General features: G+C 42.5%; 2 protein-coding genes across 4 annotated transcripts; both read right to left on the reverse strand.

Moving 5' to 3' along the window:
- Positions 1-670: 670 nt before the first annotated feature.
- On the reverse strand, positions 671-33,370 carry IGSF5 (immunoglobulin superfamily member 5). Its single transcript, XM_065741679.1, has 9 exons — positions 33,267-33,370; positions 30,362-30,560; positions 21,856-22,176; positions 20,547-20,855; positions 15,784-15,912; positions 14,690-14,714; positions 13,332-13,444; positions 10,644-10,720; positions 671-981 (listed from the first exon to the last, which is right to left on the reverse strand). Exons 2-9 carry the CDS (start codon positions 30,417-30,419, stop codon positions 913-915), a joined length of 1,101 nt encoding a protein of 366 aa, XP_065597751.1. The 5' UTR covers positions 30,420-30,560; positions 33,267-33,370; the 3' UTR covers positions 671-912.
- A 13,772-nt stretch (positions 33,371-47,142) lies between these two features.
- B3GALT5 (beta-1,3-galactosyltransferase 5) lies at positions 47,143-61,122 on the reverse strand. 3 transcript variants are annotated; one of them, XM_065741682.1, is made up of 3 exons: positions 60,901-61,122; positions 48,614-48,807; positions 47,143-48,308 (listed from the first exon to the last, which is right to left on the reverse strand). In XM_065741682.1, the coding sequence occupies exons 2-3, from the start codon at positions 48,614-48,616 to the stop codon at positions 47,358-47,360; spliced, it is 954 nt and encodes a 317-aa protein (XP_065597754.1). In that variant the 5' UTR covers positions 48,617-48,807; positions 60,901-61,122; the 3' UTR covers positions 47,143-47,357. The 3 variants fall into 3 exon arrangements, with proteins under 3 accessions (XP_065597754.1, XP_065597756.1, XP_065597755.1); XM_065741684.1 differs by having other exon boundaries at positions 48,614-48,810; XM_065741683.1 differs by lacking the exon at positions 60,901-61,122 and adding an exon at positions 54,924-54,940.
- Positions 61,123-71,052: the final 9,930 nt, after the last annotated feature.

Raw genomic sequence — 71,052 nt, forward strand, 5'->3', positions numbered from 1 at the left:
ATTGCACTGATTAACACTGAAAATACTTTTGTGCAGCAATGACTTTACTCAAAGATTACCTGCATAGGTTCATGCGGAAAATAAACATGCAAAACACTGAATAATTCAATATGCTTTGAGTGGGCTTTTTTTAAAGTGCTTTGAGACAAGTGCAAGTGAAGTTTGCCTTTGTATGAAAAGAAAAATGTTTAAGTGTTTATTTTATGGAAAACAGAGTTTCAGACAAAACGCTTTAGCTAGAAACTGTACGTTTTAGATTGGGAAGGCACATGTATGGCCCTTCTGCAGGACCTGTTCTATTGGCTGGATTGCTCAGCTAAAATGTGTGTCTCCTGGTCATTATCAACTCTATCTGTGATGGAACAACAGGGTGAACACCATCAGCCACCCTTCGCTGTGATCCACAACACTTAGCTGCCATTCTCAGCCCCAAGTAGAACAGAGACATTAAGAACTGAAGCAATGGCTCTTAAAAATCAGCAGTTTCAAACCCACATTATTCAGCTAAAAATTTTTGCCTTTCCATTAAAACTTCCCTTGATTTTGTTCCAGAACATAAACTGAAAAATACTGTTGATCTATGTGCTTGAGATAATCAGCTATAAGCATTTTTTAAAAACCACAGTAGATATTGCATTAACCAGTATTACTATTAAACAGTTCCTCTTGTTCTTGTAGATTCCCACCCTATTCATTGTCTCTGAATTTAAGGTTGTCATTTGTGTCCATTATTTTGCTGAGCTGTCATATGCTACATTGTAAAGGTTGCAATTTTATTTCCTTACAAGAGAAATAAACAAAAATAATAACTTATAGCTTAAATTGAGAAAACTGGTGGTGACCTTTCCCTGTTGCAGGAAGCCATTCAAACATGTAAAATGCAACTCATGTAAGAATCTTCAGAAGTCAATCCTAAACATGTGTCACGTTCCTAATTTTCTTTGGGTTGATCGGATAATCAGCACGTCTTTGAGGTCGTCCCTAGGGCAGAATAAAAAGCAGTTAGAGAACTAAAAGAAATCCTAGAAAAGCAGTCTCTCAAGGGTCCTTAGGAAGTTACCTGCCAGCCCTCAATGCAAAGCATTGTGCCAAAATTAAACCCATCATCAGCAACCCACTCAAAATCTAAATACAAAGAAAAGAAGGAATAGCAGCACAACAGAAAGAAAAAACTTATATAAGCCTGATACACAACGCACCATTGGCATTATTGGGAATTCATGAATTAGTCTTATGCTATTTTCACTGTGTACTCTGCTGTCTGTATTCATTCAAGGAAAAGATGGTGTTGAGCATTTCCCCTACAGTTTTCTTAAAGGAAGTATCCCATAAGCTGTAATAAATACTTAACTTCTGACACTGTTTTCCAAGTATGTTGGGAAATCGCAACAAGAAGCATGCTAGCATTTCATGTATCAAAAAGGCCCTTCTCAACATCTTCATGTTTATTCCAGGCTGGCTTTTTTTTTAAGTTCCCACAACTGGCACAGTTCCAGTCCTACTGACAGCAGCACGTTTCCAAGCTGACCCCTGTGGGATCTGTGCAAGGCAAATGCTTGTCAGTTCAGAAAACCTTGTCATCATTTGAAACCAGTGCTGTGGATTTCCAGTCCTAATTCCTTGTTTTTTTTTACGAAGCATCATTGCAGAGGAAAAAATATCTATATATTCTCAAATACATGCAAGAAACATATGCTATGAATATTTAAATCTGGTAGTGAAACCTCACACAGGCAATTACAAAGTACCTCTAAGGAATGAAAATGATTTACAAAGTTGTAAACCTTTATCTGTAGATAGCTTCCCAAAAAGAAGCAATACAATCAAATGATTTGCTGGGCCTAGCTCTGATGTTAGTTTGATTTTCCTCCAAGAAGATGCAGTCTGCTGGCTACTGTTCTTTGCAACTTCCCCAGCTAGAGTGCAGGCATTAATGGAAATTCCACTATTCTTCCCAATGGAAATTTTTATGAACCCCAAGTTTGTTCCCAGCTACTGACCAAATTTCCTGTATTTTTTCAAACATTAATCATGCACAGCTTGTATTGCTCTGGTATTCTTCCAGTATTAAGTGTCTTGAATAATGTATTTGGTACCTATATATTATTAAACAAGCCATGGAGGAAAATGTTAGATAGCACATGTGGACAACATTTTTCTGGTATTTAATGAGACCAACTACCTCAAGAAAAACCATGGGATAAATATAACTACCCTAGAAACATTTCATAGGACAGCTGCCTTCTGTTTGAAACACAGCACTGTTCACCCCCTTCCCCTCTTCGTTTTCTGTTGCTAGAGCATACCGCTATTTCACAAATGTACCCTCCTTTGCTGTTTATTTCATAAGAGAGGAGTGGTGCTCTGGGAACTGTCTGCCAGCATTCTCATATTTCTCACACCCCTGAACCTCTTGGTGGGAGCTGGGGGAGCAAACTGCCCACCACTGTAAGGGCAGAGCATGTCTGAGGCTGACTCACGAGACTGAATGTGTACAAGTCTATGGGGCCAGATGACATGTATTCCAGGGTCCTGAAGGAACTACCTGATGTGGTTGTTGAGCTGCTCTCCATCATATCTGAAAAGCTGTGGCTGCTGGGAGAAGTCTTCAGTGAGGGGAAAAAGGGAAACATCACTGCCATTTATAAGAAAGGGAGGAAGGAGAACCTGAGGAACTACAGGTCAGTGAGCCTCACCTCTGTGCCTTGGAAGATCATGTAATAGATTCACTGGAAGACAAGTTAAGGCACATGAAAGATGATCAGGTGATGCAAGACAGCCAGCATGACTTCACCAAGGGAAGGTTATGCCTGACCAATCTGGTGGCCATCTATGATGGAGTGATGGTATTGGTGGACAAAGGGAAAGCAACTGATATCATCTACCTGGACCTCTGCAAGGCCTTGGACATGATCACTCACTGCATCCTTATCTCTGAATTGGATAGATATGGATTTGAAGGGTGGACTATTTGGTCTCAGCCACAGGGTTGTGGTCAATGGCTGTATGCCCAAGTGGAGGCAGGTGAAGAGAGGTGCTTCCCAGGAGTCTGTCTTGGGATAACTACTCTTTAACATCTTTATAAATGATATAGATGATGGGATTGAGTACACCCTTAGCAAGTTTGCTGATGACACCAAGCTGAGTGATGCAGTTGATATAGCGGAAGGAAGGGATTTCACCCAGCAGGACCTTGATAAACTTGAAAGGTGTACTCATGTGAACATAATTAAGTTCAAAAAACCAAAGTGAAAGGTTTTTCGCTTGAGTTGAGGTAATCACAGATATGTATACAGACTGGGAGAGGAAATCCTTGTGAATAGCCCTTATGAGGAGGACTTAGGGGTCATAGTAGATGAAAAACTTAACATGTGCCAGCAGTGTGTGCTTGCAGCCCGAAAGGACAATGGTATCCTGGGCTGCATCACAAGAGGGGTGGCCAGTTGTGTGAGGGAGGTGACTGTCTCCCTCTACACTGTCCTTGTGAGGCCCCATATGAAGTACTGCATCCAGGCCCTGGGCCCCCGACACAGAAAAGATGCGGAGCTTTTGGAGAGAGTCCAGAGGAGGGCACAAAGATGTTGCAAAGGTTAAAACACCTCTTCTGTGAAGATAGGATGATGGTATTGGGCTTGTTTAGCCTGGAAAAGAGAGGACAATGGGGAGACCTCATTGCAGCCTTCCAATATTTAAAGGAAGATTATAAACAGGAGGGAAATCAACTTTATACTTGGGTATATACTGATAGGAAAAGGGGGGGTGGTTTTAAAATAAAAGAGGGAAGATTTAGATTAGATGGCAGGGGAAGTTTTTCACTGAGAGTGATGCTCCATCCCTGGAGGTGTTTAAGCCCAGGTTGGATGGGGCCCTGAGCAGCTCAATCCAGTATTTAATCTAGTGATTGGCAATCCTGCCTGCAGCAGGGGAATTGGAACTCGATGATCCTGGATGTCTCTTCCAACCCAACCCATTTTATGATCTATTATTCTATGAAGTAACAGGACTGCCTCTTTGACTTTTTTCCAAATGTCTCTACCACTATTAATTTCCTGTAGATCAGTGATAGCCCAAAGACCTTGGTGGTGTTCAACAGAGACATTGCTCATTCATTTCCAGAGCACATAAGAAGTGTGCTCTTCTAGTCTGTGCTATCCAGGAGATTAATATGTGATGAGATTTGTTCAATTTGTGGCAGAACAGTTATTTGGTAAAAATAAAAACATGGTGGTAATGGGCTGACAGTTGATGTGATCTTGGTGTTTTTTTTTTTCAACCATAATGTTTCTGTGATTAATCAGAAAGCTCATTAGGTAATGCTGTCAAAAGAAGCAGTGTTCATGGCCATACTACAAAAGCTCTTGGTTTGTATTTGCTTTTGAACAGGAACCATGACTTACACCAGCTGGAGCTAAACTGCACTATTCTTCCCTATCTGATAGCACTGAGGAAACGTAACCCCTGCATGCCTCTTTTGCCTTAAAAATCTCACCTGCAGGAATGAGTCACACAGTCCCTGCCTCATTATGCTATTTCTTCTCACTAACAAAGCAGGAACCAAGCAGCAAGTTTATTTCTAGAGTGGGGACTGTGCCCATGATGAACCAGGATCCCCTTTGCCCTGCTGCATCTTTCATAGTTGTTTGCTTTACAGCAAATTCCCTGGGTTACTTATATTTCATTCTCACTGTGCTCTGCTATCAATTAAAGTATAATTTCATGAATTTCAATAAATTCATGCTGTGTACTGGCCCATTTTCTGCCAAGATTTCTCTGAAGTAGCATTGCATCATGGAAGTTGCAGTAAGCTGAATGTAACTTCACTGACGCTGAGGCTGCTGGTTCCCTGACCTGATCTTCATTTTCTAATGCTATGGAAGGTCTCAAGTACAACACATTACAAATAAAAAATGCAGATAATTAGTATCACAATAGCCATTTCATATTTAAATTATGATATGGTACAGTTGCTAGCATCTCTGCTTGATTCCAATTTTGAAGTTATTTCTTCTTCAGACCAATCCAATGCTCTAACCGTCCTGCCAGCCCTAGCCTGAAAAAAAAAGTTTCATTATTCATTACAGCCTACATGTTGAAGGAAAAAAAAGATAGTTCTAGTGGTTTGCTGCACAGCCCGATGTTACAGGAGCAAGTTCCTAAGATGGTCCCACCTCTCAGTGACGACACAATGTCATCAGTATTTCCTTTACATAATTTGGAGACTGTACTCTCAGCTGGGTGTCTAGCTAACCATGGATGTTTGACAGTCACACGTTTCAAAACCTGTATTCTGACTGCCTCTCTGCCTTGGATGCCTTTTTACAGGGATTACTATAAAGGAAGTATTGTAGTGGGAAAAGTGTTGCATAGTTTGTTGGTTTTGCGGAGGAAACAGATGCCCAGATCTTTCCATCTCTTTCAGCTCTTCAACCGCACAAAAAGAGCCTAGATGAATCAGAAGCCAAAATCAGTTTGTGTACCAGCTGATTTCAGGGTTGAATCTTTGTGTGGTGTTTTGGATAGTGATCCTCATTCAATAAAGGAAGGACTTCTGCTATTGCAAGCATGTTGTAGTCATTTCTGCAACCCATATGACATCAGTGATATGAATGATGAACACACATCTGGCGTTATGAAACAGAGGCTCTGATCTCTACATTGATTTGACAGATGGCAGCTCCTCTGACACTGACACTGTATAGAAATGTGTGACAAGCTGAAGGCTTGGCATGCTATTAGCTAGCCAAAAAAATCCAAGTCAAACTGCATTAGAACAAATTGCTGAAATTAGTGTAGTAGGAGTACTTCCAAATGTGTCTGCATGCACCACACATTCTAACTGTTAGAACAAAAAAACATGGAGGCACAGTTTTCTGTTTCTTGAGGTTATTTCTCCCCCTTCACTCAGTTTTTAATTCTCTTTCTGAACTCACTTCATTTACAGGAAAACACCCACCCAAAAAACTATGGATACCCTCACAATATTTCAGATAAAGCATTGCTTCAAATAGCAAAGCAGTTCCATCTTGTCAACTTTTAGTACACTCAGCACATTTCTCTGTCCATCATTAGACACACAAACTGGCAATTCCTTCTTATTTCTTTCTGAGTTAATTCCACACACATAACTTCACTCCTCTCTTTCTTTCACAGACTCTTTGAAAAAATATACGACAGTCAATAAGCTGCACCTGCCTTTCTGCATCTGTATCATCAATATTTATTAGTCTCTTAATGAAGACATGCTGACCAATGAGTATCATAACATGACATACTCTATAGTACATCTCATCAGTAAGGGAAAAATTATTTGCTGTCATTCATTTATATTTCTATTTTATTGGCCTTTTAATTTGATTTTGATAGCTTAATTTTTCTTCTGAAACAACCACAGAGTCAGAGCAGTTATATACAGCGCAATAAATGTAGCTCCAATCCATCACTCATTTCCTCTCCGGTATAAAACCACAACCACAACCAAATAATATTTCTAGTTTATAGAGTATCATTTGGAATAGTTGAGAAAAATAGATCTATCTCCATTAACAGAGTGGTGGCTCACTCTGGACTGGATGGGAAGAGTGTGGCTGTGGTGGCAAATCCAAGCCTTGCATAGCTCTGCTGAAGTTAGCTGAATTACACCAGGGATGAATCTGTCTTACTGTAAATGAGCACTCCTTTTTACAAAATGGTCTTCTGATTTATCATAGAGATATTTATGCCATATTAAATGGACCCATTATGAGGCTTGTATAGGAGATCCTCCACTCCTGCAAGATGCTGAGTCCTTAGATCTCCTTTTCTAGCAGTAGGATTTGCAAAAATGCAGTTCCACAGAAATGTCCCTATGGCCCTCACTGAAGCACAACTGGCCATGACATTACTGCAAAATCTGCCAGAGCCAGGTTAAGGGATCTCCCTCGCTGAACTTGGGTTTCAGAAGGTGCTCTGCATAATGAGTCAGGGCACGTGAAACAGCTCTCTAGGCACTTGGTCTGCAGATCAGCCCTCTTGGGACTGGGGGCAAGGACTGCTCCCCTGCCATTGCTGACAGTAACAAAATATGCAATTAAACAGAAGCCTGTAATTCTACTCTTCGTTTGACCTTTTCTTAGCTAATGTAATCAGAATGGAGACCTTCCAGCACCTCTTGACTGATACTCCTGGCCTCCTTTTCCAGTAGCTGGTAATTTTTTCTTCAGCTCAATAATTTAGTTCAATATTCATCATTTTTTAAATGTCTTGCTCTTCTTTTTTTTTCTTCCCTCCTTCTTCACCGAGATATTACTTTTCCCTAGGATGACTTGCCAGAACTTTTGTTCATGTTGCAAATTTATCAGTGCAATTACTGGACAACATTTATCTTCCGTGAACATTTTGCTTTAGTTTCTGATTCAGTGAGTTTGAACAGAGAATAGCTGATCTAAGTGATTTTTTTGCCACCTTTTACTGTGACACCCAGCATATTTCAGGCTTTGTGCCAGCTTGGGTCAATGGGCATGGGCTTCTGAGGAATCCTTGATACAAATTCTCCCTTAATCTCTCAATCATTTAAAATAGTACCTTTTTACATATGGAATAGAAGATACCAAATTTGAAGTTGATACCCTCATATACCCAGGAAAACTTGCTAATGCCCATGCAGGTGAAGCTTATACAAGCTGAAAGTTTCCTTCTTGTTTTCTCCTGGCAGTGAGAGAAATGTGCCATGCAGCAGGTACATTCACCTGTGCCCATTCAAAATACTAGGTTGAAAAAGCTTCATTCGCTTTGACTGCTCTGCTTTCCATCTTTCCCCCACATCCACGAGCTTCTTTCTAATTTTAAAACTCTCCATTCATAATTTTCCCATTCCGCCTTATTTTCTGACTTCTTTGCTAGGGTTAATCTTGATCCCATAAGGTGCCACAGAAATCTTGTATTTTTTCATCTCATAAAGAGGGAGAGACAAGGCTTTAGGTTTTCAGTCTCCACAAATCTTTCCATCAATAGCTGGGCCCTGTGTTCCCTCCCCTCTGGAAGAAGAACCTGGTTTCTTTACTTCTTCCTGAGCCCCAGGAAAGCACTACCACATAGATATTTGCTCCTTTTTCCTAAATACCTATGGAGTGAGGCCACTTGCTGAATCCCCCCTTTTATGACCTCCATGACTGCAGAAAAAATTGTCTGGATAACTCCTTTCCCTCCTGTTGCTCCCTGGCTCCATTTAGGGAAAGGGAACTGAGAAACACAACTAATCAGCAAACAATTAAATAGCTTGCCATTTGGTTTCTCCCACTTGGCAAGGATTGTATTATAAGGAAAGAGCACCACAATGTTTATTATGCTATGTATTGGCTGCAGTGGTGATTGAACATTTGTTAATGCATACAGTAACTCAAGTCTTTGTCAGAAAAATCTCTATTTTAACAGGGAAAGGTTATGTACGTAAAAGAAGAAAAAAATAAAACTATTTTGTCTAGGAGATGTTTCACTATGTTTGTGTATAACCACATAAACCTAAATCACAGACTGCAAGTGCACAATTTAAGGTAAACCTTCATCAAGCAATATTTGCTTTATCAGCTCCTGTATACACAAGATGGTGCCACTACTATATACTGAGAAGCTCTGTTCAAGCTGAGAAGCAGTTTATCTTCACAAGCCATTTTCAGATGGCTAAACATTCCTCCAACATATTAAAAAATATATGCATAATTTTCATACTTGATATTTTTCAAAGTATGCATGCAATCACTGATGCAACTAGTAGATTTATACCAGGTATTGTCCAGGTACAAATAGTTAAACAGCAACTGTATGCTAAGTCCCTCTCATGGATTCTGAAGTTTCCCTAGCCACTGAGCTGCAAAGGACCTCCTGTCTATCTAATCTAGCATCTGACATGGAGGCCTATACCTATATTTGTGTTTCAGTTCTCAGCTGCTTTGTACACGCTTTTCAGCTTTGCATTAATAATATTTTGTTTAACAAGTAATTAATGTCAAACATGATAGCTACCAGCCACAGATACATCATTATCTTTCCTATTTTTACCGTTATTATTTTGATCACTGTTTTAATCACAGATTGAGTACTTCCTAAATTTTATTGTATTCTGTAAGAACTAAACAAATTCTGCTATGATTTATGTACAGTGTCACTTCAAGACAGATTTCTGCATTGCGCATGTTGAAACATATTTTCAAAAAAATAAACAAGTTATCACTGTGTAGAATGGTGAACTTGGTATCACATCACTGCTACATTCCCAAGAGAACACTAGCCAAAAAAAATCACAAAGATGTTAAATCTTTTAAGAATGTTTAGCATAAATTATGGTCCATGTTGTTGAGAGCCCAACACCATGCTTCACAATAGTGGCAGCCGATAACTGAAGTGGAGGAACAAGCACTAAACTCTCTTTTATTTGTGCTTTTAGCAATGCAGAAAGGGGACAACACATGAGAGTGAATCAGGTATTAGCTCTTTGCTTCCCTTTCCAGCATTTACTGCTGAGATACCATATCTAAGATGCTTGTAAAATTCTTGACTCAAGAAACTTTTGCAGTGCAGAAGTGCAAATGGAAAATGCAATCATGAAGTTTTCTAGAGAAAAAGAACCAGTGTTATCACAGAATTATTTGGGTTGGAAGGGACCTCAAAGATCATCTAGTTCCAACTCCCCTGCCACAGGCAGGATGGCCAGCCCTAAATCAGGCACTAGATCAGGCTGCTCAGGGCCCATCCTTGAGCATCTCCAGGGAATGGGCACCCACAACTTCTCTGGGTAGTCTGCTCCAGTGCCTCACCACTCTCTCAGTGAAAAATCTGCAAAGGATTTTGTTTACTAAGGAATGCCAAGCCTCACATTCATCTGTGTCTCCATCTCATATCCACACTTCCTCAGGTCTGATGGCTGGGGAAAAAAAGTAACTTCAGACACCTACTTTTGCAGCAGCATGTGTTTAACAGCTCTGTAGCATTATTACACATCCATAACAAAACAAATCTTCACATCGTAATGGGTTAATGTGTTGTATACAGAGTTTAATTCTGAAGAGCTGAGCCAGAGCTTTTCTGCCCAGCGCGTCTGAAAGATTTAATTAGTGGCATAAATGGGCTGTTGATAGAGGAAGTGACTTTTTGATCTTGGGAATGATGAGAAGACAATTATTTTTTCCTATGGTAAGTTCACTCTAGTCAGGGTTACCCACTGTGCTGGGAGAAAGGCCTCTGTGGCATTTGGAGGAAGAAAAATATGAGAAGCAATGCAAAGGAAAAAGCAGATATACTGAGGAGGAGTAGTCTGTGACTGTAACTCTATCACAGGAGATGGGAAGAAATATATAGCAGGGATCTGAGGTGAGAAAAGATGGCAACTAAAGCTTTATTAGAAATTTCTTCCAAATATCAGAGGTGCCTGTTTTTTCCCCACCTCCCACTCCCCAGTAAATCTGTCCAAATGTAAGACTAACAGCAGATGTATGTATCATTATAAGCAAAAGAATTGGGAATATTTAAGAGATCGTTCTACTTATCTAATTAAAACTTTGACTTCTAAACATGTACTTCCACCCAAAATCGACGCTTGAGTACAGTACAGTATCCACTGTGTGGGGAAAAAATAGAACAAAAAACCATCAAGATACCAGCATTACAATTACCTTTGGTGCAGAACTGGTATGTAAATCTGGATGAGGGACAGTGAACTTTGTAGACATTGGAGGAAGAGAAACAATTGCTGTAATAAGAATACACAAAATTCCTGTTATTCAGCATCCATCATGGTACAAACCACAAACCATTTAGGAATACAGCTAAATAAGCTACAATACTGTGAACTAATGAACGTGAAAGAAGAAGATCTAGGACCTAGCAGAATCAATTTGACTGGTATTGACTTTATTTATTTTTTGTAATTTCTGCATTTAACAATACCACATGTTCTTAAAATCTTTCTGCAGAAGAAAATCTTTATGTATCTCTAACGAATAGATTGTAAAGAAAAAGGTGTATTCCTGGGTTATAGACTCTACAGAACAATTTTGTCATTAAATGTTTTACTAAACGTTTTGATAATTACATGGTTCTAAACGCAAAAGCTGGATAAAGATTTGGTAGTGATTTACTTCTGATTTTGAAGAGAGTTTATGCTTAAGGACTAGAATTTATAATGCCTTAGTCGTCTACCAGTAGGAATCATAATTCACTAGCATATTTTTACCAATGAAATCAGCAATGTGGGGAAAATGATTGTAAAGGATGGTTGCTCAACTGTGCTTTCTTGTAGAAAACATAGACTGCTTAAAAACTGGACTTTTTCCAACCTCTGCTCCTCTAGATGTCGTTCTACCCTGCCGCTGCTCTGCAGTCACTGCACAGTAACTACTTCATAGAGACCACAGATGAATAAAATTCGTGAGAGCCATCACTGTAAAGCATAACTGTAAGACTGATTTCTTAAGAGACTGGAATAAAATCTTCTTATATTCACTGTGGTTGTGCATCTCCACCCACTTCAGTAATTCAGTAGCATTTGAATTTATTGGACAGTCTCAAGATGTTTCTCATATTCAAAGTCTTTCATGTCAACAGGTGAGACTGAAAGCCAGGCTTTGTTGCCTCTCTTTTTCATGGAATTATTTGGGATGAAGACTCCTTAGGAAAAGAGAGGCAGGAAAGACAGGTGTAAAGACTGCCTTCCTCTATTACATGGGAAAACTGCAGGAGACAATGTGTGATGATACTCAAGAAAAACTAACGGATACGTTTTCTCTCATCCATGACTGTACAGTCCCTCAAAACCACGCAAACCTGGAGAGCATGGTGAGGATAGAGATATGCTATAATGAACTATCATTACCAAAAGGAATATTTTCTACTACAATGTTGCACAAACTGTCATTGCAATAACTTATTGAATGAATTAAAATACGGTTATTGTTCATTTACGTAGACAGCAAAAAAAAAGCTGTTAAAAATATTAAAAAGAACCCACAAACTATAAATGGGTGAGGACTGAAACCTTCAGAGGTTCAGCTTTAGTCAGAAATACAGTACAAGTCCTGTAACTGAAGGAAAAGAAATTCAAAACTGTGTCACATCTTCTGTGCTCCCTGTGGATGTTTTTTTTTTCCTTTTATTTCTCTTTTTCTTCTTTATTTTATTATTTTGTGTTTTGCTTTTCTTTCAAATGTGCAAAATATCCCCTACATTGATTATTACAGAATCACAAAATCATAGGGGCTAGAAGGGGACCTCTGCAGGTCATCTAGTCCAACCCTACTAAAGTACTGAAGTAGGTTAAGTGTCCATGAAGGTACAGACTCTCCAGAGAAGGAGACTCCACAACCTTTCTAGGCAGTCTTTTCCTGTGCTCTGTCACTCCCAAAGTAAACAGGTTTTGTCCTTATGTTCATGTGGAATTTTATATGTTCCATTCTGTGCCTGTTGCCCCTTGTTCTGTAGCTGGATACCACTGAAAAGTGTCTTCACCCACTGACTTGACTCCTGCACTTCAGATATTTGTAAGCATTAAGACCCACTCTCAGTCTTCTCCAAACTGAACAGCCCCAGTTTCTCATAGTCCCAAAGACTCTACAGGCACCTCATCATCTTTGTTGCCTTTTGCTAGACTCTCTAGGAGATCCCTGTCTTTCTTGAACTGTGGAACCTGGAACTGGACAGAATATTCCAGACTCAGCCTCTCAGAGAAGGGGAGGACCACATCCCTCGACCTGCTGGCCACACTCTTTTTAATGCACCCCAGAATTCCATTGGCCTTCTTGGTCACAAGGGCACTCTGCCGGCTCATGGTCAACCTGCTGCTCCCTGGGACACTCAGGTCCTTCTCGTCAGAGCTCATCTCCAGCAGGTCAGCCCCTAATCTGTTACTGATGCATGTGATGTATGACTCCCCAGGTGCAGGACCTTACTCTTGCTCATGTTGAAGTTCATCAGGTTCCTCTCTGCTTGACTCTCCAGTCTGTCTGTTTTTGACAAATTGCAGCACAGCCTTCCAGCATACCAACCACTCCTCCCAGCTTTGTATCATCAGCAAACTTGCTGAGGGTGAACTCAATCCCTTTGACCAGGTCAATGACAATGATGTTGAACAAGACCAGGTTCATTACCAAGTCCTGGGAAACACTGATAGTTACAGGCCTCCAAACAGACTCTGTGCCTCTGATCACGACCCTCTTAGCTCTGCCACTCAGCCAGTTCTCTGTCCACCACAATGTCCTCTCATTTGTCTCACAAATCCTTAACAAGGTGCTGCAAAATCTTGTAATTTAATTGCATGGCATGTTGCCCAAATTCCCTTTGTTGAGAAGCATAAGCAATTCACTCACTTGGGATTTGTCCTGGGTAATGTGGTTCCTCTGGAACATATCCCTGATTTTCACTACCACTTCTCTGCCTGCTTTCCAAATTGTCATCTGTTTTCTTCTTAACTGAAATTTTCCTAAGGGAAAAAAACAAACAAAAACAAACAAACAAAAAAAACCATAAACTGAGCATCATTATTAGAAATCTTGGGTTGAAGGCAACAGTGAATATATTTTATGCTCTGCTTCTGAAAATTATAGCTGAAAAATATGTCTGGGCATTCCAATTGTTCAACAATTGCAAATCTTGTCCTATGTCAGTATTTCCTGTGAAGTTCCTTTAAAGCGAGAACAAAAATAAAGTGTGTGGTCTTCTAACAGTGAAGAATCTGTTCCACACCACAGGAAATTAATTTTGATCTCCAATACTGAATTACAGGGTAGTCCATGGCATAAGGGAACACCAAGTGGCTCACCTGCAGCAACTGACCATTTTTTGATTGAACACACTCCATTGCAAAAGAAAGCATGTTAGCTCACATCACAGTTTGTTCCCAAGTTAAGCTTTTGCTTAACTTTCAGATTGTAAGCAACTTTTAGGGAGCTGGAATGACAGTGCACACTTAAGTCACTTGCAAAACTGGAGTTCTGCTGTACTGAGATTATTTCTTGAAGTCATAACTACACTTGCACCAGATCAGATGCAAAGAAACAGGGAGAACTCAACACTAAACCTCATTCTGAGCCTGTTCAGGAAGGCAGCGTACAAACCCTCTTAGGGCAGCACCAGCAAAGGTGGTGTTATGGGAAGGATAAACACTTGGCCTTAGCCATCCCCATGCTGGGCAGACACCTTCTGGAGCGTACTACTATTGATTTTGGTGCATCAGGGCTGACCCCTGCACAGGGCTTTTGGCAGAATCAAGTCAGAATCCAAGCAAAAATACTTACACTTACTTCATACCTCCTGTCCCCTTGGGATAAAAAAGGTGCTACTGCTAATTTCTTTATTTCATCAAAAAGAAAAAAAAAAATGTACTGTATAAATGGCAATTTGCCAACAGACCTTCGCAAAAGCAGCAGTGTTGATACTCAGCTATTTGTTTGTTTGTTTGTTTGTTTTGTTTTCTCTTTTTTATCTTATTTTACTTTATTCTGTCACCAACAAACCATGTCAGAGCCGCGGGCTCGCAGTGACCTCCTGTGGAAGCACTCGCAAACGCCTGGCACCCGAAGGCAGCCGGGGTCGTCTCCCGTGTGCGAGTGTTTGGTTTGCCCCTCTGCAGTGGGGCACGGAGGCTGGCACATCCCTGTGACCACCCTGCAGCGGCCTGAAGGAGCCCGATGAGAAGGAAAAAATTCTCCCAATGTTTTCCACTTACCTTACTTCATTTTTGTACGTGGATCCTGGAAGGAAGCAGAGGGAAGAAAAAAGATAAAAAGAAAAAAAAAATAAGGTTTAAAATGTTGGAAAATAAAATACAATCTATAGAGAGCTTCTCTTAGTGCGTGCACTGTGTACCAGGTACCACAGGAGCATCTATCCTCCTCACGTACAGAACTGCAGTATCCCATGGTGCAAGCTGCTCTGCAGGGAAACTAGGAACGGAGCACTGAAGATAAGCTTCAGCAAAGAACCTCACTGTAAGAACTAGACATCACTGAAAGTTCATAAATACTCCTGAAATGCCCTTCTAGTTAATGTGAAGGCAAAACTGTACACCACTGGTTGCATAGGTCGCTCCACAAGTAGTGCTTCCTATTTATTTCCATGGAAACTACTACAGATACGAAGAGCAAAATAACACTGTTTGACAGAGCAAATTCTCAGCTGCAAAACACTGTTTGCCAACGAAGCCACCATCATTAGCTCCGCATTTTCTCCAGCAGTGAACAAGAACCTGTATGCCATGTTTGTAAACATCTGCATCAGCAGAGGTGACGCACTGTTGCTGTCACCACTGCTGAAATGCACCATGCACTGCCTCACTGTGCTTACAGCCACTGTTTGGTCTCCATCAAAGTTCAGCGAGTGTTGATGAATGACCATAGGTGCCATTTTTTTCCACATATTCATCATGAATTCAGTGGCACACCTTTGCTTCGTATGCACTTCTGTGTCAGATGCCACTCACTCAGGCTGCCCCTCTGCTGCCATCTGTCACATAGTAGCAACGTGTAATGGGATACTGATAGGAAGGTTCAACCTCTACTGCCATCCCACCAACATCCACCTCTGATGTTGTGGACAAACACGATAAAATAGGAGACATTGCTTTTGGAGCAGCCCTCATACTTTGGAACCAAGTTATAGGAGAAACAAGGTGAAGGTAAGGAGCATCTTAACCAAGTCATGGTTAAGAGCACGATCACTCTGACCACCCTTCTGCTTACAAAACTCCACACTCCATAAGCAGTTTATATCAAGTTTAAGATATAATTGGCCTATACCTTTAAAAAATTAAGGTCCACTTACCTTTCTTTAGGCAGCAGCAGCGCACAACAACCCAAGTAAGAATTATCAGAAGAATGAAACCAACAATTGAAAACACAACTGCTAGTACGATAGCCCACGTGCTTGTGCTGTCTTCACTGTAATCGCTTTCTGTTAAATTAAATGGATAAATACTGTATTACCAGAGACTCAGGACATGGTTTTCATTATATTGACATTTTCTGCAAGAAGATGTTAACTGCTTGTTGATTAGAATCATAAACTCACAGAATCATTAAGGTAGAAAAGACCTCTAAGATCACCTCGTCTGACCATCAGACCACCTCCACCATCCCTACTAACCACGTCCCTCAGTGTCACATCCACACATTTCCTGAACACCTCCAGGAATGGTGACTCCACCACTTCTCTGGACAGCCTGTGCCTCACCAAGATACTATTTAGCAAGGAGGCTGCATTATCCAAGCCACAATCTCTGTATTTATGTGCAGTGTTCAATAATTTAGAATGTTTCCAAAAGAAAATTCTTTATTGCATTTATAACTTTTCCAACAGCTATTCCTCTTTCTGAAATATACACAGCTGTAATATTCCTAACAAAATTTTATTTTGTAGATATGCTGAGTCCCTCGTTATCATTTGGAGATATTTGGGCCTTGGAGATGGGGCAAATATTCAGTTTTGACAAGTATAAGTGCCTTACCCAGCTGCACATGTCAGTGGAAAGAAATTCACTATTTTAGGCCACAACACATCTGGCTAAGTGCGTATGTGTCCCACTGAATAAGTTGATCAGCTCTGAAGAAGCATCCATTTCTCCCCACTGACCACAGGTATCTAGTACTGATGGAGATCTCCAGACTATAGGTGAGATTTTATGATAAATTCTATCTTGGGATTTCTCACAGTTATTTCAGCAGGTGTTTGATTTTGGTCATACTTTGTAGCTCATCTGTTATCCACTTAAAGAGCAGAGAACACACACACACAAAAAAAAAAAGGTGGGATGTCTGGTAATTTCATAACAAGAAAAATAATTTCATAACCTTTTTTCTTTTATCTTCCTTTTTTAAAATTTTTCATTTTTTTTCCTGTAGTGCACAGTACTAAATGAAATGATTTCAGGATAATTCAGTGTCTTAGGAAATGTGTTCAATAGCAATCAGTTCCACCAACAGAAATCCTTCATCACAGAATGTCGTGAATACCCCCACATTCCTCACACAGCTGGATGCAAAAGGAAGATGACAGGTCTGAGTGTCACATTACCCTACCCTTTGGTTTCGACCTAACATTCCAGAAGCACCTCTAATTTGTCTACCCTTTGAAAAACAGCCACCAAATCTCTTCGGCGTTCGTTTAGAAACAAGCTTTTGATCCAAATGACACATGAGACACATCCAAATTTCACAGTGCTCCGTCACAGTGGGTTTATGATTGTCACATCCTTGCCAGAGGTCCCAGTTCACACTTGCATTGCCATATGTAACTGAAAGCATCTGGGAAAGATACCATAGCAATGCAGACTGCAGGTAGCCATGTAGTGTAAGAGAGAGTCTCCAGATGTGTGACCTAGAGTATCTGCTGCTTTACTTACAGCAAGAATAAAGTAGTAAATGCATTCTATCTAGAAATTTGCCTGCAGTGCCTGGTTTTTGAGGCTTCAGACTGCAGAGACACAGGACCAGAGTACACTAAAAATCTTGGAGAACTCAGAAAAACAAAGGTCCAAAGTTCAGGTCATTTTCATTAGGACTGAAGAAGACTGGAACAAATTGCTTAATGCACAATCAGCATGTTTTGAATTCCATCTGATGACCAGAAAACAACCACTCTGCAACCTGGAGACTAGTAGTTAAATCCGCAAGCTGTAATCAGTTGTGATTAAAATTGGTGAGGAATTTCATTCACAATGCTTCTAACCAGAATTTCTGTAGCAAGTATATATATTTTGCTCTGTTTTGTTCCATAAAGCAAGCCACAGAGATTTCAATATGACTAAAATATGAAAGACACAACTACTTAGATACAGAGGTAGATTCAACCCCTGCATGAAGGGAAGAGCTATTTGCACCTAGACTGGCCCATATCTCAAGGATGGCTGTCAGACCAAGGTATTTTCCTCCTCATCACATTCAGGCTACAAGTCAAAAGGGGTTCTATGGAGCTGAAGAAAGAGCAAGATACAAGACAGACACCTCCTGGCTCTTCAGTATTGTATTTCTACCCATTTTTTTAGGGCCCAGAAAGAAACTGGAACTGAGACCAGTAGATATTAATGCAATGACTGCCAGTTCAATATGAAAGAAGGATTAAATCCACATCAAGTTACATTAGGTGTACAGTGTAGAGAAAGTCACTTCCTCATTCCATAGGGCCACATCCAAGCTGATCCTGAGTACCTCCAGGGATGGGGCACCACAGCTTCCCTGAGCAGCCTGTGACAGAGCCTCACTGCCTAATATCTAGCTTAAATCTCACCTTTTTTCGAATAAAGCCATTCCCCCTTGTTTTGCCACTGTCAGTCAGTCCCCATCCTATCTATAAGCTCCCTTCAAGTACTCTTCCTAAAGTTTACTTCTGTAAAGTACCTTAATGAAAGAAATTTTCTCTGGCACATGCTGGGTGCTAAAGGAGAAACTAGAGACTGGACAAAATTGGGCATCACTTCTTCAATACTTAGGACTTCTCTGGCTAAAATTTAAAAAAACAAACAAACAAACAAAAAAAGGACTCAGCCAAACTTTGCTCTGAGTGAGGTACCTATGAGAATTAATAACCAATACAAAAAGCCATGACTTTGTCAGTCGTATGAAGAGGTTTGAGATTAGGAGTGATCTAGACATGCTAGAAGAATACTTGTCAAGTGATGGCTGGCTGAATAGGGCTCATATGGCTCTGGGTTGCAGTTTTCATGAATGGACAAGTACTGTTCATCAAGAACTTGGAAGAATTAGTTTTCTCAAGCTTTTAAGTGAAGGCTGTATTGTATAATACAACAGCTTTGGGAAGGATTCCTTAAGTGTTTGAAGCCAGTTTTCTTATTCCTGACAATATCTAGCTGGGGTTGAGTCTATTTCTAAAAAGCCAAACGAGGTTTGAGATTTTATGTGTGATATACATTTCATATCTTCCTCTGCCATAAATGTCAGGTCTATTTCATTCTAATAATCTGAAGACCTCATATGCTCAAATGCTGACAGATGTTGAATATCTGATGCTGCAAAATTATTGTTCCAAAGAGCAGTGAAAGATGGTCCTATACAATCACTAATTATACACTAATTGTGCCTCATGACATCTGTTTTTCTCCTCTTCTGATTTATAGTGAGTAGCTATGGAAACTGATGGTGGATACCTCAGTACTTCACAAGCAAGTAGGCAGAGGAATTTATTAATTTCCTCAGGATTCTTCTGTTTTGCTTAGTCAGTCATTAGGAGCAATCTGACTAAAAAAATGATCATATTAAAAATGGTGAAGTGAACTTTTTCCAGTTGTATTACGGAGCAAGTACATCTGAAAAGACTTGCTAATGAGTCATACATAAAAGTCAAAATTACTCAGCCTCAGTTGTTGATAGGTAAAAACTTTTATACTATACCCCTAAAACTCTATGAGAATGTTTTGGATGTGGCATATTCACCTAGAAGAATCATTTCATCAAGAAAAGCTGTCAGGGTGATCATAAAAGTTCACGCAGCCCACCAGATCAAGAACAAAAACACAGATTTGAAGCCCTACTCTGCACAGAAGGCAGATAAGGCTCCATAGACTCACAGTGAAGAAAAAAAATACTCCATATAACCCATGCATTTCCCATGGGCTGAGACTAACAAAAGGGGTACCACCATAGGGTGGACTGTGTCACCATCTCAGCAGTGTAGATAGAGCCAATAAGCCTAGCTACCTGCCATGCTATTACCTCCACAAGTTCAGCTTGTCTTGAGAGTTCTCTGCTTTATAGTTGAGACACTTGCCCAGTCCCTATAAAGAAACGTTCCCAAGGATGATCTGAGATTGTCTCTCCATCTGCATTAAACCACTGTTAAATTGTAAGGAGATCCCGCCTCTTAATTTTTCTTGTTGTGTTATGGAAAAGAAAAGCGCTTTCCATAGGATTCAGCTAGATCATGAAGTTAGATATTCAGTGAGAGTTTAACACTTACTTTGTTCCATACTGTCAGGGCAAATTGGATAAAAATTACTCTTTTCTTTATGAACGCCCTAATACTGTGAACGTTTAAAATTAGGGAATGCATCTTCACAGGACGTCAGTGGGGTCAAAGATTAGCAGCATTACCAAAAAACGCTGACAACATTAGCAACAATCATTAGGGTTAACAAATGTTTCACTAGTAGTTCTTGAAAGATTTGCTCAACTTGGTTTAGTTTGCTTAGTTTAATATGCAACATTGAATTTCCTTAAATAACAGGCAACTAAAAGCAACTGATGCACTGTTCTTAGAGTTTTACATATATTGTTGTAGTAGAATTTTTATGTACCACTACAATGTGAAAGAGACCATAACAGGAAGAGGGCTACTGGCCCAATGGCTCTTTGATCCAAGTGGAGTTTGTGGTTCATTAGACTTGTACCTGTTCTTTCACAGAAGTGTAGCTTTTGTACCTACATATCAGGTGCAACTTTCAAGTCCTTATCCTATCACATTTGCATATTTAAAAATGTTTTACTTACAAATGGAAGCCTTTTCAAAACAATACAAAATGTAAAGCACAGTTCTGAGAAAATAGAATAGGCAAAGTACAAAAAGCATTCACTTACCTAGAGTAGAGTTTCCAACAATAACAGCTATGGATGCATTCTGAGGGTTAGGGAGTGCTTCTATATCGGCTAAACACGTCAAAATCTCAGTATTCAATGGAGTCAAAGTCAGTACACTCAGGGCATTGTAGAGGCCATTAGATCCTTGACTTTGCTGGGTAACATACCTCGATGTGTCAATGAGAGAATCATTTATCATCCAGATAATGTCTGGAGCTGGAGCCCATCCTAAGGCTTCACAAACAACTTCAACTGTTGTGTTCTCTTTAACAATTAAGGTGCTGTTTTTGATGAGTAAAGATCCATTAACTGTAGGAGGGAGAAAAGGTTTTGTTCCTTCACAATATTTAGCCACAGTGCCTTCCACCCAATAGTCTTAAACCTTACCTTGCCAACCAAAATTAGCTACATCTTGAGACAGGAATTTTAAAACAGTTCTGATTAACATTCATCTAAGATATTCATGATATAAACAAGCAGATGTTACAGCTAAATGGGCACATTGTTCAGTGTGTTTAAAGCACTACACTTAGCTTTCAGAATCTTTTCATTAAAAAGCAGGAAATTACACTTCTTAGGCATCGTGATATTTTTCTAGCTGAAGGACAACATAATGAAATAATAGTGTTTCTTCATAAGCTTTAAGTATGGCCTTGGAAACCTTACCAATAAAAGTTTACTGACAGGTGAGATAATCCCATTGCATGAAGCAACTTCATGAAATGTACAGTGCCTGATAGATTGGCTGCAGTCTGTCGCTACTGATGCTTTGAAGAAAAGGAAGAGTTCTCATGCACAGGGACATTATACGCAGGGGCATTTTTGCTCTTTGGAAATGGTAGTTTGCAACAGCCATCACATTGTGTCTCAGAGACTCTACTTCTGCACATCATTAAATCAAACTCAAAAAGTGGGCTACGAACTGATTCCAAGTCAGATAGCAGGTGGGAGATCTGTCCTTAAGGCAGCAGAAGGCCAAAGTATAAAGAAGGAGGGGAGGGAAGGTAATCCATAATGTTTCTAGGCAAAAGATCCATTTCATCTGACTGCCAGTTCGCCTGATACAGACTTCTGGCAGTTTAATGTAGTCCAGGAAAGAATAAGATATAACAGGGAAAAACAAGGGCAGTGCTATTAAAAAGGTTTGAACTGAAACCTGCTTTGACAGTAAAATTAAGACAAGGTCCTTTGAGACAAATGATGGTAAACAAGAGCACATGCTTCTTCACAGGATCATTTGCACAATTAATCAGAGGATTTCTTTAAATGTTATATAATAAAACAGCTTTCTACTTGTGGCTATACACACCTTGCACAGAAAGAAAGGCAAAGCTGCTATCACCGAGCTTCTGGATGCTGCATTCTATCTTTCCAGAGTCATTTAGCTGAGTGTTGCGGATGATCAGCTCTGAGGTGAAACTTTGACTGTTGTAATAGCTATGAGAGGTGAAGCGATCTGACGTTTCAATAGGTCCGTGAGAATTAATGACAGTGAGGACAGGATTTGTATTCAACAACCAAATGAGAATTGTCCATCCATCTGCCACTGTGCAATTAAACCGGGCTTCTGAACCAGCAAGGACTGTAGCATTAGATGGGCCATTCAGAATAGAGTAACAAAAGCCAAGACCTGAGAGGAAAAAGAAAACAACCTGTAAATACAGAAGTATTTCACAGTGAGAGTGGTGAGCCACTGAAACAGGTTGTGCAGAGTTGTGAAAGCCCCATTCCTGGAAATGTTCAAGATCAGTCTAGTCTGTGCTCTGAGCAACCTGATGTAGCTATAGATGTACCCATCCATTACAGGGGAGTTGGAATTGATGGCCTTTAAAGGCTCCCTCCAACTCTATAATTAACACCAACACAGACTTGTGGCTTAATTTTTACTGCCAGCAGTTAAAGGCTGAAAAAAAGGAGTCCTGGTTTACTAGGAACATTAGGGTGTTAAGCATTTAGTTACACTATGGAAAAAGATGGTGACAATTCTGAGCAGGCCTTTCCTTCCCATCTGACAGCCAATAGTACCTGATGCTTTCAGAAGAAATTTTCTTACCTCATTTTCTGTAGTGCCTAGCAGTAGTAGAAAACTTTTCCTTTGCTGAAGGAAAAGTTCCACTTTTAGAAAGGAAAATACATGAACTATCTAGATTTTAAATGAATAAAGGAGTGTGTATCTACTTCTTTCTTCATAACTGAGATTGCCACTGATGATTTTCATCTTTCCATATACTTTCCCATTTTTATCTGGCTCTTCTCTTATTTCTCTTCCAAGGACCCCATACTTCACCTACCATTTCAGGTTTTCTGCTAACCAGAGCTTCTTGACTTCATGAGTTTTTCTCCTTTAAAGGTACCATGAACCTTAGCTACTACTTTGCATAACCAAAAGCTCACTTCTAATCATGGGATTTTATTTTCATCTCCCTGTCTATAAGACCAGGATTTCACACTGCCCTGTGAGGAACCTGCCTGCAGCTGTTGGCCAGGCAGGCAGTGGATCTCCTGTGCATCAGAAGACAGAAGCACTTGCTTCTCCTAAGCAGAAAGTGAAGGACAAAGATAGAGAGCCTCTTTTCAATGCAGCAGCTATGACATCCATCCCAAAAATATTCAGGGGAAATGGGCAAATCTTAAAATATTCTTAAGAGAGAACATCGTATTCTCTGACAGACAAATCTTCAAACATTAAGACACCCAAAAAATAATCTGTGTTGTTGTTAGGGAACAGGACTTTGTAGAACACCTTTGTGTGAAATCGAGAGCCTACTTCTCTAGGACTTTGTTCTTTGTGGATCCCTTTGGGCTTTGGCTACGTACTATTGGTGATAGGCAGGTGGGTTGGACTGGATGATCTCCTAGGTCTTTTCCATAGGTTCACAGGTTCATAAGGTTGGAAAGGACCTACAAGATCATCTAGTCCAACCATCCTCCTATCACTATCCCTACCCAACTACTAAATCAAATCCCTTAGCACCTCATCTAAACGCTTCTTGAACAGTGCTAGGGATGGTGCCTCAACCACCAACCTTAGTGATGGTGTGATTATCCAGAATATGCTATGTCAATGTGCAGTAGAGGGGAAAAAAAAAAAAGCTAATACCAATGGTTTTCAGGAAGTAGATGACAAAATAGTCATCAAGTAATTCAGATTGGAAGGGATCTCTGACAGCTCTCAGTCCAACCTCCTTATCAAAGCAGGGTCAGCTCCAAGGTTAGAACAAGTTGCTCACAGCTTTATCCAGTCAAGTCTGGAAAAAAAAACCTCTAAAGATGACAGAGACCACACAGTTTTTCCAAGCAACCTGCTCTACTGCCTGCAGGCTTCTCTAAGGTCCCCCACGGCTCTCTCTTCCCCAAGCTAAACAGACCTTGCTCTGTCAGGTGCTCCTAACCAGGCAAGTACTCCAGTCCTTGACTGTCTCAGTGGCGTCCTACTGAAACTCACTCCAGTTTAATCAGCATCTTTCTTGTACAGCAGAGCCCAAAACGTATACTGTCATAAGCTTTACTAAGGCACAGTCACTGCTTCAATAAGTTACTGACACCCACAGCCATGCTTGTTGCAGGTGAAGTGAAGCAGGGAAGGAAGACTTAGGTGTCACTAGGTGTCACTTTTAAGGACAAAGGTTCCATAAGCTCTCCACAGTCCAGCCAGTCAGACCTACCTCACCACCAAGTTTTATCACTTTCTGCCAAACAATCACCCTGAGAAAGCAGCAGTATCCTTAATGATTCAAGCTGCAGCTCGGCGTAATTACAGCAATTAGATGCTGCGGTCCATAGCAGCGTAATTAAAACTCCATGTCTGCAAATTCTGCTTGAGAATAAGTGATCAATTATTTTCCAGGAGAAAGTATGAAATGACTGTTACTCCAGCACTAAGTGTATTCAGGACAATGATGTAATTTTTAAAGGTTCTGTTCTACTCAGGTTTGGTTCATTTTATGTAGTTTAATTATTAATGGATTCATTCACAAATTACTGAAAAACTCATTTTTCATTTTGTCATTAGCTGGCATGAGAAGGGAAGAGTATGCTGTCTTGTTTCACGTAAAAGAGAGGTTTAAACCTTACAGGAGCCCTGTCTCAGTCACAACTGCACAAGCAGAACCTCTGTGTAGGTTCTCCTGGCACATGGTCCATAATCCCATTGTTCCTATGTCAACGCCATTTTCTAATTCCCAGCTCCCACTTAATCCCAGGTAGTTTATATCTACACAGTTTTGTGCCAAGAATTGTCCTTTGATATAAATAGCTCCTCTCTGTCTTCCCACCCACTGTGTATGTTTACAGACGAGTGCTTTCAGCCTTTGTTTTGCAGGTTTTCAAAAACTGAGCCAGCTCTTTGTGTGCTTGACTCTGAGTTCTCTCATGTTTATATTAAAAAAAAAAACTTTACAGAAATTTTCCACCTTTTCCTTATGTTACCTCTACCAGTCTCCAGAGCATATCTGTGTATGAGCAATAAAAAGCAAACGTCACTTCTACTGATAGTCAGTAAAGCCAGATAAGATACAGTAAAGCATATTTTTATTAACTTCGTTGAACATTTTTTTCCAGTAGCATTTCCTCAAAGTTTCAATCTTATCCTAAAGCATTTCAGTTCACCTTTACAAGAAACACCTTGAAGACTAACTCAGCAATCCAATCTAAAGGCATACGTTGCTTTATAAACATTTAACACAACAAACTCACTAAAAGCTATTCTGTCTCTCTTATCACTTTCTGAATGTTAGAGATTGGCCACATGTTTATGGATGGTATTATTCACAGAGCTACAAGTTTTCTAGTGCTGTCTGGAGCACAAGTCTTATGAGGAGCGGCTGGGGGAGCTGGGATTGTTTAGTCTGGAGAAGAGGAGGCTCAGAGGAGACCTTACTGCACTCTACCACTTCCTGAAGGGAGGTTGTGGTGAGGAGAGGGTGGGCCTCTTCTCCCTGATAAACAATGACAGGACGAGAGGGAATGGCCACAAGTTGCGCCGGGGAAGATTTAGATTAGACCTGAGGAAAAATGTTTTCTCTGAAAGAGTGGTCAGGCACTGCAATGGCCTGCCTAGGGAGGTGGTTGAGGCACCATCCCTAGCGCTGTTCAAGAAGTGTTTAGATGAGGTGCTAAGGGATTTGATTTAGTAGTTGGGTAGGGATAGTAATAGGAGGATGGTTGGACTAGATGATCTTGTAGGTCCGTTCCACCTATAATGAACACGTACTGATTAAGTACGTTTCAGTGAGACCTTATGCCATATAATGTGTTCCTTTTCCCTGATACTCAACATCAAAATGCCATAATTCCTGTCCATAACTGATATCGCTGGCCTTGAGATGCTGCTCTGAGCCCAAACATATCTTTGGATTAATTTTTCCCCTCATATTGTAACCAGCAAAAACCTTAAAGATCATCAGTTTCAACCATGACCTAACCATACTACCTCAACTCTAACAACCCTCTGCTAAATCACTTCCCTGAGCACCACGTCTAAATGGTTTTTAAATATATCCAGGGATGGTGACTCAACCACCTCCCTGGGGAGCCTATTCCAGTAAATCCAATCCAATACTACTCCCTTTACAGCTATAGCTGTCTATAGCACCTGGATGCGTTGAGATTTCCGATTTTCACACTTTGTGTGATTTTTTCCTGGTTGGCTGAAACAGACATGAACAGTTACCATGACCATAACGATGGACTCAGCTGTCTGCCAACTTCCTCAGAGTTAACACTAAAATGCATTTAGTTGCTTGTGAAGGAGTGCAGTACTTATTCATACTGTTCCTCTTAATGCTAACTCTAGTCTGTGTATTGGTTTTTTATTTCCCAGCCTGTGCAAACACTTAAGGAACATAGTGCCTTGCCACAGCTCTGAATAAATGATGTGACTTTCATTACACTGCTAGCTGTTAATTAATCATTTGCTATGAGATCATGTCTGTGAGTTCCAGTACAGTCTTGAAATCTATTGCTAAATATGAATTATTAGTGGTCATTTTCTCTAACAGTTTATGGCTAATACTGCTTTCATCTCATCAGGAGGACATAGTAGGTAGGTATGTGTCACCCCTTCATTTATCTAATATAATCATGTTTTATTTGTCCACAGGAATGGTGGGATCTGCATCATCTTCCACCAGCTAGGTCTGCTGAACTAACAGATTTTCTTTCACCAATTTCTGAGAGCTAGAAAACAGGCCCATAAGCCTTGGATGGAGATCTTACAGGCATCAGAAGGATCAGCGGATAGGAAATTGCTCAACCTTGCCTCCATTTGGACCTAAGGAGTTTTATGAGCTTTTTCTACCATTTGCCAAAACATTTTTTGTGATAATAAACTCACCTCTTTATATTTTTGCCTTTTTTTTTTTTTTTTAAATCTTGCAGTAGCATACAGGGTCCCACATCAACAATCAGTTCCAGTGTTCAACCCACATACAAACACTGATAAAGTAACTTCTGTGAGGTCAAAGAGGACGTTCACAATAGAAGTGAGAATTAAACTGAGTTACCAGTGCTTTAAGTTGGTGCTCTTAGTTTTATTGGCACATTATTAAACTGGCCTTTGTTTCTTACCCTAGGAAGAAAAAAATGCTGGTTTGATTTGCATAATGCTTAAAAAATAACTTGCAGATGGTTGCTTTCAGACAAATTAAATCTTCAGCCTGAACTGCCATCACACTTTACAGGAATTTTGTGTTCAGTGCTTAACAGCTGGTTTAACTTCTGCTTCCCCATATACAGTCCCACGCAGACAAACGTCCTCACTGATGAATTTGCAACAGGGAAGTTTCAGGCTGTCTTCACGGTACTGCATCACTGCTTGAATTCTGAAGAGTAGAGCTGAGTTGGGACACCTCCTCTGGGTCGCATAATTATATGTTTAAAAAGAAGTCACCAGTGGTGAAAGTTCCCTATACATGATAGCTTTTTATGGTATTTCAGTTGCTCAGTCCTTCCCAATAACACACAGATACACAACACCTTTAGAATTCTCCTTGTTCCCTCTTCTGTCACACAGTTTCACTGTCACACCACCATGGGTTTTGAAGACATAGAATTGCCTCTTCAGTTTTCAGGGCCATACCTGACACCCTGCACTAACTTCATTTTCCAAAGAACCACCTTTGCTTTTGTACTTTTCCTTTCCCACCTGAAGTAACTCTAAAGAATCCCTTTATCATTCTGAAAGTTTCAGAAGCATTTCAGGGCACTGAGACATTGCTACCTTTCTTCTTTCCCTCCTCTTCTCTGCTGACTTGCTCCTTCCTCCTTCTATATGCAATCTATTTGGATCCAACACAGCTAAGGACAGGATGGGTTCATCCTTTTCTCATAACTCTTTTTTTTTCCCCCATCATCGCTATGATATTTTAAAAATATTCTCCTCCTCAGTACTGTTACCAGCCTCCCAAAACACTGTATTTTATTCTTCAGTTTTTGTGCCATCTGTGTACTTTCCCTCTTAGCTATTCATTTTTCTACAATTTTCCTTCCAGTTTGTTTAAAGTTTCTTTTTCTTTCCACTCTTTCTTTATTCCCTTGCTCATTGCACCTTGTTTTCTGCCTCCCTTACCTCACAGATTTGCCCATCTCTGCAATAAATTGTTTTGGATTTAGCAAGATTTTTCTTCAGTGCATTTTAAGTTTATTTCACAAACCAGCAGCCCTGACGCTGAGCTTTTTGAAAACCAAAATAAGCTAGAGTTTGTCAAAGCCTGCAGAGAAGGACAAGCTTGTTTTCTGATTTAATAATACTCTAAAATGCTTATATATGACATTTCAGTTTAGGAACACTGGTCTACTGGTACTCAGTGACATTTTTCCACCCACACAAAGTCTTGCACATCCCCCAGTTGCATCTTCTCATCTTTTATCTGATGTTATTTGAAAAGGGCCTATTGCAACCTCTTCTAACTCTGCTGCTGGACCTCTCCTCCTCCTGTACTGTGGCACAATGGTTCCCAGGCAGCACTCGCAATGCACTGGCAGCAAGCTGGGACCCTGCACTGCATGTCAGCCCTACAGTGCTATTGCTGCCAAGAAGCAAACAAACCACTAGAACATGGCAGTTTGAGCGTTGTAACTGTCAAAGCAGCCTACACACAGTGGCACTTCCTTCAAGAACAACACTTTCTCTCCCTACAATTGCACCTTTTGTGCCCAGTTTGGGCTGTGGCCCCATGGGTGCACCACACAGTGTGCACAATGCCTGCTGCCCCAACACAGCTTGAAGCTTGGGCAATAAAACATATTGTAATTGTGCTTGACTAAAAGCATCAGTGAATTAAACTCTAAAATTAACAAAACTCCTGCACTGAATGTGTAATAAGACAGTACAAGAAACAGAATTAAAAAAAAAAAAAAAGAAGCTTCCTTATTGTAATATCTCAGTATCTCAAAATATGAGACTTTAGGGGACTGCCTGAACCAACAATTGCATATGCACCTGGATTATACTTGCATATAGGGTTGTTTTTTTTTTTTTCAACCTATTTATAATTTGGTATCCTCCCATGTGCAACAACCATGAGTTTTATTATTTGTTGACATCCTGACAAGAAAAGCACACACTTGATTTGATTTAAAGCTACTTTCTGATAGAACTAGTAGCCACCAGTAGAACATTCTGAAACTGTGAATAACCATTCCACTATTCATGTCCATGTAAATATTTTACAAGCTCTTTACTGTTTTGTTCTGTTTGTTTTCTTTTCCACTAGCAGAACAATCTTCTTTTCATTCTTCAGATCACCTCTGCTACAATTAATTACTTGGACCTAGTTTGTCCTATTTGAAATAGAAGGGTTAACTCAACATTCAGTGCTCAAGACGTAAACCTGTGGATTTATATAATGCCACTGCACTGTTGAAGACACTAAGCGGTGAAATTTTCCTCTTTTTCAGCAACTTAACTCTCTTTCCAAAGATACCTACTCTTAATCTTCAGTTAAGTGATGCTTTGCACTGAATATTTTCTGCTTTTTATTACTGATTCACTTGGCATCATGACATTTTCTGGCAAACCTTCCTCATCTCTTCCCGCTTTTGGCTGTCCCAAGTAACTCCTCACCACCTGCACAGTCTGCCACCTGACAGCTCACACTGCTCTTCATGGAGTTGTTTAGCAGTTTGTTGAACACCACATCCCTGAGTAACTCTACTGGGAACAGCTCTCTGCCTGGAAAACTCGCTGTGTTTTGTTGCATTGTGTTTCCTTTCATTTGTTATTAAGTCAATATAATTCTCCTCTCATTCCACTGCAGCTTATCCTTTCAGAGCCCCTTAGAACTACAACTAAATGACAATAAACAAATCAGCATTATCTCTGATACTCAACTAGTCACCTCACATACCCTTTGTTTTTTTTCTTTTAAGTTTCTGCCATTAATTTCTAGTCACTCTGAGACTCAGGCATGCAAAACATAAATTGAAGGCAAACTAAAAAAAATGATAATGCATACATATTTCTGGAAGCAAAATTAGCTGTTACCGAGCTCTTTGTGGCTGCATCCTCAAGAGCACACCTGAATGGATAAGAATAGGATGAGGTGGAATGAAATGGGGCAATTCCTGCCCAGCTAAAGTGAGAGGGCAGCTTCCTCCCTGCTTTGGCAGGGGGGTTGGACTCGATGATCTCTTGAGGTCCCTTCCAACTGCTATGATTCTATGATTCTATTTTAAACACTTTCGGTAACTCCCTTGTGAAATTTACTCTTCAGTCTGATATTGCTGGTAACTCCCATTTACATAACTTTAAAATAAGCTCACACCTTTTGTCCACGGTGGCTCATTACATACATATATTTATGAACATGTCCTACCTGTGAGTGAGGCAGCTAGGATGAAAGGAAGTAAAATGAACTTCTGGAACCTCTCCATTGGAGCATTCTATCCTGGTCCCTAAGGCAGAAAGCCACCAGCACTGAATGCCTGAGAAGAAGCTGAAGGACAGAAGTTATGGAGAAACTTGATAACAAGTTGTTGCTTTGCGTCCTGTGATTAAGTGTGATTTTACATGACCTGTAAAGCAAACAAAGATTGATGATTAAACGAGGCAAGGGTCGAGGAAAAAGCAGTACAACTGTCAGGAAAGAAGCACCCAAGTTTTCAGCATACAGACTTTTCTTCATCAGAGAAAACTTCCCTTCAGACCTTGCATTTCTTGCTCCATCCTGTCTATTATAACACTACTGCTTCGGGATTGATTGTGTCTGGGGGGCCCTATCTGCACCATTAAAGTTAATCATGAGCAGCTGGGAAAAATAATTATTTTAGCTGCCTGCAATCACATGCATATGGAGGGCGCTCTGCCTGTGCCACTGGCAGTGGCCTAGCAGAGTAATGAGCTCTGTGCTCCATCACTTGCTTGTCAGACAGAACCCCACGTGAGTCCCCAACTACTCTCTGGGGCTGCAGAGGAGCAGACTTGTATGTCAGGAACTGTTTTCCTCCAGGTAACAGATAAAAAGGACAACCTTTAGGAGAGTGAGAACATGCCCCAAGGGCATTGTTACATCCCCAAAAATGTTTCATTTCTTTTCCATGCATGTTAGCCCAAAGTTAGGATTCCTATTCATACATTCACAGGGGCAGCCTAGCACCAGCATCATCATTGCAGTCCTGCCCACCTCTAGCCACCCCAACCAAAGCCAGCCTGGGGAAATACCAAACCTCCTCCCAGGCACCAGCTGAGCACTATTTCTCCAAATCTGAGGGATCCTCTTGTACTCCAAAATAAACCATAGAATCATTAAGGTTGGAAAAGACCTCTAATATCACCTAGCCCAACTGTCAACCCATTCCCACTGACCATGCCCCTTACTGCCATGTCCACGCGGTTCTTGACCATCTCCAGGAACGGTGACTCCACCACCTTCCTGGGCAGACTGTGCCACTGCCTCACCTCTCTTCCTGAAAATAAAGTTTGCCAAATATCCACCTTGAATTTCCCCTGGCACAAACTGAGGCCATTCCCTCTCATCCTATCACTGTTATATCAGAGAAGAGGCTGACCCCCTCCTCACCCCTTCTTTCAGGTGGCCGAAGAGAGTGATAAGGTTCATACTGAGCCTCCTCTTCTCCAGGCTAAGCAATCACATACGCCTCAGCATGATCACCTTTCCACAGTGGACAGAGATAGGGTACTGAGTTTGGGGTGGAAGCTGTCACCTTAATTCTACATTTTCTAGCAGTTGGCAACCCTGCCTGCAGCAACAGGGTTGGAACTTGATCATCTTGGAGGCCCCTTCCTACCCCAGCCATTCCATGATCCTATGATTGCTCTCTTCCCCCTCAAAACACACGGAGGCTGTTTGACTGCTCTGCTTGGTTTACAAACTTCTCAGCTGGGAAATTTGAGTTTTCCTTCATGAGAGTGATGCAGCCCAGAGGATGTGGTTTTGTGGAAAGCTCTTATTTCTTAGCAAGAATGTATTTTTTTTGTTGTTGTTTCAGAAGTGCTCTTTGTGGCCATGCATAAATATTACTATCACCATAGATATACCCTGAGTTTCCTGTGTAAAGCATACTACTTCATTGCCCTCTTGCTTAAACCAGAACTGAGCTAAGGGCCAAACCACAGGAATCCTGGCCCAGCTGTTTTGCTAAACTCAAGCAAGCATCTGATTTCACCATTCTACACAACAACCCTGCCTTAATTTCCAGCAGCACTTTTGTTGTGAAAGCAGACATGGAAGGATGGCAAGGGGAGATCTGCAGCAGCTCTTGGAGATGGGAGGCTTCTCACAGGAGGAGAGAAGCCACAGGCTCCACATCACCAACAAAACCCTTGTTGTCTGCCCAGGGGTGCTTGATTGTAGGGTCAAGCTATCCTGCAGCTCCACTCGTTAATCACTGCTTTGAACAGGAGGGATCTTGTCAAGCAGAGCACAGCAGCTGTGATGTGATCAGCTGGCAGTTTGCTTTGCTTTCCCCCATTCTGCAAGCTTTCGATTTGCCCAACAAACTTAAAAGGGCAGCCCTGTTAATTAAATAGTGTTTTAAGCTGGATCTGTTTGACGATTTCTTCATCTGTGTGTTGGGAGGGGGGTAGTTTGTAGGTTGATTTGGGCATGCCTGAAATATTCTGAAAGGTTTGTTTTTCCTCGGCTGTGTGCTCACTTGAAGGCTCACACAGGTAGCAGAGGGGAGGGCTGTGGAGCCTTCTCCCATTCCTCACTGCCCCAACCTGCAGCACACACATACACACCTGGGAGCTGTCAGCATTAGCGTTATATGCAGCCTTAACTGAAACTGCTCAAATGAAGCACCGGGAAGCAAGCACAGAAGTTGGTATCGTATCCTTTTTCCAGGAAGTCACCATCCCAGGAGGGATATGCCAGTACAGAGAGCACCCCAGGACCCAGCATGTCCCTAAAGCAGGCAGACACGGTTGTAATCTCACTCACAAACAAACAATTGGCATTGCTGACTGCGCGGGGTGGCCGCAGACTCTGCTCCCAGCCCTTGCTCTTGATCCTAGTCCATTTCTGCCTGCACCCACAAGGGCTGAAGGGGGCAATATCACCCTAAATGCACAACAGCCGATGGCCTCCCAACTGAAACAGGAGCCAGAGAGAGGGTTAAACTGTGTTTCCTCCGGCACTCCCCCTTCCAGGCAACACAGCTCTTCAGGATAGTACAGATCACCTCCCCTGGATATACCTACACATGTTTTTCTACCACTCTCCGTCACACACAAGCAGCACTCAGTTGGTGAGCCCTCACCTTCTCTCCTGGAAGAAGCCTTCCCCAGGCCCGGCCGTCTCTCCCTGCTCCGTGACGTGGGGTGAGTGCCCGCGAGATCCTGTGATTGCGTGGCTGGGCTTTGGTGTGACATTGTCCCCATGGTAGATAAGGTGAGGGTTGCGTCTTCCCTCCTGCCCGCCCCGATATGCATATTGAGGTGTTAATATTTAACCAGTCCCACAGGAGGAAGCGCGTAATGCTGATGACAGGCTGGCGGCAGCGAGCTACACGCTGTGCAGACCTGAAAAGCTGGATTGGCAACGACACCTGATGTCCCAGCAGAGGGCTGCTGCTGTGCTTTCTGTACTGGTTGTAACAACATTTATTTATTATAGTCTGTAGCCACGAAGTTGTGTGTTAGTGATGGAGCACACCCCTCTGTCACAGCACTGTAGGCAATGTGGTGAGGAGCAGAAGCACCCAACAGGACTCTCGTGGGCCAGGGAGAGCTGAGTGCTGAGTGGCCCCACACCAGTTCTACCTTTGTTGAAGTCCCACAGAGCCAGGGCTAGAAAGCTCGTCAAAGCCCCTGACAGAGCCAGAGTCAGTCCAGGGGGTCTGATCTGGGAGATGAGGCTGGGAACATGCAGGTGACAAGGCCACAGCATGGCACCAAGAGGACTAGTGTAGGCGTTGGGCAAGAGACAACTATGAGACAGCCTGCAGCATCACCGGGGTAGGGAATGATGGTTCCAGGAGCTGAGATGAGCACTTGGGCATTGGGGGGAATCCAGGCATTTGCTTGGGGAGGGTCAGGCCTGGTGGTACCCTCAGGGCACTGACAGAATGGGTCCTTGCTGTGAAGTGTCCACAGAGTCACAGAACATCCCAAGTTGGAGGAAGCACACAAGGATCAGTGATTCTGAATTTTGTTTTTCTTTGCAAAATCACACCTTTTTTTCTGGAACATTGTGGGGTAAATAACTCCCAAGGATGGCACTTCACAACAAAATAGTATAGATGATGGTATATTTTAAGTAGTTCTATATAGATAGGATACAAATAATACAAAAGAGAAGATGGCTCACCTTCAGGATATCAAGGCTCACAGGAGACTCCACATTAGAGGGATCTCTGAGAAGAGATCCTTCCCTGATGGTGGTCAGCCCTTAAATGGGGTTTGGGAGAGGTGGAGCCAGGCTCCACCCCTTCCAATCACACAGGTATATCACCTTCACCTGTGCCCCCATGGCTGACTTGGTGCTCACCTCAGGTGACCAATCAGTGGTTCAGGCTGTGATTCAGCAGTTCCCATACACGCATCCATTCTGAAAAATTTTGTTTTCTTTATCGGGTTATATCCAACTTTTTTCTGGCACATTTATAGTCAATTATGGTCACCAAAGCTGCAGTGGTGCCTTACAAGAGACGCTCTTGCTATTGCTACAGCCTTTCTTCCTCTGAGATCTCAACTACATCCTTCAGGCCAACAAGCTGAGCTGATGTGACACATCAGGAAGTATAGCTAATGAGCCCATCTGCCAGGAAGCCTAAATCATAAAGATGGGACATATGATTTTCCTGAACTATATATCCCAGTAATCACAGTAACATTTCTAGCCAGTAAAAATTGATGCCAAACTGATGGAAGATTCACTTCAGCAAAGGGAAAGGGAACATTCTGTTTGGGAAATTTTGATCAATTTCCAAAACTAAATTTCAGAAACTTTCCTTTGCTAGAAAAAATATCACCCTGACTTTCTAAAACAACAACAAAACAACCGAACTTCCCATAATTTCCCAAGCAATTATAATTTTTTTTCATTTTATTTCTTTACATCTCCATATATATCTTTTATAAAAATCTAAAATGTCACACTTGTATTCAACCAGCATCCCCACTGTACTCTTAAGATACCTTCTAAGGATATTTTGATTTCAGTCCAAATAAAAATAGAGGAAGAAAAGATAAAGCATCTACTAAGTTGATTCTATCCCAGATTGCCCAGGTGGGAAAAGCGGTTAAATGTATTGACTGGATCTTGGTTTGGATTAATAAAGATAATTCTTTGTGAAAAGCTTCAGAAAGAATAATAGCTGCATTTAGAACTTGTACAAAACCATTATTTGGCACTACCGAGAAGAGACAGGCTTTGTCATCTCTGCACTTGCTCTTTGGGTAGATTTAAGCTGCTATTAGATCACCCTTTACCCCCTTCTGTACCAGACTAAAGCTCTGCTCCCTTAGCAACTCCTCACTACTGCTGTACTCTAAAGCCCTGGCCACTTGATCTCCTGCCACTGGACCCTCTCTAAGTTCTCCACACCCTACCTGAACTGAGGGGCACACAGGGGTTTCCAGATGTGCCTAGTAGAGGAGCATGATGGTTTCTTTGAAAATGCTGGAAATTCATCTCTGAACTTGACCTAGTATATGGCTTGCCATATTTGCGATGAGTGGGTACTGTTGGCTTGTATTCACCCTAACATTCATTTCACCCAGGTCTCCACTAAATTTCCTACCCACTGTCACCTAGGTGGTATAACTGCAGCCTGTACCTCAGGGTTGCAGATTTTTGTGCTTTGTCACTTTGGATTTCATGATACTGGCTTCATGATTCATGATTCATGATGTCTTGGCTCAGTCTTCAAACTTTTTAAGGTCCCTCTGGATGATGTCTTGTTGCTGCATCTGTGCTACAACTTTTGCTGCAACACTACCTAAACACAGGCTGATCAGCTGACTTTTACCACACGGTAGTCTGTGATATTCTGTAGATGGGTCATATCCTTAAGCATGTACATATATAAAGATGCATACAGTGCCCATTAGGATTTTCACAAACTAGTTTATTACCTCACACTGAAAGAAGTAGAAATTTGGCAAATAAAATATTAGGTAAATAAACCCAAGTGATCCTGAGGTCTACAAAGGGCTGTAGATACTTACTTGTCACTGCATTAGCTATATCCAACATAGGGTCCTCAGAATCCCTACTCTAATACTGAAGTACTCTTCAGGCTGTCAGATATTTTGACACTGGTGACTCTTTGAGAGAGAACAAGACTGTGAATCTCAGAGAAGCACTACGTCATCCCTAAGTCCTGGAAGAAATTTTCAAACATAGCATTCTCTCATGTCTTTTTTCTTAAATGGAGGGTTCCTGGCTGATTTGATTTCAGAAAATAGACAAAAAGGAGCAAATTGTGTTTTGCTGTGCTCTGGCTCATTTTTGACAAGAGCCGAACAGTGATTCCCAGTTTATGAATGCTTAAAATGTTAGTACCTAACAGATGGTGTGTCCAAGTTGTCTGGATTATACTGGAACCATGCAGATGCTTGAGCATACATCTCCACCAAGGTCTATCATTCTTCACAAACCAGGAAGGCTGTTGGATGCAACACATATAAACACAGAATCTGAGTTGATCAGAACTTATATGAGCATCAGTACTCTTGCCACTAGGGCTCATGCAGAAATGGTGAAGATACATTGGCAGCCGCTTTGGAAGAGGTGGAGTATAGGGAGTGAGAGAAACAGCCATGAGGGCTGTAAGCATTGCCAGATTTCTCAAAACAGGGTCAGCTGCCACACACTGGGTACACCTCTGTTCTGGGAGGAGGTTTTTGCATCCAGAGGCCCAATTGATGCTCCTCCTTGGTGAGGACGTGTCCTGGAAGGTTGGGATTCTGAGTCTGAAGTTACTTAGGTTGAAGTGGTCTGAAAATTCACATTTCCCACCTTATGAGAAACTAACCTGACAGAACAGACCAGCAGCATAATCAATGCAAGCAGCATCTATCTCTGCATCCCAGGTTCACAGTTTCATTGGGGCACCTCTACCTACACAAGAGATAAGGCTCCATATAAAAGATTCCGTTCAGTATATTACAGGTTTTGCTGTTTCCTCCTGCAGCATGCTGGCTCTAATTGCAGGCATTTCTTCCCCGCCTCCTCAATGTAGAAAGTATTAAATGAAGCCCACTGCAGGAACAGGGTGTGTTGTGGCCTAGAGCATCCACCATGTGCATGTCTCATTCTGAATCTGACACGAGTGGGAGCTGTCAAGGGAGCACCTGTCACCTCTACCCACACACTGCTAGCTTGGCCTCATGGGCTGAAATCCTCCTGGGTGCATCTGCTGTACAGTGACTGGATTCAAATGTCCTTTGTTTTCCCCAGGGCTGCTTAGGCAACCAACACATATATTAATATTTTATTAATTATGTCTCACTGACCTTGTTAGTTCTTTCTTTGCTTTGACTTTTCTAATGAACCATAGAATCATGATGAATGCAGTCATTGGCACTGGTTAGGATGTGTGTGGGATAAGACATGCAGCATGGTAAAAGAGTACAAATCCCCAGCCACCAAGAAAAACGAGCACGTACAAGGCTACCCATGCTCATGAGTATTTTGTCTTAAGTTTGCTAGCCTGCTGCAAATGGAAAATCATTTATTGAATCATCAGCCTGTGTACCATGCAGATTCCTACCTCCCACTCTAGTTTCTCTAGACACTTCTTTCCAATTCACCCTTTTTCTTTCGCCTGTGAGTAGGAGGATTTTTGCCCATTTTCTTCCGACTCTTCCAAAGTCATTTTGTACACCATATAATTTCTTCTGCAGCTACTCAAACGTGTATGCTGCTGGAGCAATCCTCCAAACTTTTTTGCTCTTGGTCATGTTAATCTGAAACATATGTCTATACAACCTGCTGTGGCAACCCACGCTCCAAGCAAAATGGACTTTTTAGGAGTTGCTTACTGAAGGCTTATGCCATTATCACTGTGGCTTTTTTTTTTCCTTACAGGAGAATTGGACAAATTGCCATGATGGAAACTGAAAAGCAAGCATTTAGACACTTCATTTGTAAGTGCTTCTAACAGGCAAGAACACTGCAGGGGAAATCACCAGTCCCCGCACTTCTGGGCTGTGCTTTAGCTTTTTTAGTTTAGTCAAAGGAAGTATGATCAGAAGATGTAAGCATTGAAATAAGGAAGAAGCACTTAAAAATACAAAACCAAAGCTAATATGAGATTGGTGCTAGAAACTAGAATAAAATTCTTCATTTTCTCATGAAAATTGGCTTGAAAAGTGTTCTGAACATTAGGAAGATTTTTAAAAATAGCTGCACATTAAGAAACAAATGTTCTTTCCTCGAACAGAGAATAGTAAAGGAGCTGAAACCTTTAGAAAAGGCTAAAGTAGGAGACAAGCTGACTTACAGACTGAATTAACTGTCTTTTACCTCCATGAGTGTGTGACCCTTCCCTTCAGCAGCGGATCAGGCCAAGGAGATGAGCTGTGGCTTTTTTAAATCTGCCTCATTTTTGTTTCTTTCACAGAATCACAGAATCACAGAATGTCAGGGATCGCTCCAGGACCAAAATCGTCTTTGTAGCCCTCTGCTGGACTCATTCTAGTAGTTCTCCTTTCTTGAACCAAGGAGCCCAGAACTGGATACAGTGCTCCAGATGTGGCCTCACAGGCCAGAGAAGAGAGGGAAGATCATCTTCTCTACATTCTTACTCCTTTTCTCTACTGTATTTCAAAATACTTGGCCCTCTGAAAGGCATCCTTCTCATTCTCAACAGTGTTTGTTAGCTATAGTGTCTGAACTACTCCTTGCTTCCCCTTCAGCAGGTGCATTCCTTCTCTCCAGTATTGAAATCAAAGAGTTGCAGCTGGTAAAATGAAAATGTCTTAATTCAGGAAATGTAGATGAAAGCATGGAATCCAACAATAAGTTAGTTATTCACAGAACGAAAGAAGTTGCAACTTTGATGCAGTTACGAGGAGTGTAAATCTGAGGAAATTTTTAGTGCACTCTAATATATCAGTTCTCCTAGCAACATTTTCTTCAGCTTTAGAAATGCTTTGTCTCTGGTCCAAATTGTTAACTTAATTGCCCTGATTATCATTCACTCTGTTCTAAGGAACTTTTTGATGCATGATAGCATGCCAAGAAAATGTAAGCCTCATTTTGTACAGTTACTGTAACCACTATTCCGTTTTTCATTATTGCTTTTCATTCCTGCTTAGGGTCATGATTTCAGACTGCTTCCCTATGCAAAACCACACCCTTCAAGGAGGTTAGGTAAAGAGCAGCTCTATCCAGAGCTGCCTTAGCCCTGGTGCTCTTCATACCTATCAATCAGTGACACACTGTGTGAATATTGCACAAGCCTTTTCAGTAAGTGAAAGTGCTTGAACAAGTCAAGAAGTGCTACACCCAAAGCTCCAAATTCCACAGGACATCCAACAGCTAATGCCAGGAAAAATACCAGAGGAGTATGAAGTTATTCACTTTCTCTTTCTTTCCTGATAATTTTACAAGATTGAACGAAACATTAATGCTTACAGTTCTGAAAATAGAATATTAATGAATATTCCCACAGTGACCTACAGGCACGATCCAAACTGACACTGTAATGATGAGAGAGCAGATCATCACCATAAAAGTCAGCACTACACCAGGAGAGCTGTGTCTTCTTTGCATTTTCATGAAATACAACCTTATGACTGACATCAAACTGCTCCCTTTGGGCAATCAGTTAAGATCACAAAGCCAAAAGGACAGGTGTTTTATTTTCTTTGAAATACGTGTTTTTTATGTGCTGTACCTATGATACATCTAAGACTGAAGGCTGCTTTTTGCAGTAAGAGGACATAAATCCCTGACAGATATAATTTCATACATTCAGCTTCTCTTTATGTTCACTGCCAAATTTCTCTTACCTACGAACAGTAACATTTATTTTTATATTTAAACATTAATTTTCAACATTCATATGCAAAATAAGATCCCCTGGAAGGTCAGAAAACTCATGAGTTTTGAAAGACTTCAAGAATATTGAGAAGATTTACATATTTTTAGGCTATAAATTCCAATCTCTCCTTTCCCCTATCCATATACCATTTTCTCCAGTGAAGATAAAGAAGGCAATACCACTCAGTTACAGTGGTCTCTGGCAGCAAATCTCCTCCGCCTCGAGTTGTACCTTGTCATGTTTTCAAGGTTTTTCATCAGTATTCCGTATTAGTGCCCCATTCCATGACATACCTGCAAAGTATGTGGGCCTTGGCCTCAGCATAAGGGGACAAGACCCTCGAAATCACAGAATCATTTGATTTGGAAGGGATCCTTAAAGGCCATCTGGTCCAACTCTCCTGCAATGACCAGGAATACCTACAGCTCCCTCAGGTGCTCAGAGCCTTGTTCAATATGACCTTGGATGTCTCCAGAAGTGGGCATCCACTACCTCTCTGGGCAAGCTGTGCCAGTGTTTCATTATTGAGGGACCAGGATTGCACACACCCTCACCACAGCACTGGGCTCTCCCCACTAGCACCAAATGCTACTCCTCAACTGTCTCCTGGTCCTGGCAGGAGCAAACTGCACTGCTTACACACACAGCAGCTCATTCCCACTCCTGCCACCTGACTTTGTTCCCTCTTTAATTCCCACATTGCACCTTTGTTAGCAAAAGCACGTGTAAAAGCTTCAGGTCCCTTTATGTACCAGAGTCAAACATCTACTTACAATCACTGTTGCAGCAATAACGATTAAATTAAACATGAAGGGAATGTAGCTGCCTGGAAAATCTACAAGCCGGAGGTGTAAATCACACCACATAACTAATTTATGACATTCTGCGCCTACAGCTGTACGCCGACGTTCTGTAAGTGTAAGGGTGGCTCTGATTTCTAAGTGCTTTTGGCTACAGAAGAATAGGAAGCTGATTGTATGTGCTTCTCTCCCTGCACCCAAAGCTGTAAATTAAAAAAGGTCAGGGTAGATCAGCAGACAGACGCGAGGGATATCAGTAAATGGTTCAGTTGCAGAGATCCAGAGATGAAACTTGGATTTTTCTCCACATAATTAACAGACTTCTGAATTGGTGAGATGTGAGGCAACAAGACCTCTGATCCAAAGAAACTGTCCAATTATATTTTCCAGTGAAAATGTACTTGAACAAACTTTTTTAAAGGATTGCCTTACAGTCCTGTCTTATCAGACTTAGAAAAAAGTCTGTTTTCTCAGCCAGAACCTCAGCAAAATACAGGTCTGTTTTTTGGGGTTGGATGTCATATGTCTTGCATATACATGTCTTGTGACTTAGATGTCTTGCCTCTATCCAGCACGATTCTGTCTGCATCTTTGAAAGAAGAAGATGTTAAGGCCAGCTGCAAACAAACAAGAAAAATACTCCAGAAAGGTAAGTGAGAAAAAAAAAAGAATAAAAAATCTCAGTAGTAGGAGAGAACTTTTTTGCAATTCCTAGTCCGGATTGCTTGTAATGGACTCTCTGACTGTCTGAAGTTATCTGACATTTCCCTTGTAAGTGATATCAGGGCAGGGCTGTGCTCCCTGATCTGAAGGAGTTTGCTAGCCAAGCACAGACAGTGCTGGCTGTTGTGACACATGCAATGAAGCATCAAGTCTGTTTTATTTCTGGATCTTGATCTTCAAAGGACATAAATTATGGTTAAAAAAAATCTTTTTTCCATTCCTTTGCTATGATTTTAATAATCTTGCACTTGACACTTGTCATTTTGAGAACAAAAATCTGTTTTCAAATCACAGCCTGCTTATTATGATTTTGTTTGCAGATGCCTTTGACTTAGAGGTGCACCCTGCGCAGACCATTATTGACAAGACTGTAGTGTGGCAGGACTGCATGCTTAACTCTTGGGAAAGCACTCTCATTCTTGGTCACTTTGTCTTTCATGGGAGTTTTGTGCTTGCCTCAGGAAGAGGAACCAACAACTCCTATTTTAGGAAGCACAGAATAAGTATTTTAGGGAAGTGGAGAAAATCCTTTTTGACTGAAAAAAGAACAAGCCTCCTAACTTAACTGCATACCAAAATGATAATTCACAGACAAAAAAAAAATGTTAACACAAATTTCTGGTAACAAAATAGTTTACTAAAATATCGTACATTGAATAGTTAGGTCAACATTCTCTGATTCTATGCAAATAATGCAAACATTGTCACATGTTTGTATTTTTATTAACATCACCCAGTATCCTGCACACATCCAGGAAGAATAATATCCCTGCCAGATCCATGATAGACAGTTAGCCCTTGTATCCAATTCAGCTTTTACATAAGGCAAATGCTGCAAAAATCTATCCCACATTCTCAACAAAGACTGGAAGGATGATACCTCCTCAGTTATGCTGAATCAGATATCTTTCATGGACATACTGAAAAATCACAATAGGTTGAGGTTAGGTTAACTGATGTTTAGAATTGCAAATAAAGCACTTACTTTACTGTGTTCCAAAACTGATCTTGTGCTGGAAATGTACAGTATGCTGAAATGCCCTTAATCAGCTCTAAGACATTGACAGCTCCGTTGAGTCCTGCACTCCTTGTTACTCAGTGAGAAGCACTGAAGTAACTTTCCAGAGTAACTTTCCAAATCTCTTCATAAAAAAGGTGACTGAATTATCATCCTTCCCAAGAAACATAAAAATTCTAGGTTTGTGCAGATAAACTGCTAACAATTTTTCTGAGTTCTTGTATTAATACATAAAAACCTAAAAAAGGATAAGTATATTTTATAAGATACATACACTGCAGTATTTTGTTAGTTACATTTCCAGTATTTCTCTGGTGGCTTTTCATAGGAAAATACACATAATTAGGCAGAAGGCTACTAAAGAGTTTTGATTGTGTTAAAAGTCATGATCCATGGCCTAAGCAGCAAAAGCTAGTTTAATTTAGCTGATACATATAAACTGACAAGCTCAGTGGCTTTGTTTGAATAAATAAATAAATTTGCCCTATGTGCAATCTGTTAGCTTTATTAAATCATCTTTCACAGTAGAAGAATACTACGTAATTAATTAATTAATTAATACATTCTTATTCAAAGCAACATACTGAATGTGAAAGATTATGAAATCAATTTCTTATTTGTGTGAGCTAACGGAAAATTATATGTTGAGAAAATTAACGTGCAGCAACCTGAAGTGTTCACTTTGGAAACTAATTTGCAATAAGAATGGGAACAAGCTACCAAAATCCATAACATTTCATTCTGTACTGGTTTCCTCCCTGTTGCAGACTTAGTGGTGGCAAGGCAAATGTTTCAGTCAGACATACCATTAAATGCCTAACAACATACATTTGGAGGGAACAAAATATTACAAATGCAGTAGTATGTAGGCATCTTGCAGAGGTTGGGGGAAAATATCCTCCCTAGAAACAACATCCAGAATGGAGTGTTTTGTTCAAACATGCCTGAGAATCTAACAACCAATGGCACAGTAACAATGAACTTAGCCCTGAAAATATAGGGGTAGCGTCTGCTAATGTGATTAATACTGAATAGCATCATCTTCCCCAGTTAGTTAGGAACATTCCTGAATTAAAATAAAACCTGTAGACAAGAAATCTAGCAGAGCTTGCTGTCATAGGTAACACTTCTGTGATGATACAAGGCCACATCTGTTCAAGTAAGATGTATTTTAATGCTGTTTGAGAGCAGACATCCCAGAAAGCTGTATCCTAATGAGAGACTTTACCCTTTGGCCACAAGCTCAGCCTGGCAGAAGACCACGAGCAGCACAGTCGCGGGAGCCAGATGCCTCTTGAATCTCATCACCAAGTAGAAGAGAACAAGCAAACTCATCTGTATGTAAATAAACAGCTTTCTGCCTAGACAAAGACTCTTTGGGTAGTTTGGTTGGACTGGTCCTGGCAGCTGGGATAAAGCCAGTGCCAGGCACAGAGGTGGAAGTGAAGTGCATGCTGCAGTGAACAGATGGGACAAGAGACCCACAAGGGGCTGGAATAGTATATCTCTTGAGTACCAGAAGAAGCCAGGGTGAACATTAAGCTGCATTGTGCTGTCCCAGCTCACAGACCATCTACAAGACTGGAAACTGAGATAGACCCAAAAGCATTAATTTATACTTAGCATTTTTCCTTAAATTGGCCTTAGAATAGGTTGGAAAAGACCTCTAAGGTCATCTAGTCCACCCATCTAATATTGCACACTAAACCATGAGCCTTGGTGCCACATCTCTACATTTCTTGAACACCTCCAGGCATGGTGACTTCACTACCTCCCTGGGCAGCTTGTTCCAATGCCTCACCACTCTTTCTAAGTTTTTTTCCTAATATCTAACCTGAACCTCCCCTGACTCAAGTTGAGGCCATTCCCTCTCCTCTAGGGATGGGGAATCCATAGCTTCTCTGGACAGCCTGTTCCAGTGCCTCATCACACTTAGCAAACAATTTCTGCCTTATATCTAATATAAATTTCCCCTCTTTTACACTAAAACAGCTACATCTTGTCCTGTCACTACACTCCCTGATAAAGTGTCCAACCTCAGCTGCAGACCCTGTAGGCCCCCTTTAGGTACTGGAAGGCCACTATAAAGTTTCTCTGGAGCCTTCTCTTCTCCAGGCTATACAAGCCCAGCTCCATCAACCTTTCCTCACAGAATAGGGTCCTTCCCCTAGACCACCCTGGACAGGTCCATGTTCTTCTTATGCTGGGTGCTGAATGTAGTAATTCCTGTAGTACAATAACAAGCTTGCACCTGGGTACAATAATGGCAAAAAATGAACAGCAAAGAAAAATGACATTTCTACAGGTTACATGGAAATAATAGTGATATAAATGCTGCTGTTCAGTCTGAGCATTTGCAGCTACTGAAGGCGGGAACAAAAGCAAATGTGCTATAACAGGGTTTTGAGTCCAACTGCAAGCTGGAGATGCTGTTTGTTCAGCCTGGAGTTGGGCTTCCTACTGCCAGTACAGTGTATGTGCTACAGGAAGGCAAACACCTCCTTTGCCACCCACACTACCACCTGTTTAGCCATGTCCCTGCTAATACCATACCTGTGGCTATTTTCTGAATGGGCAACTTAAAATAGAGCTGATTATTCTTCTACAAAATAAATAAATAAATATTTCATTATTGTCTGTCAAAAAACAGAGCATGACTTCCATTTACATCAGAAGAAAATATATAACTTAACCATCAAAACATTTATCAGGATGGGGCATGTTCCTGCTGAAAATATTTATCCTGCTCTTCAGGCACAGGTAAGGGAAAAAAACACTTACACAGTTGTAACAAAGTTGAATAAAAAGAACAGAAACTAGAAAAAAAAAAAAAACAACAACAAAAACAAAGTAATAGAATGCTGTATTAGAATTTCTGAACTGGAATTATTGTATTAGAAAATATATCATGGAAACCCTGAAAAACCAAAATATCTAAATCACTCCTTGCTATATTTGTTTCTGGATCTTCCCATATGACCTCCTCAGAAAGCCTCAGCAAGGCTGACACTGCTTGGTTTTTCACCTATTCTAATTGCCCATTAGACCCCTACCTTTATTTGAACCTCACCACTCTTACTAATCTTTTCCTAATATTCAACTTGAACATCTCCTCACACAACTTGAGGCCATTCCTTCTCATCCTATCACCATTACTTGAAAGAAGAGGCCAACTCCCACCTCCCCACAACCTCCTTTCAAGCAGCTATAGGGAGTGATAAGGTTTCCTCTTCTGCAGTCTGAACATCCCATTTCTCCCAGTTGTTCCTCATAAGACATGGTCCAACCTCACATTTTTAATACTTCTTTGAGGGTAAAACTTTTAATACACCTTTGAGGGTAAAACTGAACTGAAGTGCTGCATAAGGCATCATTTTATGAACTCCTTATTCCCTTCCCAGAGCCCAAATGTATTTTCCACAGTATCTACTGTAAGGGCTCAATTCCTTATCTGTGAAACCTAGAAATATCCAAAAGATTTTCTGAGTTTTTCTTGCTAATCGAACAAGAAATGAGGTTCCTAGTCTGAATGATTACTTTGACACATTTTCTCACTATGTCTTTTTTAAAAAAGAAAAAAGAAAATCCTCCTATCTTCTCCATCGTATATAACCAGTTCCTTGTAGGGAAAGTGTCTAAATCAGATGTACAATTTAGCTCCCTACAGTAAGGGACTGTAGTTTAGCCTTGATCAACCATTTACAGTAGCTTTCAATACATCAAAGCGAAGCACAAAACACAGCAGATATCTCCTAGGTTCATTGCAATACAAAGACCAGGACACTCTTCACTGAGGCTCCTTATGGACATACTAGAGACAGACCAACAAAAGACCACTGAGATGACAATGATCATCACTACTATGAGGAAAGGCTGAGAGCTGGGCCTGTTCAGCCTGGAGAAGAGGAAGCTCAAGGGAGATTCTGTTCTGTACAGGTGACGGAGTACTGACACAGGCTGCCCAGAAAGGCTGCTGAGTTTCCTCCTTGGAGATCTTCAGAAGCTGCCTGGACATGGACCTGGGCATCCAGCCTTGCTTGTCCCTATGGTAGCAGGGTTTGGGACAGGTGACCTTCAGAGCTCACTGCCAGCTTCAACCAGTCTGTGGCTGATTATGTAATAAGGATCCAGCTCTATTGCATAATCATTTCCTCTGGGAGGCATGCATGAGGTAATAATACAGTAGCCTTATACACTCAGCAAAGTGACCTGCTATACCTAAAGCTGTCCCAGGTGTTCTGCATGGGCAAATTCTTCCACCTCAGAAAGAAAATCTGTGTAGACTAAAGGGGAGATCTGTTCCACTACACAGTTCTGCCCACACAGGGCTCACTGCAAGTGCATGGCTACAGTTCCCTATGCCAGAAGGGAAGCACCATGACAGCTACAAGAAACTTGTCTGAAATGCCTGCAAATGCAGTAATCTCTTACAGGAGACAGGGAAGCGGGTGCAATTGTTTTCTCTAGATGAAAATACCTTGTTTTTTTGTTTGTTTGTTTTTGCATTGCAGAAATATTCCCTTGTCCAGTAGCAGCATGATTTTGAAAGCTAGTTTGTGGAGAAAGCAGTTTTGTGGGCCTTCCAGAAAAAAAAAAAAAAAAAAAAAAGTTGCTTATGTAGAGAAGATGGAAAGAGGTAGAAGTGACTGGGAGAGAAAGATGTTACAATGGTCTGAGGCAGAAATGGGGACTAAAATAACTGTTAAAAAATGTCTTTAACACGATGGATCTAGAATTAATTGGGAGCTTTTCTGGAGTCAGGAGCAGCCCTGTAAATTCAAAGCATTTCAGTTTGTAATTCAATCAGAGAAGGTGCTAGAGCACTCTTCCACGTTCTTCTGTCACTAACTGATTCCAGTAGCTCTGTTGTTCTGATAAGCTTACTTCATGGCATGTCACAATTTTCTTAAAGCGAGAAACAGAGAATGGAATCTTTTCTGGAAAAAATGTCTGTTCTGAATGAAGCTCTTCTGGATGAATTTTTAATTTGTCAAGGCACAGTCCTACGAACACGTCCTCCAGTTTGATGAACGAAATGTTCTCCGAAACATTATAGATCTGACTAGCAACATCGGTCGATAAAATATAGCCAGTCCCTGAACAAAAAGGCGGGTAGGTCTTACCCGAGTATTCCTCTACCCTCACGTTCCACTTACTCCCATTTTTCCTTATGGGATGCTCGTGCAGTTTTAGAAAGCCTGTGTAAAGCCCTGTAGTCCTCTTTTTCTTTAGAAGCAGCTCAGTAAGGTAAAAAACATTGACAAACACATCTGTGTCGGTTTTCATCACAAAGCTGGACTGGTTACAAAACTGATGAACCCATTCGATTCCTACCATGGTCTTTAAAGTCAAGTTGTAGTATGTGTCCACAAAATCCTTTTGAATAATATCTTTGAATTTTTGGCTTTCAGCACTGATGTCAGCCTGCTGTCTGAGATTCACAGGGGTTCCCAAGAGGAAATACGTCACCAGGCGCTTGCCAGCGACCGTTCTCTCCTTCCCCCAGGTTTGCCGGATGACCTTCCTGGCATCGATGTCTTGACATGAGGATGCCACAAGGAGGACAAGGAAGGGTGGGTTCTTATGGCAATCAATATCTGGGAGCTGCAAGAAGTTTCCTTCAATTCTCCTAAATGTTTGTAATATGGAATTTTGTTTTTTTCCATAGAATATAGAGAGTCCAGTCAAACTCATGTAAAAATAACATAAGCTGACACAGCTGAGCCCCACAAGACAAACAAGCACCTTGAATTTTCTGAAATCCATCTGAAATAAAGAAGGAATGGTATATTAAAAAAAATCCTTTCAGTGCTGCATACAAAACTCACTACATAGGGATTTAAAGCTAGGTCATCAAAGCCAGACCTCCGAGATCATCCAGTCCACCAAGGTTGGAAAAGACCTCTGAGATCATCCAGTCCAACCACCCACCTACCACTGTTTCCCCACTAAGCATGTTACCAAGCATGCCTTTGACCCACCAGCAATGACACAAGAAAGACAGTGGAGAAGCAGTGGATATACACTCATGTCAGATTAGAGAAAATAACAGAAATACAATTTTTAAATACCATATTTCTCCATTCATTTGAAAAATGTCTGGGTTGCAAAGCCAGCAAGCCCTGTCCAATTAGCAGGCATAACCAATCAGGTTCTTCCAATCTTCATCTTCTCTGCATCCTGTTGGTCTCTTGCACCAATCCAGAAGTTGCTCCCAATCTTGCTGCTGGAGGGGTCATGAATGGCATGTTTGACACTGAGCCAGCTGCTTGGAAAAAAAGACAAAGCAGTGCATCAGGTTACTGGGATCTTTCTCTTTTTGCAGACTGTAGGTGACTCACTAGGGCATGTGCAGATGAAAAGGAAGTAGTCTGCACTTCTCTGTTCTTGAGAGGAAGGAGACCCAAACCATAACAACTTACTCATCCTCGTAATATATTAATGTGCTGCATACATGGTTACAAACCAAGTACAACTTGTAACAGAGAGAAAAACAGTGAAAGTAAAGCCAAATAGTGCCAAAAAGAATTATAAGCCTCCATAATTCTAATGGTTGAGTTACTAAGTACCTGACTGAAAGGGTTCACCAGCTCCTCTTTCAGAGCACCAGAGTGAGGAAATTTTTACTGGGATGAAAGCATTCAATTCCTCTTCTCCCACTTCATAACAGCAAATTTGATCTGGTTCCCCATCCAAAAACACAACAAATTCTGCCTGGTCGCCTCAAGCCACAACAGTGCCCTCCTCTCAAATGCAGACAGGGGCCTCCAACTTCTTTCCTTTCTACTCAACAAATATGTTATGTGTTACAGACTTAAATGCATTTTAAAGTTCAGTCAGTAAGTTCAACCCAATTTAGCAATAGGAATGATCCCATTAATTTTGATAGGTGCCCACAGAAACATAAAATGAGTATAACCCATTTTTGGAATTTCACTGCTGAAATTCCTTCCAAAGTGAAATGCATTTTTTTTTAAGATTCAATAAACATGTATATATTTTTAAATATATACACCAATTTCATGTTTATTCTGGTATTTGTATTTTAATTACTATCTTCGAATTGAATATTCTTCAGATTCATACTTTTTTTCAACTACGGACAGCATACAGTAGTCTTAAGATAATCTCAATCTCAAAACAACTCATGTAAATTTGTGCAAGAGTATAGCTACAATAAAAAATACATGCATATATAAACACTTTTTTGTATATTATATTCTGAGAGCAACAAAAGAGTGGCAGAATGGGTTAACTCCCGTTATCAGTTCTCATGAATCTGTTCAAGGATACATCAGGACTCCCAGGATATGTACATCCAGAACCCCTTCAGTAAAGCCATTCCCTTAATGGAAGCCCATTAAAATTTCTTCAGAAATACTCTAGTCCACCTGCTAAAGCAGGTTCTTACAGGAAATCACACAGGAAAGCATCCAGATGAATCTTGAACATCCCCAGAGAAGGAGAATCCACAACCTCCTTTAGCAAGTTCTTACAGTGCTCTGTCACTCTCACAGTAAAGAAGGTCTTCCTCATGCATGTACATTACTTTCTGTGTTGCAATTCTTCCCATTGCCCCTTGACCTATCACTGCACATCACCAAAATCACAGAATGGTTGGAGGGGACCTCAAATTGCACCCAGTCCCAACCAATTCAGGCTGCCCAGGGCCCCATCCAATCTGGGCTTGAGTGCCTGTGCCAGCACATCACTTTCCTCTCAGGGAAAGAATTTCCTCCCAACATCTAATCTGAATCCTCTCTTTTAGTTTAAATTCATTTCCCCTTGTCCCATTACTGTTAGATAATGTAAAAGGTTAGTCTCCCTCCTGTTTATAAGCTCCCAGTAAGTATTGGAAGGCTACAACAAGAACTCCCCAGAGCCTTCTCTTCTCCAGGCTAAACAAGCCCGGCTCCCTCAGCCCTTCTTTGTAGGACAGGTGCTGCAGTCCTCTGAGCATCTTCATGACCTCCTATGGACCCACTTCAACGGCTCTACTCCTTCCTGTGCTGGGGTCCCCAGATCTGGATGCAGTACTCCAGATGAGGCCTCATGAGGGCAAAGCAGAGGGGGAGAATCCCATTTCTCTCCCTGGTGGCCACCCCTCTTCTGTTGCAGCCCAGGATACCATTGGCTTTGCAGGCTGCGAGAGGGTACAAGAGAACACTGCTGGTCACATCCATCTTTTCACCCACCAGAAGCGCCATGTCCTTCTCCACAGGGCTGCCCTCAAGGAGTTCTTCTTCCAGTCTGTACACGTACCTGGGATTCCCTCTATTAAATGCAGCACCTAGCACTTGGCCTTTTTGAACCTCCTTAAATTCACATGGGCCCACTTTTTAAGCTCATCTGGGTCCCTCTGGCTGACATCTCTTCCTTCTGTCCTATCACTGCAACAGTCAATGTAATGTCTGTAACATGCTGAGGGTCAGTGATAAAGATGTCATGTCATTCTGGTATCAAGATGGATCGCTAGGGGACTCCACTCATGACTAGCCTTCACCTGGACATATAGCCACTGACCACAGTTCTCTGTCTGAGACTATCCAGCCAATCTTTTATCCACTGAGTCAACCCTTCAAATTCGTATCTCTCCAATTTAGAGATAAGAACGTGATGTTTTACTATGTCAGAGGCTTTACAGATATCCAGGTATATAACATTGATTGGTCTTCCCTTTTCAACTGATAATGATGCTCCATCCTAGAAGGCCTCCATTAGACAGTCATAACACAGCTTCCAAGAGGGTCTGTTCCATGAGCTTCCCTGTCACAGAGGGAAGGCTCACCAGTCCCTAGGTCTTCCTTACTCCCTTTCTTAGAAATAAGAGCAATGTTTTCCTTTTTCCAGTCACTGGTTCTGACTGATTTCAGCAGAATCATACTGATGTGACTTGACCGCAGCTACTTCTCAGTTGTCTTCTGAGATTGGTCAATGGTAACACGTCTTAAAGAAAAAAATCCTGGAAGGTGCTCAGTATGGGTGATAGGCACACCAGTTCCTGGCAGGTACTGACTACACTGTGTGTCCACAGCTGATGTCCTCCTTTTCAGTCTGCATACGACAACATATATACAGAGGTGGACTATGTAAATGTTTGCAAATTAATACCTATTGCAAAAGGTGATTGTAAATGATGGTTTCCTGGAGCAAAATCTCTTTCAGTTCTGATTGTGCGGCAGCTGTAAAATGTTTGCTTTTGACACAGGTTTTATCATCAAATCCTGAGCTTATTATGTAGGAATTGTATTGTTGTTTGTTTGTTTGTTTTTCCATATAAAATCTCTTTATCTACCCCAGATGCATGTGCCAAGTATGTTGAGGAGTGCTTACAAGGACCTAGGCGGCACCAGCAGCAGCTCAGGTGTTCCCGGTTCAAGGTATTCCCAGGTGTCATGATCCCCTGCAGTACACTTTACTGGGTGCCCTCCTGGCCTACAGTTTGTTGCCACCAACCCCCATCCCTGAAGAGCCCTGCAAGCCCCAGACAAAGTACACAGCATCACAATCCTGTTTCTTTTCTCATTCCCTATAACAGCAGTCTTTCTCTAGTATAGTACCAGCTTCCCTAACTCCCCTCTCCAGGTAAATTCAACAATAGGGAAGAACTGCTTCAGATGCTTCTGAAACAGGTAGGAGCTCCTGATGCAAAGTGTAGGCTGTTGAAAGAGGTGCACATCTACAGCATCAGTGTCAAAAGAACACAAACTTACAAAATTTTAGAAAGTTGGCATTTTGAAAGTTAAAAAAGACTTCAAATTAGTATGGGCAAGGAGATAACTCACCTTGAACACTGCATACTATTCTGAGTGCTACAGTACAAGAAAGATCTAGTTGGTGGCAAACCATGACAGGGGGGTGGAGCTAGGTGATCTTCAACGTCAGTTTCAACTAAAGCTAATCTATGATGATTCTGTGATTTCTCGGGAGTCCTTAGGATTGGTTTATCAGTGAAATAAATCCCACTAGCACTGGCTCCATCCCCATAGAACTCTGAGCCCCCAACCCAAGCCTCATCTCACCTGTAAAGAGCAGGGTTAGCTTCAGGGCTGAAGCAGATGCTCTTTCTTCTGCATTTTCTGGGGAAAAAAATGCTGTTGTATAAAGAATGGTTGAAGAGTAACTGCTTCTGTCATGCTTAATTAGCACAACAAGGCCATGACTGCATTTTGCAGAACCATCACCATCCATTCTAAAGCACCTTGTTTTACAGCATAGGTTAGGTGTGACAAGGCCTACAGTTTCTAAATTACCTGAGTTTCCCTGTATTTTTTCTCCTTGGCCTACAGCTGACAAATAGTACAGCCTGCAATTCAAGATTTCCAGCTTCTATGCACTTATCTTCATGGAAGAGTCCTGGAGTCTACAGAAGGTGGTCTAGAAAATAGGGACATTCAAGCACTGGGATACATGTTTACAAAAGCTAATTGGTTAGATAACTCTTAGGAATCTGTCAATAGAGCTGGCCCTGCCCAATTAAAATATTTACACACTGCAGAAGGGAAAAAGTACCAGTGGTGCGTGTAAAAGGCTTGCTGGGCAAAACAGACTGAATTATTCCTGCCTCAGGCAATGGCAAGCCCATCTGTGAGATTGCTTTTGAACCAGGACATGAGTGTACTTGGTGAGTAACATGAAAGGATGGAGAAATCAGGTGTGTACCTCAAAGAAATTTGATGATGGTTGAAAATAGCCAATAATTTGAATTGTATAATGTTAACTGCTATGCAATACTGTATGTGATCGCTTCTACAGCTGTTATATACCGTATCAACAGTATTACAAGAATCACCCAAATTAATGAAAAATTAATTTTAATGGAACCAAGCAAAGAACTGTGGTTATTGAGCCAGACAAGCACAGAGATTATGGGAATCAGAACTGACTTCAACATGCAACAATCCAGCATTACACACCATCTTTCCTTCCCAGAGGGACCATGATAATAGATGGAGCCCAAAATCATAGACTAAATAAACTCTATGGACATTTTAGAGAGATAGCCCATAGACAAAGGGAATGATAACCGGTAAGTGTGGGATCTAATAATGTCATAGATGGCATGGATATTGAAATGGTCTTGGCTGGAATAGAGTAAATTTTCTTCCTAGTAGTGTTATAGAATCATAGAATCACTAAGGTTGGAAAAGACCACCAGGATCTTCCTGTCCAACCATCCACCTATCACCATTCATTCTCAGTAAACCAAGCTCCTCGGCACATTTTCTAAACATTCCTTGAATACCACCATGGTCAGTGATTCCACCACCTCCCTGGGCAACCCATTTTAACACCTGACCACTCTATTGGAGAAATATTTCCTAACATCCTCTCTGAATTTCCCCTGGCACAACTTAAAGCCTTTTCCTCTCATACTGTCACTAGTGACATGAGAGAAAAGGCCAGCCCCTAGCTCGCTACAACCTCCCTTCAGGTAGTTATAGAGAGCAATAAGGTCTCCCCTGAGCCTCCTTTCCCCCAGACTGAACAATCCCAGCTCTCTCAGCCATTCCTCTTAAGGCCTTCACTCCAGACCCCTCACAGCTCCATTGCTGTGTTTGGATTTAGGACAAGAACAATAGTGATAACACTGTTGTTGTAGTCGTTGCAGAGCAGTGCCTACACAGAGCCAAGGACATTTCAGCTCCTCACACTGCCCAGCCAACAAGGAGCTGGGGTGCCCAGGGAGCGGCGAGGGGGCAGAACCGGGACAGCTGACCTGAACTGGCCAAAGGGGTTTCATGCTGAACAATAAAACTGGGGAGTTAGCTGTGGGGAGGAAGTACTGCTTGGGCATCAGTCAGTGGGTGGTGAGCAATTGCACTGTGCATCACTCATTTTAATATTCTTTTATCATCATCATTATCATTATTATTTTCCTTCTCAGTCCTATTAAACTGCCTTTATTTCAACTATGAGTTTTACTTATTTTTCTGATTCTCTCCCCCATCCCACTGTGGGTGGAGTGAGCGAATGGCTGTGCGCTGTTGAGCTGCCTGCCAGGTTAAATCACAACATAGGTCTATCTGAGTTTTTTCTTTGATTTGAGTCAGAATTTGCAGTTAGTAATTATCTCAAAGCTTTTTTCCATTTCCTACCATTTCAACTGCCAAGCATTTTATGTAGGGCATTGCAGAAAAAAATATCTGTTTTGTGTCCTAGAGAGTGGTTTGTTTAACCTGCCCAGCAGAGTGTGTTATGGCTCTGTGTAGATCCAACAAAATTTGCACTAAAGCCTGAGACCAGAGCAATGTGGGTTACGGCAGCCTGCAGCCATGCACTCTCTTGGCACATGCCTAAAATGAACAAAGGAAGAAAAGAGGAAGATAACATAGGTCTGTATCACATCAGACAAACCACAGCCCTTTGCTCTGCACGCACCTGAACTCATTTGGCACTTTTGGGGCTGCTGGAGCACCAGGAGCCACTTCTTGTCTGAGCGTCAGAGTGATCTAAAAAGCAGCAAAGGGACAACATGGAGCTCGCTGGAACTCACCAAGATACCCCCCTGAATTTCATTTCTTCCAGTGAACAAGAAGAATGAGAGAATTTATTTGCCGTCTTTGCTGTGCCAGGAGGTTTCCCAAGCACCATGATAGTTTGCCACGGCAAATTTGCTAGAGTCTCTGCTTACAACATTGACCTTTGTTAAACTCCTTCATGTTGCACTGTGAATGGGTCACGTTAACTCATCTGACTGAGCCTAGTTATTCCATCAAAATTAGCATGGCATCTCCTTTAGATCTGTTAATGAGTACAATTATCTAAACAGCACCAAGAGATCGAGGTTACATGGCACATGGATCAGGAAAAGCAATCTGGCCTGTAGGTAAGTAGGTCTAGAGTCCCCATGAGAAAAAGATTCAAAATACCAGTTTAAAGAAATAAAGTTTGCTTAATTTTTCTGGGGCAAAGTTACAGTCATGCTGCGGAATTCAGTGGGTGATTAGAGTTAGATTCTCATTCAGGTCGCTCATGATGAACAGTGAAGGACCCAAAGCACAAGATGTCCAAAGCACTTTAGGCCATTAGCAAGAGTTGCCACTTGGTACAAGAGAGAAGCAGTTTGCAGACCCAAAAGCACAGGTATGATCTAAACATGCAAACAGGAGTAGGAACCTCAGGCACTGCACAGCTAAAGTCAGCAGAGGTATTTCAGATTGCTTTTCCTGGCAGCCAAAAGTAGCATGTGCCCTGGTATAAGCACTACTAATACCTGTTAATTTTTCATTTTCCCCGGAACAAAGCCTTTAAACTGCATTCATAGAAGCTTGGCAGGACACAGAGAGGGACTGAATATGCACAGATAATAACTCAATACATCAGGAAACAATTTTCCTGAACACAAGCATTTTAGGAGGGCAATGGATCACCTTCAGTCTCTCAAAGGCAAAGACTGGCAAAGCAGAGGACTCAGCAGTAGATGGACCAACACTGTTAGGGAAGGACGAATTGTCCCCTTGCTTAGGCAGCCAGATTTCTCTGTTAGGTCAGGGTCATCCAACCCAGCTGATTTTTGGTCCAAAATAAAGCATCATCCTAAGATACACGGCCCTGCCATGCCCCCTTGAAGTACTGGCTGAGTCCTGCCCCCTTGCTTGATGGCCACGTACACAGGTCCACCCCTGACAGCTGGGACAGGCCACAGTGCCACCTTAACCACAGGAATTCAGCACAGTGGGGCCAAATGTCTCCTTCACGATGTGTTACAATGCCTTTTTTCAACTCGGAGCCACGCACAGCAGCACATATTAACAACATCCTCATCCAAAGTGCATGTCAAGACTGGAAGGCAAGGAGGATGGAAAACTGGATAAAGAAGAGGGGAAAAACATCTTCTTCTGGCCTTTCTGTTAGATCACAGGAAGCCTTTTCCCCTCCGCTTCCTCTCACTAATGTCAGGATTCTCTCCTTTTGTCAGTTGATTAGCAAGTCTAAGAAAGACACTGTTCCAGTGCTTCATAACTGACAGTTTCTGTCAAGGACGCATGGACTTGCTAGGCACCTTATTTAATACTGGGAAGTATTTAGTTTGGCTTGTTGGTTGGTTGGATGGGTGGGTTTATTTGTTTGTTTTCACAAGCAACACTAGTTAATTCCCATTATTCCGTAATGGGATTGACACCAGATCAAAATACAAGCCACATGATCGAGACCTGTTGACTCTGTCCCACCCCTCCAAAGAATGCTTTTCACTGTTATTTTTAAATGGAAAAACATTTAAAGAAAATATTGGCTTTTCCATGTGGGGTAGATATCATTGCAGGTTAAACAACCTGAGGGGCAGGGAAGCAAAGAGCTGTGCACAAACCATCTTTGTGTTTCAGAAGCACACATCAGCCCCAGGGTGTTCCTGAGTGGCCCTGCCCTCCTGGTTCCTCCCTCGCAGACCCTGGGCCACCATTCTGGGGCATAAATAGGGAGAGGGGTTTGAGCAGGGAAGACGCTAACATTTCAGATAAACCTCCTGATTGCCAGAAAGACAATTTGTGAATGGGGAAACGGCACAAGGGAGAGATTGATTCACCAGCAGATACAGAGAAGGCCAGCTGTGCAGCCAGGAAAGCCCAGGCCTTTCTGAGCTGCTGAGGTGAGGTTCCAGCTGGGCATCCTTCCTGAAGGAGGACCAGGGGCAGGAAGCTGCTGCTAAGGTTCTCAGAGAGTCACTGCTGTCCCCAGCCTTGCCCATCCAAAACATCCTACTATCCTGTAAGTGGTCAGCTACACTACACTACAGATGACACTAAGCTGAATGGTGAACTTGATAGCACAGAAAGAAGGGACACCAGCCAGAGGGACACAGACAAGTTTTAAAGAGGGGCCCATGTGAACTTAATGAGATTCAGTATGGCCAAATGCAAGGTGCTGCATTTGAATCAAGACAATTCCAGTATGTGTACAGACTGAGGGAAGAACTTGAGAGAACGCTCCAGAGAAAGAGTTGGGGGCTCTGGTGGATGAAGAGCTGGATGTGTGCTCTTGCAGCCTGCAAAGCCAATGGTATCCTGGGCTTCATCACAAGAGGGGTGGCCACCAGGGAGAGAAAGGGGATTCTCCCCCTCTGCTCTGCCCTCATGAGGCCTCATCTGGACTACTGCATCCAGGCCTGGGGACCCCAGCACAGGAAGGAGTAGAGCTGTTGGAGTGGGTCCATAGGAGGTCATGAAGATGCTCGAAGGACTGCAGCACCTCTCCTACAAAGAAGGGCTGAGGAAGCTAGGCTTGTTTAGCCTGGAGAAGAGAAGGCTCTGGGGAGTCCTTATTGTAGCCTTCCAATACTTAATGGGAGCTTATAAACAGGAGGGAGACTAACTTTTTACACTATCTAACAGTAACGGGACAAGGGGGAATGGTTTTAAACTGAAAGCGAGGATAGTTAGATTAACTGCTGGGAGGAAATTCCTTACTCAGAGGGTGGTGAGGCACTGGAAACAGCTGTCCTGAGAAGATAGCACTTGTTTTATTTACTTCTTTGGATTTTAATAATAAACAATTCTTTTTTTTCTTTAAAATTGAAGAGAATAAACTAGTCCATCTTTGAAGAATTAAATAATTCTATACTAAAATCAGCTGTGAAAGTTACATTAAATTCTAGATAACTGCTCATACTGAGGAAATCCTATGCGTATAGAATCTGCATTCAAATATATGCATACAACTGTATCTTTAAGCAGCATGATCAATACAGCCTCAACACTCCTGCAGTTGTAATATGCAGTAATAAGCGGAGAAAATATTCTTGTAAAAATCAAAGAAATTTGATGTCTCTTAAAATCTCTAAAAATGACACCTGCTTGCCCTGGATCTCCTATGGTTGTGCTGCAGGGCAGACAGTTTTAGAATAGCTGTCTGCGGGTTCTTTATTTGTTCTTATCTTTCAAAGAGCACACCACTTACTCTCCGAACGACGGTTTTAGTACCAATGAAGGTAACACAGTCGAGGTTAATGACCCCTTTTTCCCATCTAGCCCCAGCTTTTAGTGCTCAACACAACACCACATGGCAAAGGACACCCCTTTAGCCAGTCAGGGTCAGCTGTCCTGGTTCTGTCCCATCCCTGCTCCCTGGGCACCATCAGCTCCTTGCTGGTTGGGCAGAGTGAGGAGCTGAAATGTCCTTGGCTTTGTGTAGGCACTGCTCAGCAACTTCAACAGCAGTGTAAGATCATTACGATTTTCATCAAAAATCCCAAACATGGCTTCATATGAGCCTCTAGGAAGAAAATTAACCCAGCCCATCTCCTGAGACCAGTGTTTTTCCCCTGTAGGAGTGTATTGGGACAGCCTTCCTGAATGCACAGATGTAGCGGGTAACTTAGCCAAGGTCCTGCCTCATGGCAGTGGAGATAGTAGCCCCTCCCTTGTGCTGCCTTCTCCCCCTCACAAGGACCTTCACTCTTCTTAGCAGCCCTTTTTTCCAACTATCAGTCTCAAAACCTTCACTTTCTGTCTCTTTTTTTCCCTTTACCACCCTCATGCCAAATGTTGCTTTCTTGAATTCTCTTCACTACCAGTGGACTCTCTACAATTTCCCCATCCTTATCTCTGATGCTAATGAGTGTTTTTAACTTTTCTTTTTTTATAACACCTCATGAATCAGTGAACATAATACAATTACTGTTTTATGTGCTATATTCCAAACTCCTGATCATATCAAAGGTAAGGGGATGTCCACAACTGGATGTGCCCATTGTCCCCCAGTACCAGCCAACACCATTCAGTGTGCTGAACAGTAAAACCCAAACTCAGAGCCATCCTCTTACCCTCACTGTGAAATAAAGCAACGAGTTTAATTCTTTCTTCAGCTCTTGCTGTCAATGCTGTGGCTCCAAAAGCCCAGTCCACTGATGTGCAGGAGCACTGTGTTTCAAACATCATGCAGATGAGTTTGCGTCCTCCCAAATAAATTACTTACAGTCATAGAATCACAGAATATCCTGAGTTGGAAGGCATCCACAAGGGCCACTGTGTTCATCTCTTGGCTCCACATAGCACCACCTGAAACTGAACTCTGTTTCAGAGTGTTGTTCAGACGCTTCTTGCACCCTTATAAGCATTGCTACAGTTGGAATTTTCATCATGATGAAAAAGCAAAGTGAATCTGAAAATGATATTTGAGGCAGGACAAAGTTCGCTCTTCTCCCTCAGAAGTAATCTCAAGATACAGGGAGGAGGAAGGAAATGAGCAATGTGGAGAAGGGATAGCTATGCAGACTGTACAAAAAATGTCCAAACCAAGGAAAATGACCAATAAAAGCATTCCAATGTCACTGAGATATTTTGTAAACAGAGTGCTTCTCAGCCCAGCCACTGCCACTGTGGGATGAGGATTTGTCAGGATGTTGCTCTTTAGATGTGGGTTTATTTTTCCTATTTTAACTAGAAGCAGCACTTGCACAGAATAGGTGAGCCTGGTGCTTGTGCCTTTCGCTGCCTGTTCCTCTTGTGTTCCCTCTTGGCATCATTGTTATTTTAGTGTTTGGAGCTTTATTTTTCACTTATCAACATAACATTTGTATTTGCATGTCTACAAAAATGGCAAGCCAGTATTATGGAAGTTAATGTTCTAGGGCATCATATAGTTCCCATCCTACAGCTCCCATCACCCTATAGCTCCCACCTCCCTTTGGCTCCTGTCCAAGTCATAGGCAGTTCAGGAGAGGCAGCTCGTGCCCTTTCCTTTCTCCAGCCCGCTCAAAATGCCAACCCGGGGGTTCAGCACCCAGCTGCTCCTTTTGGCTGGTGGGATGAAGGCACAGAGCAGAGGGACTAAACCCTGCCATGGGGTCCTCATTACAGGAAATGCTCTGTAAATAAATATTTGGCTTTAGAAGTGCTGACAGTATGTATTTGCAGGATCGGGCCAAGTGGCTTCTTTCTTTAATTATTTTTCACTACCTCATGGGTCTCTTTATTTTTAAGTGTTTTCACCCTGCTCTTATCAGAAGCATGGGACAGCCAAACCTTGCACACCACCCTCCCAAACTCAACCTGCTCCGCCGCTGGGGGCAGGTTCACGGTCAGCCAGAATGCGCTGAAATGTTCTAAACCATGCCCTAAATGATCTGGTACATGAGATCTCTTACTGCTATCCCACCAGCTCAGGGTACCCCTTACGCCAGGGAGCACCTCCTGCTCATTTTACTGCAGGACAGATGCTTCAGTCTCAAGCTTTCAGACGAACTCACTGCCAGCCAGGGACATGCAGGTAGCTCGTTCTGCACTTTGATCCCACTCTTCAAAGCAAGCAGATCCGTGCTCACCGCCCTTTTTTTCTTTTGTTCTCCCCACCGAAGGCCCACCACATTCGGGGGTCGCCAACCTCAGTGCACAAACGAGACTCCCGCACATGGCCATACCTGCACCGGGTGATCCGAGCTCCTTCCCTCAAGCGCTCGTGGCACATCCTCGGGCTCATTGGGCCGTGCTGTGGAGGCTGCAGGGGACTGCTCTGCCCGCTGCGTCCCGGCCCTTCCCCGCGGAGCCCCACGACCCCACGGTGCGTGGCCGACTCCGGCCCCGCGTGGGCTGCGGGCGAGCTCGGGGACGGCACTGATGCGGCTGCAGTAACTCGAGCTCTCCGTCTGTCTCCTTCCCTCCCTCCTCTCCTCCTCCTCCTCCTCCCTCTCCCTCCCTCCGTCCCTCCCACCCGTAGGTAACAGCATCACGCTGACACTGCAGTGGGATCGGCCAGGGGCAGGAAAGTTAAGAACTGTCCGAGTAGATGGCGTTATGTTGCATATGAGGAGGCGACGATGTTCCTCCTTCCTGCCAACGGAGCTGCTCATCCTGCAGAGCTGAGCCGAAGCTCTGCGGTGCTGGGAAGCTGGGCTCCGTGCTCTCCGCAAAGGGTGATGCTCCTTGGAGCACCCTCCGAGCCTTGGAGCACCCTCTATGAGGCGGAACAACCTCTGCATAAGGAGCAAAGAGCACTCCGTGTCTGTCCCAGCACCCCTTCCCCGTCCCTGTCCTCTGCACTCCACCTCACCTCACTCCTCGTGCCCCTGGTGAGCAGGAGAGACGGGGACTGCCAGCTGTGTATGGGCACAAGTCCCCAGGTGGTGGTAATCCATAACAGGAAGTTTTGCAGGACAGCAGTTATTGAAGCAAATGCAAATAGATTTCACTCCTAAAGGCTGCAAGCTCTGAGGAAGGTGTGCTTCCAGAAGGCTGTTATAGATAAAGCATCCTGTTTAGTAGCTAACGTTCCCACTAACAGCTCGGGGAGTTTGGACTTCCAGCACAAATACCTGCTTTGATTTGTCGTTGTCATTTCTGAAGCAAGTTGCCTCAGCGCGGCACAAAAACAAGGCAGAAATCAATTGCAGCACGCTGCTGGCAGCTCTCCTCCTCCTCCCCCTCTGCTCCGAGGGTACGGCTAGAGAAACATGACAGAGGAGATGCACCAAATGCTCTCTGCTTCTTCTTCTTTGCAGGGAAATATAGGAGAGAGATGGGAAATCACTTCTAAATTTGCTTAAAAAAAGCACAGGGTACTGCTTTATATTTTATAAGAGGGAAAAGAAAAACAAATCCAGGTACCCTTAGTTGCCTCTACTTTTTATTTTGTGCTCAGAAAACTCTCCTTGAATTTTGGCACTTTCCACCCGCCAGCTTCCAGGGGGGACACACAAAAGCTTCAGCACAGCTGTGTCCATGCTCCCTGAGGGCAGAGTGGGCACCTCAGGGCTGTGCTGCTAGGGAGCACACTGAGGATCTCTATCAAACTTCTTCCCTGCTCAGTGCTGTAAAGGAGGGCAGGGGGAGGCAGTCCCACACAAGGCTGCACACGGAAGGGCTGGTGTTTATGAATCACAGAATTATAGAACAGTTTCGGTTGGAAGTGACCTTAAAGCCCACACACCCCAACCCGTGCCATGGGCAGGGCTGCCCCACCAGCTCAGGCTGCCCAGGGCCCCATCCAACCTGGCCTTGAGCACCTCCAGGGATGGGGCACCACAGCTTCTCTGGGCAGATGTACCAGCACATTACCGCCCTCTGGTAAAGAAATTATGAGTTATTGTGCCAATATTTATCGCTGAGGGAGTGGAAATGACAATTCTGAGAAACATAACCCCTGTGCTAGGAAAAAAAAAAAAAGAGGAAATGAATCTACATCTCTGTGCTCAGTAGTGCACTTGATGTGCAGGTCCACCCCTACATCAGTGAAGCATTTAAGCGGAGCAATGTAAACATATGCTTATATTTCACTTGCAGGAAATCTAAGTCAACATATATCTCTGTGAAGTCAGACCTCAAAGAATGAATCAGGGATCAAATGGGTGTTGTAATTGAACTAAAATAATCCTAAGCTTTCTGTAAAAGCACGTAGCTTTAACCTGTCACATCGGATGAGAATTACACACTTAAACTGTAATCTTCCTGTTCCCTTAGTCATCAGAGCCTAGATCAAAGTGAAAAAGAAAGAAAAAAAGCACAGATGCTGCTCTGCTGGAAATGGAGGAAGTGGAGCTCACATAGAGGGACAATGGGCTTGATAATGGAGTATTTCTGCTGCCCAAATCAGATTCACCTGAGTGCAGCTCCTGCAACACTTCCTGTAGCTCATAGTTGCACACTTGGGCTCGAAGGAGTTGGCTTGATATCATCATCTCATTTAACAAGTGCTGTGGGTTGGAAGTGGCCCTCATAAGTGACAGCAAATATATGCACATGGGAAATCACCAAGGCATAAAGCAGGCAGAGAGAAGGTGGAGCTACAGTCACTCACCAAAAATGCTGTTGTTTGGGGTGGGATTAGGTTTGCTGTGCTTTGCTGTGGTGCTGGATTCTTTTAACATTATGAATAACTTACATAGGAGCTACGTCCCTGGGCTGTGCTCATAAGACAGCTACAGGTGTGGGATCTGTGGGCTGTGCACCTAGGGTAGGTGCTGGGCATCATAGTGGCATTACCACCTGGTTGTGTTGGGAATGTCAAGGCTGTCCACTTCACAAAAAAATATATCCATCTACCTTGTAGAAGCCTCCAGCATTTTATTACATTGAATATACATGCAGATTTATTTCAGTCAGGAGGGCAACATTTCTTGAAATTTTTGGGGCAGTGTTTATGTTATAAAGACATGAAGAGCTGCCATCTCATGTGAGGAACAGTGGTACCAATAAAACCCATTTGTATAGTGCTAAAATGCTTTTTAGGTCCTGTTTCGACTTCTGGTGGAACCAGTACTGGTGGGCATGGCTGCTCCTGCGGTGGCACAGAATGAAGGTGGGGACAGTGATGAAGTGCTCCCTTGGCAGGGATGGGGTCAGCACTGCAGCAGCTGCAATGTTCATCCACTGCAGAGCAATGAAAACCAACTTTTTTTTTTTCATAGAATCCACAGAATTCATATAATGGCTTGGGTTGGAAGGGACCTCAAAGCCCACACACCCCAACACATGCTGTAGGCAGGGCTGCCCCCAGCAGCTCAGGCTGCCCAGGGCCCCATCCAACCTGGCCTTGAGTGCCTCCAGGGATGGGGCACCACAGCTTCTCTGGACAGATGTGCCAGCACATCACTGCTCCCTCAGGGAAAAGTTTCCCCCCAACATCTAATCTAAATCTCCCCTCTTTTAGTTTAATGTCATTTCCCCTTGTTCTGTCACAATTATTCAGTGTGAAAAGTTAGTCCTCCTCCTGTTTGTAAGCTCCCATTAAGTATTGGAAGGCTACAACAAGAACTCCCCAGAGCCCTCTCTTTTCCAGGCTGCACAAGTCCAGCTCCCTCTGCCCTTCTTTGTAGGAGAGGTGCTGCAGTCCTTCGAGCATCTTCATGCCCTTCTCTGGACCCACTCCAACAGCTCCACAACATTCCTGTGCTGAAGGCCCAGGCCTGGATGCAGTACTCCAGATGAGGCCTCATGAGGGCAGAGCAGAGGGGGACAATCTCCTTTCTCTCCCTGCTGGCCACCCCTCTTGTGATGCAGCCCAGGATTCTTTTGGACTTCCAGACTGCAAGAGCACATTGCTGGTCACGTCCAGCTTTTCACCCACCAGAACTCCCAAGTCCTTCTCTGCAGAGCTGATCTCAAGGAGTTCTTCTCCCAGTCTTCGAAGCGCATGTTAAAGGGCGTTTATGGAAATAAAGGCTCCCGTTCATAAAACAGATGCACATCATTGGTATGACCCTAAATGTTATACTTATTCTGCTGCTTTCTTATTTTACACAGTAGATTGAGCCTGAGCCAGAGAACCTTGGCTGCAGGACACCACAGCACAAAAGAAGCCACTTAATGAGAGGCCTGGATTCAAAACAACCAGACATAGAACACAAACATGTTCTCATAACAACTTCTTTTGGAGGGAAAAATCTGAAGTTGCTGATAGACATTCACACTCTACATTCTGGAGTAAACGTAAGCTGTGAGAGGACAAAAAACTAGTGACTGAGTAAAGGCAAAAAATTGAACTGCTTCAGTAAACCACTAGCCCTTTGAAAGCTTCTTCATCTTCACAGTGGATATGGTATTCTTAATATTTGTTTTGCTTATGCATGCCTCATGACAGCATCCACCCGCTATGTATGAGAAAGCAAGCTCATGGTATGTGAATAAAGCTGAATTCAGAAGTACAAAGGTTCTGATTTCCCTTAACACAACTTTTGCTAGCTAAGCAAAACTCTTGCTGTCTAATAACTTCTGTATGTCACGATCTCTCATCATTTCTTGCAAAGAACTTTTGAGAGCCAAAGACAAACTCCAACTCTTTCTGCACTTGGCCTTTTATACAAGCAGCAGTTCTTGCTCAGTGCTCTCACTGAGACGTATGGACTTGCAGCTTTACTTTCACCTCCCATCTACCCTCATCCTTTCTTTGTTCCAGCTGCCCCAGGGCCAGCTGCTGACAGAACCTGCAGCAGCTCACCAGCTGAGGACAGTTGAAGCTGTGCCTTTTGCTTGCATGTTCCTGAGTGGGACCTGACCAAGAACACCACTCATGGCCACTGCCTGCACTCAGCCTGTGTCTCACTCAGAGACACAGCCCATCTCTGACAGGAATTTCGACTTGATTTAAAGCCTGTCTAGCACAAAAACCTTTTACTACTGCTGATAAGCTGCTATCCATCCAAACCATGGAGCTTTTTTAGCCATTTCTTGCTATGCTTTTGTTGGCTAGGGATTGCATCCTGCATTTTATCCCCCAGTAAGCAGACACAGACTGTGATTAAGATGCCACTTGATTTTCTTTTGAATAAGCTGGTCAATTTTTTTTTCCTGCAGTCTTCTTATATATTAGGTGAGAGCTGTACCTGGCCCAGCAGAACAGGAGGCTACGGGATCTTGGATGTGGTACAGAGAATTGCCTTGCTTCCTCATGACAGAATAAGTTAATGATTATGAACTGAAGGGGAAATTTCGATTAGATATTAGGAAAAAACTCTTTCCTCACAGGATGCAGATCCATGCAGGATATGAGCCTCTGAGCAGCATTATCAGTAGGCAGGCTCAGGCATTTCAGCTCAGGCATCTCACCCTAGGGAAAAATGCAGATCTCTAGGTGGGTATGTATATGGGCTGGATGTCTAACTTCAGTCTTTCTCCTCTTCTTGTGATGCCTTGTTAATGCACATCTGTCAGCTGGCCAGGCAAGATGTGACCTCAGGTAAACAATGATCAAAAAGCAGGTTTAGCGTGGCTCCTGCTCTCTTCCCACCAGCCCACCAACCTGCAAGCATTCGCTCAGCTCTGACTACTGATCTGAGCACCGTTACATAGCTCAAGATGAAGGGTTTGGTAGAGCTTGACTGCAGTGCCAGGAAACCAGCCCTTCATCTGTGGCTTCAACTAATGGGTCCCTCTGAGCTACTGAGTTTAATGTGCTTTCAGGTTTATTTATTATCAGCATCTTCCTGCCCTGGGCTGGCGAGAGAGCAAGTGGCAATGGGAAGGACTCCAAATAGCATATTTTTGATTTGGCTCAAAACAAGAGCTGTCAACAAAAAGGTTTGTTTGAATTAAAACCAAGCATACCAAAACTTTCAAATTAAAAACAAAAAACAAAAAAGGAGAAAAAAAAACCCCAACATCCTATATTCTTTTCTTTGTCTCTCTTCTGCTTTTTAAAGAAAAAGGGACATCTCAGGGGCAGAATGCTACTTGGAGACAGCCATGGAGTGTGGTGTTGGTCAATGAGCTTGAAGCTCACCCATAGATCGGGTGCTTTATTAGAGGCTAATTTGGTTCAAGGCCAGGGCTGCTTAGGAAAAAGCAATGGGGCACTGCAGTGTCAGCAGAAATAGCTCCTACAGCATGTACCTGGAACAAAGAGCTCCAAGTCCAGACACACACAACAAACTAATGCACTGTCAGACATGGCGCTGGTATAAAACAGGACACAGCGGAGATCTGGCACATTATCTTCAAAAAAGTTGAAATTCAGACACAGGTACTCCACAAAGCTTTTTTTTTTTTGACATCATTCTGCTTTCAAATGATCTCACATAGTTTAAAGCAGAGGCAAAAGATGTGTTTCTCCAAAGAAAAGAAGGCCATTTGGTGAATGTTTATTTCTTTCAAATCCTGGACAGTGTGTAGAAAGCACAGCCACATAAACATCTGAAATCAAATGCTAACTTTTGCCTACTTTTTTCCAGGGAAACCTTGTTAATCAGCACCACTCTCATCCAATGAGGGTGACTACTGCTACATTGATGGGTATCCATCTTCCCTGTGATTTTCCAATAATCTAAATGAAAGAAAGTTGTGTCAAGGTGAGGGTTGGGCTGTTCTGAGAGGTAACAACAAAAGAGCGAGAGTTAATGGCCTCAAGTTGCACCAGGGGAGGTTCAGGGAGGATATCTGGAAAAATTTCTTCTGAGGAAGATGGGTGAGGCAGTGGCACAGGCTGCCCAGGGATGTGGTGGAGTCACTAACCTTGGATGTGTTCAAGAACTGAGTAGATGTGGCACTGAGGGACATGGTTTCAAGGGAGGTGATCCTCTCCCTCTGTCTTGATGAGACCTCACCTGGAGTACTGTATCCAATTCTGGGCTCCCTGGTACAAAAATGACAGGGCTCTCCTGGAAAGTCCAGCGGAGGGCTACAGAGATGATAAAGGGTCTTGAACCCTTTCCCCTATGAGGAAAGACTGGGTGACTTTGTGTCTGTTCAGCCTTAATAAATGAAGACTGAGAGGTGATCTTATTAATGTTTATAAACATTTTAAGTGTGGGAGACAGGGACATGGACATCCTCTTTTCAGTGGTCTGTGGTGACAGGACAAGGGGATATGGCCGTAAACTAGAGGGTTTACCAAGTTCTGCACCAGTATGCAAAATAACTTCTTCACAGTAAGGGTGAGAGAGCACTGGAACAGGCTGCCCAAGGAGGACATAGAGACTCCTGCTCTGGAGATATTCAAGACCTGCCTAGACACCTATGCAGACTGCTGTAGGGAGCCTGCTTTGCCAGGAGGGTTAGATTAGATGATCTCTAGAGGTCCTTCCACCCCCTACAATTCTGTGATGGTTAGTGTGCATGGTGGGGACAGGATGATGGTTGGACTAGGTAATCTCATAGGTCTTCTCCAACCTATCCTATGATCCTATGATTCTATTATTATATATGTGCATAATCAGTCAGCAATGTAATCTCAGTGAAGCTTACAAAGCTTATCAAGTGAGCTTATCGAGCAGTGAGGGATCTCTGTCACAGGAGTCATCTCAAGAGGCTGAGAGAGCTCCCAACGTGTACCCATTGCCAGGCAGCAGAGATCAAAGGGCACACCATCACAGGGCATCCTGTGGTGGCACCCCAGGCAGTGGGGTCAGCAGTGCACCCTGCTCTCTCCTCCACCCAAGTGGGCTGCCTGCAAGGCTGGAGCTGTCAGCCTGTAGCAAAGTGCCGTGAAACAGAGCAGCAGTAAATGGACCTGGCTTTGTCTTCTCTTGCCCACTTAATCCACTCTCTGCTCTTTCTCCTTGATTCAGGAAATGGAATTGTAATTAAGAAGGAAAAAAGCTTTTTATCTGGAAGCAGTCCTCTTGTTAACAACTGCAAAACAGAGCTCCTTAACATCTCGCTCCATCCATTAACACTCAGGTGCTGGCTCCCAGCTCTGCCTGCCAAGGGCATTCATCCACCCACAGCTCCCAAAGACATTAGCTACTTCTGGTAAGGATATTTCAAATATTCAGGATAATTCAGCACATCTAACTCACATTTTCCCACCCTGCATGTGCCAGTGCTAGAGTTACCCACCTCACCAGAGCTTGCTGCAGCACAGGACAGATCTTGTTGGCAAGAGGAAAGTTGTCAGTGTGAGGCTGCCCAGATGTAGAAACCTTGTAATTCTGACCATGGGACCACTGAGAGAAAAAAATGTCTTAAGCAGCAACATGGGGGCTTGCAGTATCAAACCACGAGATCAGAGACAGTGGTATCTTAAGGTTTCCACCCAGAGTACCACACTGCAATGGATTTAATTCCATCCTACCCCAAAGCAGTAAGTGCCTGGTGCTGCACCTGTGCTTCTGGAGGCAATGGTGAAGCCATGCTACTGCATGCTGTAGGAAAAGACAATTGCAGTTAAAAAAGTAAAAGTAAAAAAAACCTAGCACCCTTTCTTAGATGTCTAAGAAGACTTCTAATGACTGAATTTTTAAATGTAGATAGCTCAGCAACCTTAAATAGTGATACACTGCACTTTGCTGCTATATTTTGAGTGTTAAGCCATACCCTCTGCAATGCACTTAGTACATTAATTTGAAATTACTTTCTTAGCATCACCTATCACTTTTCACCCTACTTTGCAAGGCAGCTGTCATACCCTCCATTACTACCCTGCCCAAAGCAACAATCATCCCTCTACTTCCTTATCCTCTTCGGCACCAACAAAATATCCCCACATGAGGCAACAAGCTTTTATAGCACCACCATAAGCCACAAAGCCAAGACATGGAAAACAAGGGCTCCAGACAGCCACAGGTACTCACAGCTGGACACAGCAACAGAGAGCAGACCATCAGATTTGGAGGTAAGAAACCGGCCTCTAAGTGATGGTGAAGCAACAAATGCTCTGCTCCTCTTATATCAAGCATCAGAATTGCAACACACAGCTTAAGGTGTGAATTTTAAGAGCTGCTGACCTTCACTTTGGGCATGGATGTTAGACACCTCACCGCCAAGAGACAGACCCCTCTATAACCCAACAGGCACCTCGTCTGGGATTATTACCATGTACATTTCTGAAGCCCACTCATTGACACTGACAGAGATCAGCTGTCTGCTAGACCCTCAAGCTGTTTGGACACTTATGACAAGTGTCTGAAGCACGCCTTCAAGGCACCATGCACCATGGTTCCTGAGGTTTTAGCAAAAGTCTCCTGGGAGAAGGCATTGAAGCTGACATTAAGAATAGCAGCAGTCAGGCTGAGAGCAATAAATGGAACAAATTTAACAAAAGCAGTGATAGGGCAGAGCACACTGTTGAGTATGCTCAGCACTGGTTGAACTCACATGCTCAAGCTCCTGTAGCACAGAGACAGCTCTACTGACATCCCCATGCAGCAGATTTCCACCCATGAAACCTGTGTGCTCAAGGGGAGTTCCCCAGTACATTGCAAAGTCCTGTAGAGTATTGATATTCCCATGACAGGGAAAAGCCATACAGCAGCATAAAGGAGACTTCTCATTGCCCATGCTTGTGTCTCACCAGCTGCTTCTTCCTTTCACAGTATCATAGAATCATGGAATCACGAAGGTTGGAAAAGACCACTAAGATCACCTAGTCCAACTGTCAGCCCACCCTCACCATGCCCACTGACCACGTCCCTCAGTGCCACATCCACACAGTTCTTGAACATACCCATCACTTTCCTGGGCAGCCTGTGCCACTACCTCAACGCTCCTTCTGAGAATGTTTCCAAATGTGCAACTTGACCCCCCCCAATACAACTTGAGGCCCCCTCACTGTTACATGGGAGAATAGGCTGGCCCCCACCTCACCACAACTTCCTTTCAGGTAGTAATTCATAGAGAGCAATGAGGTCTCCCCTGAGCGTCCCCTTCTCCAGGCTGAACAACCTCAGCTCCCTCAGCTGCTTGTGCTCCAGACCCCTCTCAGCTTCATTACCGTTCTCTGGACACGCTCCAAGGCTTCAGTGTCTTTCTTATAGCGAGGGTCCTTCAGTTGAGAGGCATTTCTGGGTTCTGGTAATACTCACGCTATTTTTCAGCACATCAGGCAGCCCACTCTGTGTGTTCAGTACACACTGCCATACAATCAATCATACCACTCCTTGCTTTATTTCTCATGCAGTTCCTTATGATATGTAATGCATAATGCTCCACATACATCTGCTGATCGGTTGTATTTCCCCTTTCTCCTGCATTAAATTTCTTCTCCAGCTCCATCCTTTATTTCTGACCACAGAATAATTCCCAACATCCACAGTGTTGCTGGACTGAACCACCACCCCATCATCATATAAACTGGGCCACACAAGCCCCAGGAATCTGGACCAGCTCTCCCCTGATCTCTCAGTCTGATTTTATCCTTTTGGGAC

Source organism: Cyrtonyx montezumae, unplaced genomic scaffold (assembly GCF_038088225.1).
Source record: "Cyrtonyx montezumae isolate F1298 unplaced genomic scaffold, pur_monq_1.0 scaffold_3, whole genome shotgun sequence".
NCBI lineage: Eukaryota > Metazoa > Chordata > Aves > Galliformes > Odontophoridae > Cyrtonyx > Cyrtonyx montezumae.

Excerpts from the sequence above, each read along its gene's own strand:
- IGSF5 (XM_065741679.1), bottom strand. The coding sequence starts at position 30,419 with ATGGAGAGGTTCCAGAAGTTCATTTTACTTCCTTTCATCCTAGCTGCC. Across the intron at positions 20,856-21,855 it reads TGCCTTTCTTTCTGTGCAAG|TTAATGGATCTTTACTCATC; the intron begins GTGTGTATAGCC and ends TCCCTCCTACAG. Across the intron at positions 15,913-20,546 it reads TGTTGGAAACTCTACTCTAG|AAAGCGATTACAGTGAAGAC; the intron begins GTAAGTGAATGC and ends TTAATTTAACAG.